The sequence below is a fragment of the Chlorocebus sabaeus genome, chromosome 11 (assembly GCF_047675955.1).
Source record: "Chlorocebus sabaeus isolate Y175 chromosome 11, mChlSab1.0.hap1, whole genome shotgun sequence".
Lineage (NCBI taxonomy): Eukaryota > Metazoa > Chordata > Mammalia > Primates > Cercopithecidae > Chlorocebus > Chlorocebus sabaeus.
This window is the reverse complement of record NC_132914.1, coordinates 6,725,481-6,777,847: the sequence shown is the minus strand read 5'-3', so window position 1 is coordinate 6,777,847 and position 52,367 is coordinate 6,725,481. Positions and strand designations below refer to the sequence as shown.

The window sequence follows — 52,367 nt, the reverse complement described above, 5'->3', positions numbered from 1 at the left end:
TTGAAACCAGGAGTTGGAGGCCGGCCTTAGGAACATAGGAAGACTCCATCTTTAATAAAAAAGAGTACTTGTTAAATTACAGGTGGGTTTTGGATAAATGGATTGATGGGTATATATGAAAACATGATCCTGGGTCTTAGGGAAATGTTTTGGAGAGTCAGTTTTCAGAGGGGTGGCTGGAAGGAGCTATGCATGAGAATGGAGAGGTTGATGTGAAATGTGAATGACTGTGATACTTTACATGATTTGGTGGTACTAGAGTGGAGAAAATAAAATATTTGGGACTGTGCTAAGTGCAAGGTGCCCTGAAGAAGATATCTACATATCTTGGTAGAGTATCTGATTGTTAGGGAAGAGAAAATTAATAGGCCAACAGGCATTTATAGAATATTTCCTGGTTCAAACATACAAAAGGTTTTGTATTCAAAGACAGAACAATCTTGTTTGTGGTATGAAATAGTATATAACGTTTTCTTTCAATAAATACTGAATTACTATGTGCAAGGATATTTGGAGGAACAAAAATCACCAAGGTAGAGTTGGTTCTTACCTCTTAAGTAGTCTTCATTCTACTTAAAAGATGTCTGGTGGCTCACACCTGTAATCCCAGCATTTTGGAAGGCCTAAGTGGGCGGATCACAAGGTCAGGAGATTGAGACCATCCTGGCCAACATGGTGAAACACCATCTGTACTAAAAATACAAAAAAATTAGCCAGGTATGGTGGTGTGTGCCTGTAATCCTAGCTACTCAGGAGGCTGAGGCAGGAGAATTGCTTGAATCCAGGAAACGAGAGAGGTTGCAGTGAGCCGAGATTGCACCATGCACTCCATCCAGCCTGGGTGACAGAGGGAGATTCTGTCTTTAAAAAAAAAAAAAAAAAAAAAGCCTGAAGGATGTAAAGTTACAAGATGGTAGACCAATGTGATACTCTGCAGAATGTGCAAATGATCCACATTTTTAACATTACATCATGACAGAGAACAGAATTAACATAGCCCTGATGAAAGACCATGACTGTACACTGTTGTTCATCCCCTCTGTGGTGGACTGCTTCTGACCATCCTCTTGATGCTTTAGGAGAGAATGTTGGCTGGGCACGGTGGCTCAGACCTGTAATCCCAGCACTTTGGGAGGCCAAGGTGGGTGGAACACCTGAGGTCAGGAGTTCGAGACTAGCCTGACTAACATGAAGAAACCCCATCTACTAAAAATACAAAATTAGCTGGGCATGGTGGCGCATGCCTGTAATCCCAGCTACTCATGAGGCTGAGGCAGGAGAATCGCTTGAACCCGGGAGGCGGAGGTTGCAGTGAGCCAAGATCGCGCCATTGCACTCCAGCCTGGGCAACAAGAGTGAAACTCTGTCTCAAAGGAAAAAAACAAAAAAGAAAAGAATGTTCGCCAGGTGCAGTGACTCACGCCTGTAATTCCACTTTGGGAGGCTGAGGCAAGAGGATCAGTTGAGCCCAGGAATTTGAGATCAGCCTGGGCAATATGGTGAAATGCTGTCTCTAAAAAAAAAAAAAAATTAGCCGGGGGTTGGTGGCATGTGCCTGTAGACCCAGCTACAGCAGAGGCTGGGCGGAAGGATTGCTTCAGCCTGGAGAGTTGAGACTAAAGTGAGCCAAGCTTGCGACACTGCACTTCAGCCTAGGCAACAAAGCGAGACCCTGTCTCAAAAGAAAAAAGAGAAAGAAAAACAATGTATTTGCTAAATCAGTGGTCACAAACCACAAATGTGAAGCTATGTTAATCTGCTCCAATAAAGATATTCCATCCAACAGACAGTTAGCACTGGGATTCCCACTTGGTTAAATTGGCAGCAGCTTCATCTAGTTTATGCAGGGGCAAGACTGGAAAAAAGAAAAAAAGAAGAGATGTGTATGTAAACAAAATGTGAATTTAAATATGATGAAAGTGAGTCCCATGAGAGTGGTGTTTGTTTGTTTGTTTGTTTGGGGTTTTTTTTGGTTTTGTTTTGTTTTGTTTTTTGCTGAGGGGATGATCAGAAAAGGTATCTATTGAAAAGATGGTATTAGAATGAGGTCTTGAGGCCAGGAGCAGTGGCTCATGCTTGTAATCCCAGCACTTTGGGAGGCCAAGGTGAGCAGATCACTTGAGGTCAGGAGTTCGAGACCAGCCTGGCCAACATGGTGAAAGCCCCATCTCTGTTAAAAAAATACAAAAAACAAATTAGCTGGGCATGATGGCACGTGTCTGTAATTCCAGCTACTCAGGAGGCTGAGGTGGGAGGATGGCTTGAGCCCAGCAGGTGGAGGTGGCAGTGAGCTGAGATCATGTCACCACATTCTAGCCTGGGCAACATAGCAAGATCCTGCCTTAAAAAAAAAAAAAGGAAAAAAGAATTCACCCAGTGCAGGAGGCAGATGAAGAAGCATAGTTATGAAACCCAGTATGTCGTGACATTCAAAGTTTGTTAACATCTATGTGTATAGGTGTAGAGAGGAAGAAACACCTATATTTTCCTGAGGAAGCAGGAATGGGAAGGAGAATGGCTTTAGAGAAGAGGTGACCACTGAGTTGTCTTTTTTTTTTTTTTTTTTTTTTTTTGAGACGGAGTCTCGCTCTGTTGCCCAGGCTGGAGTGCAGTGGCCGGATCTCAGCTCACTGCAAGCTCCGCCTCCCGGGTTCACGCCATTCTCCTGCCTCAGCCTCCCGAGTAGCTGGGACTACAGGCATCCGCCACCTCGCCCAGCTAGTTTTTTGTAATATTTAGTAGAGACGGGGTTTCACCGTGTTAGCCAGGATGGTCTCGATCTCCTGACCTCGTGATCCGCCCGTCTCCACCTCCCAAAGTGCTGGGATTACAGGCTTGAGCCACCGCGCCCGGCTGAGTTGTCTTAAAGGAGTGGAGGCTAACAGGCTTTCCAGGCAGTTGAAGCAGAAATAAAGGCCCAGAGGCAAGAAACAGTATGGTGTGCATGAGAAAGCTATGAGTGGTATTTACTGGTGGAGCTACTGCTTGTGGCAAAAGACAGGAAAAAAGATGGGAGGCAAGAGTCAGATCCTGAAGAGTGTAATGAATATTAAAATTTAGCCTCTAGTGAAATGGTGTACCCACTTTGGAAAAGTGGCAGTTCCACAAAAAGTTAAGCGTAGACAAGTCATGAGTTCGAGACCAGCCTGGCCAACATGGTGAAAGCCCATCTCTCCTAAAAATACAAAAATTAGCTGGGCATGGTGGTGGATGCCTGTAATCCCAATTACTTGGGAGGCTGAGGCAGGAGAATCGCTTGAACCCAGGAAGCGGAGGTTGCAGTGAGCCAAGACTACACCATTGCACACCAGCCTGGGTGACAAGAGTGAGACTGTCTCAAAAACAACAAAACAACAATAACAACAACAAAAAGAAACCAAAAATTAGCCGGGCATGGTGGCAGGCACCTGTAATCCCAGCTTCTCAGGAGGCTGAGGCAGGAGAATCGCTTGAAGCCGGAAGGCGGAGGTTGCAGTGAGCTGAGATCACACCACTGCACTCCAGCCTGGGCAATAGAGGGAGATTCAGTCTTGGAAAAAAGAAAGAAAAAGAAAAGAAAAGAAAAGAAAAAGGCATCCTCTTCTTGTTCTTGATCTTAAATGGAATACATGTCTATTAAATATTTGTTATGAATCTCTAGTATATAACTTTTACCAAGTTAAGGATATTTCCTTCTGTTCCAAGTTTAACATTCTGTTTTGTTTCAATTATAGAGTTTTTAAAAATTCCTTTTACAATATCAAATGAGATAATCAAAAAGAGCTAAAACCTCATCTTTTATAACAAGAATCTAATTGATTTCTATAAAACTGATAAAGTAGCTGGGTTCAGTGGCTCCGGCCTGTAATCCCAGCACTTTGGGAGGCTGAGACAGGTGGATCGCCCAAGGTCAGGAGTTCAAGACCAACCTGGCCAACATGGCAAAATCCCATCTCTGCTAAAAAATACAAAAATTAGCCGGGCATGGTGGCACACGCATGTAATCCCAGCTACTTGGGAGGGTGAGGCAGGAGAATCACTTGAACCCAGGAGGCAGAGGTTATAGTGAACCGAGATTGTGCCACCCTACTCCAGCCTAGTTGATAGAGCAAGACTCCATCTCAAAAATAAATAAATAAATAAATAAAATTGATAAAGTGGTTGGGCATGGTGGCTCACACCTGTAATCCCAGTACTTTGGGAGACTGAGGCGGGCAGATCACTTGAGCCCAGGAGTTTGAGACCAGCCTGGGCAATGTGGCAAAACACTGGCTCTACAAAAAATACAAAAATTAGTCTAGTGTGGTGGGATGCGCCTGTAGTCCCAACTACTTGAGAGACTGAACTGTGGCTGGGCATGGTGGCTCACGCCTGTAATCCCAGCACTTTGGGAGTCCAAGGCGGGTGGATCATGAGGTCAGCAATTTGAGACCAGACTGGCCAACATGGTGAAACCTTGTCTCTACTAAAAATACAAAAAAATTAGCCAGGCGTGGTGGTGGGTGCCTGTAGTCTCAGCTACTTGGGAGGCTGAGGCAGGAGAATCGCTTGAACCAGGGAGGCAGAGGCTGCAGTGAGCCGAGATTGCGCCACTGCACTCCAGCTTGGGCAACAGAGCCAGACTGTCTCAAAAAAAAAAAAAAAAAAAAAAAAAAGAGAGAGGCTTAAGTGGGAGGATCACCTGAGACCAGGGAGGTTGAGGCTGTTGTGAGCTATGATCACACCACAGCACTCAAGCCTGAGTGACAGAGTGAGACTCTGTGTAAAAAAAAGGCCGGGCCCGGTGGCTCACGCCTGTAATCCCAGCACTTTGGGAGGCCAAGATGGGCAGATCACGAGGTCAGGAGATGAGACCATCCTGGCTAACACGGTGAAACTTCGTCTCTACTAAAAATACCAAAAAGTATCCGGGCATGGTGGCGGGGGCCTGTAGTCCCAGCTACTCGGAAGGCTGAGGCTGGGGAATAGCATGAACCCAGGAGGCGGAGCTTGCAGTGAGCTGAGATCTCACCACTGTGCTCCAGCCTGGGCGACAGAGCAAGACTCCGTCTCAAAACAAAAACAAAAACAAAACAAAACATCACACTGATAAATCATAATATTATTTCATATTATGATGATAAGTACCAGAAAAAAACAGCTAGGCCAAGCACGGTGGCTCACACCTGTAATGCCAGCACTTTGGGAGGCTGAGAAGAGAGGATTACTTGAGCCCAGGAGTTTGAAATCAGCCTAGTCAACATGACCCCCATCTCTACAAACAAACGAAATCTCCAGTCTCCTCAGAGGATGCCTCAAGGACCTTTCTTCCACGGACTTCTGGGAGCTGTACTGTGCTGTCCCTCTTCCCCAGCAACCTTCATAAGTGGCAGTTGTGCCAGCCTTTAGCATGTCATAGGTTTTAGGAACAGGGGAATGGCCTCCAACAAAATCATTTTCAACCAAGTGCAGGTTGTAGACATACTCAGGAACACGCTGGTTCGGTGAAGATTTCCGTTTACCACGGATCTGCAGCCCTTCCTGGCAAGGATCTGCTGCACCTGCTCCTGGATTTGCAGGCTCTTGACTGGTTGCCGCGGCCGCTGCTCCCTGCCAGCTTCAGCTTGGCCTTGGAGGGCAGTGCCAGGTTGGAGTTGTCCAGTTGTCCCAGGATCTGCTGGCCCAGGATGGTACAGATGTAGCTGTACTCAGCTGGGGTGCCGGGGGCTGCCATGGGGCCGGTGGGGAAGACCGAGCGCTCGCTTGCCTCAGGACTCACGGGCGAAGCCACCGCGGAGCTGGGGGCACTCCAGATAGGAATCTTTAAAAGTACAGAAGGCCTGGTGTGGTGGCTCATGCATGTAATCCCAGCACTTGGGAGGCTGAGGCAGGCAGCTCACGAGGTCAAGAGATCGAGACCTTCCTGGCCAACATGGTGAAACCCTATCTCTACTAAAAATACAAAAATTAGCCAGGTGTGGTGGCGGGCACCTGTAGTCTCAGCTACTCGGGAGGCTGAGGCAGGAGAACCAATTGAACCCGGAGGCGGAGGTTACAGTAAGCCCCGAAATGGTACCACTGCACTCCAGCCTGGCGACAGAGTGAGACTCCATCTCAAAAAACAAACAAAACTTAGTATGGAGTAGAAAAAAAAACAGACTAACATTTAAAACAATATTTATGTAATTAAAAATATATGAACAGAAACAATGCACAGGCGAGGAACAGTGGCTCATGCCTGTGATCCCACCACTTTGGGAGGCTGAGGCGGGTGGATCACCAGAGGTCGGGAGTTCAAGACCAGCCTGGTGAACATGGTGAAACCCTGTCTCTAACAAAAATACAAAAATTAGCTGGGCTGGTGGCAGCACCTGTAATCCCAGCTACTCAGGAGACGGATGTTGCAGTGAGCCAAGATTGTGCCACCTCACTCCAACTTGGGCGACAGAGCAAGACCCTGTCTCAAAAAAAAAAAAAAAAAAAAAAAAAAGCAAGCAAGCATGTTTGCCAAACACAAAATGATCAATATCAAGTGATTTAGAACATTCTCTATGGCGAGAGAGTGGAATGGGGAAAAAGGGAATATACAAAGGAAACGAGGCAGGATCCTTCCATGGCTAAGTGAAAATGCACGTCAGGAATCAAAGAGTATAATTAACTCCATCTTTTGCACCTGAGGTCTCCTAGAAAAACAATGTTGTTTTTTTGTCCTTAGGGACATTCATACTCTAAGAAACACTCATATAAGAAACCACTCCTGCTGGGCACGGTGGCTCACGCCTATAATCCCAGCACTTTGGGAGGCCGAGGTGGGCGGATCACTTGAGGTCAGGTGTTCAAGACCAGCCTGTCTCTACTAAAAATACAAAAATTAGCCCGGTGTGGTGGTGCATGCCTCTAATCCCAGCTACTCGAGAGGCTGAGACAGGAGAATTGCTTGAACTTGGGAGGCGGAGGTTGCAGTGAGCCAAGATTGCACCACTGCACTCCAACCTGGGCAACAGAGTGAGACTCCATCTGAAAGAAAAGAAAAGAGAAGAGAAGAGAAGAGAAGAGAAGAGAAGAGAAAAGAAAAGAAAGAGCTACAAATTGGGTGGCTTAAACAACAGAAATTTATTGTCTCATAGTTCCAGAGTTAGAAGTCTGGAAATCGGCTGGGCGCGGTGGCTCACGCCTGTAATCCCAGCACTTTGGGAGGCCGAGGCGGGCGGATCACAAGGTCAGGAGATCGAGACCATGGTGAAACCCCGTCTCTACTAAAAAATATAAAAAAATTAGCCGGGCGCAGTGGCGGGCGCCTGTAGTCCCAGCTACTGGGGAGGCTGAGGTAGGAGAATGGCGTGAACCCGGGAGGCGGAGCTTGCAGTGAGCCGAGATTGCACCACTGCACTCCAGCCTGGGCGACAGAGCGAGACTCCGTCTCAAAAAAAAAAAACAAAAAAAAACAAAAAAAACAAAAAAAACCAGAAGTCTGGAAATCAAGGTTTCAGCAGGGTGGGTACCTTCTGAGGGCTGTGAGGGAGGATCTGTTCCATGCCTTCTCCTAGTTTGATCTCTACCTTCAAGTTGTCATGGCGTTCTTCTGTGTGTGTGTCTGTCTCCAAATTCCCCCCCACCCCCGCTTTTTTTTTTTTTTGAGATAGAGTCTCGCTTTTGCTGCCCAGGCTGGAGTGCAGTGGCACAATCTCAGCTCACTGCAACCTCCACCTCCTGGGTTCAAGCAATTCTCCTGCCTCAGCCTCCTGAGTAGCTGGGACTTTAGGTGCCTGCGACCACGCCCAGCTAATTTTTGTATTTTTAATGGAGACGGGGTTTCACCATGTTGGCCAGGCTGGTCTCGAACTCCTGACCTCAGGTGATCTACCCGCCTCAGCCTCCCAAAATGCTGGGATTACAGGTGTGAGCCACTGTGCCTGGCATCACATATTAATTTTTAGAGGACATAATTCAACCCATAGCAATAGCCTTCAGTCTTTTTCCAGGACGTTCTTATGGTTTTGTTGTTGTTAGTTCTTGAAATTCATGCTTTCTTACAGCTTCTATAGATTCCCCAGGTTTGATTCTGAAAGAGAGAGCCAGTGACCTGTATTAGCTAGTCATCTTGTCAGGAAACTGGATTCACACCCCTACCTAACTCCCCTTTTCTTATACCTCCCATCTTCTATTTCTCTTCATTATAGTTATCTCAAAATTTTGGCTTAAATCAGTAGAAGTAGACAGCGTTTACATCAGTAGGACTTTGTAAATATTGTTTATTACTGAGGCAAATGGTGTACTGTGGTATAACTTATGTTTCTTTCCTTTTTTTTTTTTTTGTTGAGGCGGAGTCTTGCTCTGTCACCTAGGCTGGAGTGCAGTGGCGCGATCTCAGCTCACTGCAAGCTCTGCCTCCCGGGTTCACACCATTCTCCTGCCTCAGCCTCCCGAGTAGCTGGGACTACAGGCGCCCACCACCACACCCGGCTAATTTTTTTTTTTTTGTATTTTGATAGAGACAGGGTTTCACCGTGTTAGCCAGGATGGTCTCGATCTCCTGACCTCGTGATCCACCCGTCTCAGCCTCCCAAAGTGCTGGGATTACAGGCGTGAGCCACCGCGCCCGGCCATAACTTACATTTCTTATTTTAAACATCTTTATATAGACCGGGTGCCATGGCTCAAGCCTGTAATCCCAGCACTTTGGGAGGCCGAGGCAGGCGGATCACCTGAGCTCAGGAAGGAGTTCGAGACTGGTCAACATGGTGAGACCCTGTCTCTAATAAAAATACAAAAAATTAGTCAGGTATGGTGGCAGGTACCTGTAATCCCAGCTACTCGGGAGCCTGAGGCAGGAGAATTGCTTGAACCCAGGAGGTGGAGGTTACAGTGAGCTGAGATCACACCACTGCACTCCAGCCTGGGCAAGAAGAGTGAAACTCTGTCTAAATAAATAAATAAATAAATATCTTTATGTGTATGTGTGTGTGTGGTGTTTTTTTTTGTTTTTGTTTTTTTTGTTTTTTTTTTTTGAGGTGGAGTCTCCCTCTGTCACCCAGGCTGGAGTGCAGTGAGGTGTTCTTGTCTCACTGCAACCTCCGCCTCTTGGTTTCGAGAGATTCTCCTGCCTCAGCCTCCTGAGTAGCTGAGACTACAGGTGCCCACCACCATGCCCAGATAATTTTTGTACTTTTAGTAGAGATGGGGTTTCACCATGTTGGCCATGGTTGGCCAGGCTGGTCTTGAACTCCTCACCTCAGGTGATCCACCCTCCTTGGCCTCCCAAAATGCTGGGATTACAGGTGTGAGCCACTGCACCCAGCCAAAATCTTTATATCTTTATTGCAATATAATTCTCACAACATATCATTCACTGTTTTTTTTTTTTTTTTTTTTTTTTTTTAATGTTTTTTTGAGATGGAGTCTCACTCTGCCACCCAGGCTGGAGTGCAGTGGTGTGATCACTGCTCACTGCAGCCTCCAACTCCTGGGCTCAAGTGACCCTCCCACTTTAGCCTCCCCAGTAGCTGGGACCACAGACATGCACCGCCACACCTGGCTAATTATTTTTATTTTTGATAGAGATAGGGTTTCATCATGTTGCCCAGGCTGATCTCAAACTCCTGAGCTTGGGTGATCACCCTTGGCCTCCCAAAGTTCTGGGATTACAGGCTTGAGGCATTGAGCATGGCCTCACTGGTTTTTAGTAATTTCACACCCTCACTGCAATCAATTTTAGAACATTTTCATCATCACCTCAAAGTGAAACCCCACACCCCTCAGCCTCACCCCCAATCCTCCTCTATGGATTTTTACCTATTCTGGATATTTCATATAAATGGAGTCATACAATATATGATCCTTTATGACTTCTTGCACTTAGCATAATGGTTTCAAGGTTCATACCTACGTTGTAGCCCTTTTTTTTTTTTTTTTTGGATAGTGGAGATGGGGTTTCACCATATTGGCCAGGTTCGTCTCAAACTCCTGACCTCAAATGATCCATTCCCCTCGGCCTCCCAAAGTCCCGGGATTACAGGTGTGAGCCACCAAGGCTGGCCTTTTTTGTACTTTTAGTAGAGACAGGGTTTTGCCACATTGGCCAGGCTGGTCTTGAACTCCCAACCTCAAGTGATCCACTCAGCCTCCCAAAGTGCTAGGGTTACAGGTGTAAGCCACTATGGCTGGCCATTTAAAAATTTTTTTTTTTTGTAGAGACTGGGATCTTGCTGTGTTGTCCAGGCTGGTCTCGAACTCCTGGGTTCAAGTGATCCTCCTGTCTGAGCCTCCCAAAATGCTGAGATTGCAGGCACGAGCCGCTGTACCCAGCCCGTTGTAGCACGTATTAGTACATACTTCATTCCTTTTTATTGCTAAATAGTATTCCATTGTATGGATTTAACAGCTTAAATTTATTCTTCTATCAGGTGATGAACATTTGGGTTGTTTTCAGTTTTTTGGTGATTCTAAATAATGCTGTTATGAACATTTTTGTACAAGGTTTTGTGTGGGCATGTATTTTCATTTCTCTTGGGTATATAATTAGAAGAGGAATTGCTGGATCATATGGTAACTCTGTGTTTAACAGTTTAAACAACCGCCAGACTCTTTTCAAAATTAGAAATTCTGGTCAGGCACAATGGCTCATGCCTGTAATCCCAGCACCTTGGGAGGCTGAGGCTGGTAGATCACTTGAGGTCAGGATTTTAAGACCAGCCTGGCCAACATGGTGAAAATCCGTCTCTACTAAAAATACAAAAATTAACCTGGCCTGGTAGCAGGCACCTGTAATCCCAGCTACTCAAGAGACTGAGGTAGAATTGCTTGATTACTTGAACCTGGGAGGCGGAGGTTGCAGTGAGCCAAGAATGTGCTACTGCATTCTAGCCTGGGTGACAGAGTGAGACATTATCTCGGGGGGAAAAAAAAAAGAAGCCTCCCTTTCATGTATCTAGCTCTATTTTTATTCATATACCCCATCGGATCTGTGAAATACTTGATCATAGGTTAGATGTGATGGCTCATGCCTATAATCCCAGCTCTTTGGGTGGCCAAAGCAGGAGAATAGATTGAGCCCAGGAGTTTGAGACCAGCTTCAGCAATACAAGGAAACCTCGTCTCTATAAAAAAATTAAAAAATTAGCTGAGCGTGATGGCACACACCTGTAGTCCCACTTACTTGGGAGGCTGAAGTAGGAGAATCACTTGAGCCCAGGAGGTAGACGTTGCAGTGAGCCAATATTGCACCACTGCACTCCAGCCGGTGTGACAAAGAAATACTTTGTCTTAAAAAACAAAAAACAAAACCCCAAAACCCAATCATATTTTTATTATTATTATTTTTGAGATAGAGTCTTGCTCTGTTGCCCAGCCTGGAGTGCAATGGCACAATCTTGGCTCACTGCAACCTCCGTCTCCCGGGTTAAAGTGATTCTCCTGCCTCCTGAGTAGCTGGTACTACCGGTGCCTGCCACCATGCCTGGCTAATTTTTGTATTTTTAGTAGAGACGGACTTTCACCATATTGGCCAGGCTGGTCTCGAACTCCTGACCTCAGATGATCTGCCAGCCTCAGCCTCCCAAGGTGCTGGGATTACGGGCGTGAGTCTTGTATTTATTGATTGATTAATTTATTTATTTGAGACGGAGTCTCGCTCTGTCGCCCAGGCTGGAGTGCAGTGGTGCGATCTCAGCTCACTGCAAGCTCTGCCTCCCGGGTTCATGCCATTCTCCTGCCTCAGCCTCCAGAGTAGCTGGGACTACAGGCGCCTGCCACCATGGCCCAGCTAATTTTTTGTATTTTTAGTAGAGATGGGGTTTCACCGTGTTAGCCAGGATGGTCTCCATCTCCTGACCTCTTGATCCACCCACCTTGGCCTCCTAAAGTGCTGGGATTACAGGCGTGAGCCACCACACTTGGCCGAGTCTTGTATTTATTTTATAATCAATCTCACACACACGTTTTTTTCTCCCTCTCCCTCACATACCCTGTTTTCTCTTTTTAGACATTGGACTATGAATTAGACATTGGACTGTTTGGCTTAATTTTCTAATTTTCTTATTTCCTGTCTCCATCTCTGCTGGTTCTTGTTCTTGGTATCTTGTTTCTTATTTGTTTGGAATTTTTGACCACACTTTATTTTTCTTGAAACTGTATCTGTGGAAATTCCCTGAGGCCTAGATTAAAGATGAGTTCATCCAGAAAGGATCTGCATTGCTTCTGCTGGGTTCTTGGTGTTACTGTCCATCCAAAACCCCTTGACATTCTCGCCGTTTTCTTTTTAGGATCAACAAACAGTTTAGGCAGAAACACCACAGCCTGTGGTGATACATTCTCTGCAAATATTTAAAAGAAAACAAATAAAAGAACTCCAGCAGGCACCTAGGTTCCAGACAAACGACTTTCCATGGAGGGCCCTAGGGGCAGTTTGGGTTCTAGTATCTTTTTAATTTATTCTTACATGAGGATGTAGTCCTTTGGGGTTCTGACTTTATGGTAAGGGCTTTCTATTAGATTTCCAACCTTGGGTAAGCCCTGCGCTTTATTTCCTGTGCCACAGTGGTAGCCTGTGAGGTGCTATACTCAAATTAAACTTGATAGCAAATACCCTCAAGGCAAAATAGTCTTTGGGACTCAGCAACTTCCCCGTTTACTGGCTTTCACTTAGTTTTTCGTGTTTAAATAGTCTTTAGTTTCAGGCCAACTCATAAATAGATTTTATCTATAGAAGAATAAAGAAGAATAAAATAGGAGGATTAACTCTATCTGATGCTTACTAATATATTGTTGCAGTAATCAAGATAGTGTGGTATTGGTGGGAGGACAGACACATAGATCGATGGCACTAATGAGAGAATGCAGAAATAGACCCCTACAAATACGCATATCTGATTTTTTTTTTTTTTTTTTTTTTGAGACCTAGTCTTGCTCTGTCACCAGGCTGGAGTGCAGTAGTGCAATCTCGGCTCACTGCAACCTCTGCCTCCCAGCGATTCTCCTGCCTCAGCCGACCAAGTAGCTGGGACTACAGGCACGCGCCACCACGCCCAGCTAATTTTTGTACTTTTAGTAGAGATGGGGTTTCACCATGTTGGCCAGGATAGTCTCAATCTCTTGTCCTCGTGACCCACCTGCCTCGGCCTCCCAAAGTGCTGGGATTACAGGAGTGAGCCACTGCGCCCGGCCCACACATCTGATTTTTGACAAAGGTGCAAAAACAATGCAACGGAGGAAGGATTGGTTTCTCAACGAATGGTCCTGGAGAGCAGTTGGATATTCATAGGCAAAAAAAAAAAATTTTTAAATTGAACATCTATCTAAATAAACATCAGACCTTATTAAATTGGACCTTATCAAAGTTAAAAACTTTTGCTCTATAAACGACTATTATAAAATATTATTTTTATTTATTTATTTTTTTGAGATGGAGTTTTTCACTCTTGTTGCCTAGGCTGGAATGCAATGGTGCGATCTCAGCTCACTGCAACCTATACCTCCCCAGTTCAAGCAATTCTCCTGCCTCAACCTCCCAAGTGGCTGGGATTACAGGGACCTGCCACCACGCCTGGCTAATTTTTTGTATTTTTAGTAGAGATGGGGTTTCACCATATTGTCAGACTGGTCTCGAACTCCTGACCTCAGGTGATCCACCTGGCGCAGCCTCCCAAAGTGCTGGGAGCCGCTGGGTGAGCCACTGCGCCCAGCCTATGTGTTTTTGTTTGTTTGTTTGTTTTTTGTTGTTTTTTTTTTTGAGACAGAGTCTCTCTGTCACCCAGGCTGGAGTGCGGTGGTACAATCTCAGCTCAATGCAAACTCTGCCTCCTGGGATCAAGTGATTCTCCTGCTTCAGTCTCCCAAGTAGCTGGGATTACAGGCACCCACCACCACACCTGACTAATTTTTGTATTTTTAGTAGAGATGGGGTTTCGCCATGTTGGCCAGGCTGATTTTGAACTCCTGACCTCAGGTGATCCACATGCCTCAACCTCCCAAAGTGCCAGGATTACAGGCATGAGCCATAGTGCCTGGCCAAGACAATGTGAAGAGGATTAAGAAACAAATGACAGACTTGGAGAAACCATAAATTGGACAAAGTACTTTTTTCTTTTTTTGAGACGCAGTCTGGCTCTGTTGCCCAGGATGGAGTGCAGTGGCAAGATCTCGGCTCACTGCAGCCTCCGTCTCCCGGGTTCAAGTGATCCTCCTGCTTCAGTCTCCCGAGTAGCTGGGACTACAGGTGCCCATGCCCAGCTTATTTTTGTATTTTTAGTAGAGACGGGATTTTGCTGTGTTAGCCAGGCCATTCTCAAACTCCTGGCTTCAAGTGATCTGCCCTCCTTGGCCTCCCACATTGCTGGGATTACAGGTGTGAGTTACCGCGCCTGGCCCTTTTTCTTTTCTTTTGGCGATAGGGTCTCATTTTGTCGTCCAGGTGGGAGTGCAGTGCCGTGATCTCGGCTCACTACAACCTGAACATCTGGGCTCAAGCTATCCTTCCGCCTCAGGCCCCCAAGTAGCTCGGACTACAGGAGTGAGCCTCAGCACCTGGCCCCATTCTTTCTGTCTTTGGGGGCTTATAAATTTTTGCAAACTTTTCCAAATTGTCATTTTTTTCCCCCCTAACTAGCCATTTTGATGTGGTTTCAGGAGGAGAATGGGATAAACACATATGATGAAGGAATTATGTTTCCAAGAGCAATTGTTTAAGGCTTTTCAGAAGACCTGCGACATTTGGATAGATAACTTTCGTGGATTTTTAGAGAATGGACGTGAAGGATGGCAAGACTGGAAGCAGAATGATATATCATTGATCTTAGGAGGCACTTGGTTTTTTTTTTTTGCTTTTGTGTGTGTGTGTGTGTGTGTGTGTGTTTCATTTTAATATCTTCTAACTGGGATGCTTCACTTTAGCGATTAGTCAGACAGCAGTCAAACTATATTTGTCATACCTGCTCATGAGCATCAAAGCTTGCCAAATGGATGTCTGAGGCTTGGAAGAAAACTCTAGAGCCTGGAGAGGCACAGTCTTAGGAAATGCTGCATCACCAAAGCCCTTATGACATGCACAGAGGACTACATTGCGTAGAAATTCGTGGACATCCAAGACTGAGTCAAAAAAATGAATCCCTAACAATCAGTTTCTGAATGTGAAGTTTTAGGGATAGTTACCATGTTATTGTTTTCTATTTCCCTTTTTATGCATGCACAAGAGTGAAATATGATAGAAATCGGTATGTATATACATCTGTATTTTCAATACATGTAAAGCAAAAATGCTAAGTGGTAAGGAAAGCATTTGTCGCAGATAATTTGCAACCTTTTTTTTTTTGGAAACAGGGTCTTGCTCTGTTGCCCAGGCCAGAGTGCAGTGGCCTGATCTCGGCTCACTGCAACCGCTGGCTCCCAGGTTCAAGCGATTCTCTTGTCTCGGCCTCCCCAGTAGCTGGGATTACAAGTGCCCGCCACCACGCCCGGCTAATTTTTGTATTCTTAGTAGAGATAGAGGTTTCGCCATGTTGGCCCGGCTGGTCTCGAACTCCTGAGCTCAGGTGATCTGCCTGACTCGGCCTCCCAAAGTGCTGGGATTACAGGTGTGAGCCACTGCGCCCCGCCATATAACCTTTTTTCTTAGTGGAACATAAAATAATGGTGAATTTTCCAACTGATAGAGTCCAGGAAACGGATAATAGTGAGCAGAGGGGAAATAACTACCGGAATACCAAGAAGGAAAAATCAGCTGGACTGGTAGATAACCGGGGGAGAGGTAAAGGTGAAGGGGAGGCAATCTAGGATGGTTTCCAGGTTTCTGGTCTGGGCTACTGAGTCGATGTGGTAACCTGGACTGGAGCAGGTTTGGGAGGGAATTCAATTTAGGAAGGCTATGTTGAAAGAAACTGAGGAACGAAAATTTCATGCTTGCTTTGGTGGGACTGAACCCCGCATCTGCTATCTGGCACCGGGAGCTTGTGGCTGTGTCTCGAAGCTCCCGCACCCTCAGAGCGTTAGTCAGAGGCGGGGCGGTGGGGGCGGAGCGAGGGCCAGGGCAGGGCACCTGGGCTGGGCACCAGGGCTGGGCGCGCCCCAGGGAGCCACCGCCTCCAGCGGAACGCGCGAGTCCGGGCACGGGGCGGGGCAGGGGCGGACACGGTCTTCAGTAACTGCCCAGCGATTGGTTGGGAGGCACCACAAATGCCTAATGAACTGCTGAAGCGCCCTCCGAAGGCACAGACCTCACCTCCACCCCGCCCCGTCCCTCCGCCAGACTGGAGCGCAAACTATGGTTGCATTGATCACTGAAGGCTCCTCACAGCAACCGCTCCTTTCCGGAGTCGGATGAGAGGAGACTTGTGACTGGCAATTGGCAGGGGCGGGGCGGGCTAGGCCTGTAGCGCCGGGCGACCGTCCTGGGCATGGATTGGGCCGCGGGGTTGTCACCGTTATCCGGGAGGCGTGGTCAGCGCTAATAAAGGTGGGGGCCGGCGCGGCAGCTGCAGTAAGTTCCACCGCAGCTAGACCTCCGAGTGGTCGGCGCCGGGCGGAGCTCGGCAGTTCCGTGCACTTCAGCTGCAGTGTCCCCCGCCGGGTGTCTCGCCGCAGCCTCGGGAGAGGAACAGACCCTCACTCTCTCTATCAGAAAAATGTGAGTTGACTCTGGTGTGGGAGGCTCGGCACCTCCTTGACAACTCTCACTCCAAGCTCCCGACTCTGCGGGACGGAAAATGGCGCATTGCAGCAGCTGCAGCAACGCGGGGAGCCACCACCGCGCGCCGCCTCCGGACTGGGCCACCCCCAGGGAGGGGGACTAGCACCCCATTCTCGCACCAGCCACAGCTAGCACCCCACGGGCGGGGCAGGGGCACAGGGGTCCCGCAATCATTGCACCCTCTCCTGTTGTCTGAGTGGCGCCTCATTCTGGTTTTGGTGTAGTGGAGTCTCGGAGAGGGCCGGGGCTGGGGGTGGTGGATGGGGACAACTGGGCAAGGGACTCGAAAGGCATTTCTGTCATCTGGCTAAATCACTGCTTGGCGCTTCAAGACAGTCATGGATGCAACTGCCAGTTGTTAACTTGGGTTGCCCTACAATCTCTGGATTTGTTTACCCCTCACCCAAAGTGTGATGTCTAGCCCCCCTCATGGCCGTGAGCAAAGTTCCAGAAACTTATCTGCCAGTTCTCTGGCACCAGGTGAGCAGCTCGGAAAGACTCAAGGGGTAGTGGGATAGTGGCCTGTCATCCCGAGCGGCTGTTCATGCCGAGGCCGCTCGTATAGGAGACGTTTTTCTATCACCGAGTCTTACCAAATATTTGGAGGAGAAATAGGGAGAGCGGAGTTTCCTCCTTTCCTCCAACACACACAGTTTAGTCTCCAGCAATCTTCAACATCACCCCCTTCACAAGATCCTGTGGGGAAACTACGACTGAACAAATGATGTACTTCTCTTTCAAGACCTCAATATGTCTAATACAGATTTTTTCTTTCTGATTCCTACCCTGGCCTGGTCCTAGATGTATTTATGTTGCTTCTTTCTATAAGTGACAAAAAAGGGAAAGATTTACTTGTGTTACATAAGGGTTGTAGTTATCCCTAGATATTTTACTGCTGAGTGTTTCCAACTCCCAACAAGTAGTAAGTGAAATTGGTCTTGCAAATACTTCATAGCCATTTCACTTTTTCTTTTGATTTCTATGGTTTTAACCAGATAGGAGTGTTCTATGCATTTTGGGCAAGCCGTAGAATTCCAGTTGTTTTCATTTTGGGGCGAGGGCCTCCAGATAGTATCCACGTGGGATGAACAGAAGGCAACGGAGAAATCCTGGTGGCTAGCGGGGTATCACGAGGTCTCTGACCTTAATCTTGTCATTGGTGCCACCATCCTCGACCGCTTCCAACCCTGGCTGCTACCTAGTCATTGAATTTTCTGCCTTAACTCGAGAACTAGATTGCTTAGCTAGCTCAGTGGCAGGACAAGAGTCTTAAGGCTCCCATGACTTTGTATCTATCTTTGCTTTACCTCCTTTGCACCTTAGAGGGAAATGGGAAAGCGATCCTTTAAGTGGAGAATGAGTCAGGTGTAATCTGCTACTATAGCCTCTCTGAGGAGTTATTCTTTATCTTTTTAGACTAAAAGAAATTCACTTAATCAAGGAGGAGGAGCTTCTGGGTATTAGTTCTATTAGTCAAATAGTTTCCTTTGTGGTGACTTTGTGACGGTTTCATTTTTGTTGCATTTACTCTTGGACTGCTCCTGTGAAGTATGTTTGGTGAGATTCTGCTTCTGTCTGAGGAGTTCTTACTGTAATTTCTGTTCTCCATCAAATTTGAGAGATCTCCCCCCTGCCTGTGGGTGCTTCCTTGGCCGAGAACATCTCATAACTTAGGTTATACTTCCGGGAATTCTTTAGGAGGTGAGTTTAGCCTTCATGTTTTGGGACACGGAGAGGAGTTTGTCTTGAAGACCACACACTGGCTTTGAGTGGTACAGAACGAGAGAACATTCTCTGTGTGTACAGTACAGTAAACCAAGATCTCTCTTTGGGATGTAAGTAACCAAGGGAGTCATCTGAGACTCTGTGCCAAATCCAGAAAAGGAAGGGACAGAATGTCTATAATGCATGCACATTGAGGACAATTTCTAGCATCTTTGCTTCCTGTCTATGCTCTTGGAACAGTTTCCATAACTAATGTAATTGCTTTGGGCCCCAGATTCTATCTAAGTGAAACCCCCATTTTCTCTGCCAAAAACAAAGCAAACAAACAGCCCTGACTCACTCCACTTACATAGACTTTGCCTTTGGTGATTTTCTAAGCTGCCGGGTTATGGTAGCTCTGATTTCATCTTGTGTGAAGCATAACCAATAACTGGGCATAGAAACCAATAACCATAACCAATAACTTGAATATAAAAAGGGGTGAACTGACAGACATTACAGCGTACAGCCTCCCTCCTGGCTGCTTTGCAGGGTATAACCTCCCTCCTGGCTCCCTTCATGGACTGGTGTTGAGTGTCTGCAGCTTTTGCAGGCGCACGGTGCAAGCTGCCAGTGGATCTACCATTCTGGGGTTTGGAGGATGGTGACCTTCTTCTCATAGCTCCACTAGGCAGTGTTCCAGTAGGGACTCTGTGTGGGGGCTCCGACCCCTCATTTCCCTTCTGTATTGCCCTAGCAGAGGTTCTCCATGAGGACCCTGCCCCTGCAGCAGACTTTTGCCTGGGCATCCAGGTGTTTCCATACATCTTCTGAAATCTAGGCGGAGGTTCCCAAACCTCAATTCTTGACTTCTGTGCATCTGCAGGCTCAACACCACATGGAAGCTGCCAAGGCTTGGGGCTTCCACCCTCTGAAGCCAGGGCCTGGGCTCTGCGTTGGCCCCTTTCAGCTACAGCTGGAGTGGCTGGGACATAGGGAACCAAGTCCCTAGGCTGCACACAGCATGGGGACCCTGGGCCTGGCCCACAAAACCACTTTTTCCTCCTGCGCCTCCAGGCCTGTGATGGGAGGGGCTGCTGTGAAGGCCTCTGACATGGCCTGGAGACATTTTCCCCATGGTCTTGGGGGTTAACATTAGGTTCCTTGCTATTTATGCAAATTTCTGCAGCTGCCTTGAATTTCTCCTCAAAAAAGTGTTTTTTTTTTCTTTTGTACTGCATCATCAGGCTGCACATTTTCTGAACTTTTATGCTCTGTTTTCCTCTTAAAATGAAATGCTTTTAACAACACCCACGTCACCTTTCGAATGCTTTGCTGCTTAGAAATTTCTTCTGCCAGATACCCTAAATCATCTCTCTCAAGTTCAAAGTTCCACAGATTTCTAGGGCAGGGGCAAAGTGCTGCCAGTGTCTTTGCTAAAGCATAACAAGAGTCACCTTTGCTTCAGTTCCTAACAAGTTCCTCATCTCCATCTGAGACCACCTCAGCCTGGACCTTATTGTTCATATCACTGACAGCATTTTTGTCAAAGCCATTCAACAGTCTCTAGGCGGTTCCAAACTTTCCCACATTTTCCTGTCTTCTTCTGAGCCCTCCAAACTGTTCCAGCCTCTCCCTGTTACCCAGTTCCAAAGTTGCTTCCACATTTTTGGGTATCTTTTCAGCAACGCCCCACTCTACTGGTACAAATTTACTGTATTAGTCTGTTTTCATGCTGCTGATAAAGACATACCCAAGACTGGGAAGAAAAAGAGGTTTAATTGAACTTACAGTTCCACGTGGCTGGGAAGGCCTCAGAATCATGGCAGCAGGCGAAAGGCACTTCTTACATGGCGGCAGCAAGAGAAAATGAGGAAGAAGCAAAAGCAGAAACCCCTGATAAAACCATCAGATCTCGTGAGACTTCATCACTATCACGAGAATAGCACGGGAAAGATGGGCCCCATGATTCAGTTGCCTCCCTGAGTCCGTCCCACAACATGTGGGAATTCTGGGTGATACAATTCAAGTTGAGATTTGGGTGGGGACACAGCCAAACCATTATCAGTGGGGAAATGCCATGTAGGACAAGGCTAGCACATTTGTCCCCGTAGCCATCATGGCAGAGGACTTGTTTGAGTTGGGTCAAAGGATAGCCCCAGACAAGATCTCTTGATGCCATCCTGGACGTCCTTGAACCCCATCTAAATGTTGCTGCAGAGTCTTTCATCTTTTACTTCTTGCCTCTATGCTGCATCTCCCTACTTCAGATTGCCAAGGAGTAAGAATCCATTCTAGTTTTGTATAGCCTAATCATAATTGTTTAAGTGGTTTGGGGTGAGGATGCATGTGAGTCCGTTCTTTTTGTCTGTTTTTTTTTTTTTTTTTTTTTTTTTTTAAAGATGGAGTCTCACTCTGTCGCCCAGGCTGGAGTGCAGTGGTGCGATCTCGGCTCACTGCAAGCTCTGCCTCCCAGGTTCACACCATTCTCTTGCCTCAGCCTCCTGAGTAGCTGGGACTACAGGTGCCCGCCACCACGCCCGCATAATTTTTTATATTTTTTAGTAGAGACAGGGTTTCACTGTGTTAGCCAGGATGGTCTTGATCTCCTGACCTCGTGATCCGCCCGCCTCGGCCTCCCAGAGTGCTGGGATTACAGGTGTGAGTCACCGTGCCCGGCCCTTTTTGTCTGTTTTTTTTTTTTTAGAGATGGGGTCTTGCTATGACGCCCAGGCTGGCCTTGAACTCCTGGGCCAAGAGGATGCGAGGAGCACTTCAGCCTCCTGAGTAGCTGAGACTACAGGTCTCAGCTACCACGCCCTGCTCCTTTCTTGTCTTGGTCACTTTGTGTACTCTGCCCATGTCTTTCCGCAGGTCTGCTCCAGCACAGCCACCTGCTGAAGGGACAGAAGGGACTGCCCCAGGTGGGGGTCCCCCTGGCCCTCCTCCTAACCTGACCAGTAACAGACGACTACAGCAAACCCAGGCACAAGTGGAGGAGGTAGGTAGATAGCTGTTTCTCTGAGAGTTTCTAAATCTAGGAGTTTGGAACAAAAGGGAACTTCTTATCTTTTCTCCTTTTTTCATAGGAGAATAGTCAAAAAGGCCCTGAGAGGCAGAGCACCCTTTAGAGTTGCACAGGGCCAGACTTATGATTCTCTGGTTGTTGTTCTTTCCTCTGTCTTTGGCAGGAAGCTTAGTAGCTTTGTTTCTGTGCCCTCCTCAGGTGGTGGACATCATACGTGTGAACGTGGACAAGGTCCTGGAGAGGGACCAGAAGCTGTCAGAGTTGGATGACCGAGCTGATGCCTTGCAGGCAGGAGCATCACAATTTGAGAGCAGTGCTGCAAAGCTAAAGAGGAAGTATTGGTGGAAAAACTGCAAGGTGAATTTTCTTGTCCCCTCCTCCGTCTTTTCCTGGGCTTTCACTGGTAGAAGGCAAGAAAACTCTCAACTTCTACATTTCTTCCCTCTGATGGTGCAGTATCTCTGACCAGCATAATGCTTAGGAGGAAATCCGAAAAGCCTCCTTTTGAGATTGCATTACCCAGAATTGGCCACCAGGGTAGGCTAGAGTATTCAGAACCGCTATCAGGGAAAAAGTGATACCCTGAGGAGTTTGGAATGGTTAGTTAAGGAGCTTTTCCCCATAGGAGTGGCCTGCAAAAATTTTCACCTGTCTCATCCTCAGACACACCCAACATCAGCACAATGGCTCAGGTATATGTATATACACACACACACATATTATATATATATACACACACACTATATATATATACACACACACACATATATACACACACACACATTATATATATATACACACATACACATATATACACACACATAATATATATACACACACATAATATATATACACACAATATATATACACACACATAATATATATACACACATATATATACACACACATACACATAATATATATACACACACACTTCATAACATATTATATATATATATACACACACACACACTTCTTTTTCTTTTAAATTAGCTTTCTCAAGTTGAAATATATATTTTTAAATAACTGCAACTTTTGGGAATGAGCTGAACACTTCACAGTGAAAACTGAGCCAATTGGTTAAATATCCAGAGTCTGTATCTCTATTGGAATGCCTTCTAAAGCCCCAAGACACCAGGAACCAAGCAAAGAGGAGCTCAGTGCAGGTCCTGTGATGAATCTGAAAAGCTACAGACGTACTGGGGTTATGATCCCTGGGAAGCAGAAGGGTAGGGCCTCTCTAAGAAGCCTGCAGGTCTCCTGGGTGATGAGTGTTTTTTCCACTGTCCCGAGGGTGGAGGGAATTCTGTTTCCCACTAGAGATGTGGCTCTTTTCCTCATTCCTGAAATCCAGGGGCTCATTTTTTGTCCATGTTTCCTCAGATGATGATCATGCTGGGAGCCATCTGTGCCGTCATCGTGGTAGTTATTGTAAGTAAGTATCGCTGAGGCTGCTGGTGGGTTGAAGAGGTGGGAAGGTCCTGGAGTCTTCTCCCTGCCTGCCTGCCTGCCTGCCTGGGGAGTGGGGCTGCTCTGACTGAGGTATGGAGACCGCTGCTATGGGATCATCACTTGGTTTGGGAGCGGGGAAGGGCAGAGACAAGGGATTTCTTTGATGGACAGGGCTTCCCCCTGCAAGGCATTGCAGGGAGATGGTGCCTCCTGTTCTGAGGAAGTAGGGCTATGCTGTGTGTCACTGGCTTGGGTTGGAGGGACATCGTGGGGATGGGGCACTTAACAATGGAAAGACCTGAATGTCTGGTAACTTGGTGTAATTTGCCCTCTTGTTTTCTCCTGTCTCTTTCTCTTTTCCGTCTGGGACTTCCTGATTCCTGTGTCCAGTCTACTTTTTTACTTGAGAATGTGCCACCCCTTCCCTGTTCTCCATTGCCATCCACACTCATGTCCTCTCCCCTCTGTTTGCTCTCTCAACACACGTCCCCACCCACCGTTCTCCATTCCAGCCCAGGCTTCTCCATCACCCATTCCTCCTTTTGTGTTGCGTTCATTTGCACTCTGTCCCTCGACACTAGAAATGCTGCTCGTGGCGCAATCTAAGTCCCTACCTGAAGAGCAACAGCTGGCGCCCCCTCCCCGCGCGCTGCTTCTGTACTCTCAAGTTCCCCCAAAGCCCCAGAGAGTTGGAGGCCACGGGAAGGGGCAGGGAGGGGAGTGGCTGAGGCGAAGTACCCGTGAAGCTGCCCAGACTTGGGAGGAGAAGAGTATCGGTGCCCATGATGTCTCCTAGAAAACCTGGTCACTGGCAGGAGCTAGAGAGGGACTGGGAAGATGGCAGCTCACTCAGCGCTGCCTGGTCATATGGAGCTTTCCCTCCTGGGCCAGGCCTGGAGAGGGTCCTGGGGGTGGACCAAAGTCCAACTTGGTTTCAGTGCAGCACGCTTTTCGAAAGTAAAACTTGTTTTTTGTAGTTATTTCTAATCTGTTCGTCCAGGATTTTCTATGTCTTTGGGGATCTTACAACTTTACTTTGTTCTCCAGAGGCCTGGAGAACACTTATGGATTGTGAAAATAGCAGGACTTGTTTCCATCCTAGAAGCAGTCCCATGTGCTTCTAACTGGAAGGAGCTTTCTCTTCTTTACATTTTCTACAGCATTCTGTATGAGGGCACCAAATAAATTCATCTAGCCAGTAGTTTTATCTAGCCAAATAATTTCACCTAGCTCCCAGTTAATTGTTGGCATAAAGAGAGAGATTGCCTATTAGTTATAGAGAAACAGTGAGTCAAGTGCTTAATTTGAAAGTAACAAGCTCAGAGGAAGCCACTCCTTGCCCTCGTTAAAGAGGGTCCCGTTCCTCTCTTCCTGTTGATGAAGGGGTGTGAGGGTGTTAGGAGTGTGAGATCTTTGGAGACCCATGGAATCTCTTCCTCCACACCACCCGTGCACTTGCCAAAGACAGGGATGAGGCAAGAGGTCCTTCCTGAGGCCCTGCCGATCCTCAGGATGCAGAGAAGTCGTGTAGACCCACCAGCTGCACCTTGCAGGGAGGCGTGCCAGCCTGTGACAGGTGTGCTTGTGTATTGCTGTGCTGTCATGGCGGCTTCTCCTTGAGAACTGCCTCTCTGTTCTTCCTGCAGTATATTCCCCTTCAAACCACCCTTACCTGTCTGAATTCTACTTTACTTCCTTTCTCTTCCTCCTCTTTGCATGGTTTGTGTGTATAGACAGTGGAACCTGAGGATGGGATCTGCTCAGCCTATCTTCAGGGCAATTGCTGAGCTTCAGGATGGGCTATTAATGTGGGATAAACCCAGGTGCAAGGGGAGGAGGACAGGCTGGGAACAGAGCGGGGAATACCCATGGCCCTTTATTCCTTCCTCTCTCGGTCCACGAACAGGAAGAGGGTGAGGCCATGCTGGGCAGGGTCTGGATGCCCACTTTCCATGCAGCAGCATTTCATTGCACAAAACCATCCTTCCTTTCCCTTCGCCCTTGTTTCCCATATTCCCTTCGTCCTGCCCCAGGGCGGGACTGAAGAGCTGGAAGAAAGCAGTCAGTACCCTCCCAACGGCCCCCCTCGAAGGTCTCCACTCTCCTCTGGGCTCCTCCTTGCCTAATGCAGGGGGTCACCGCTGGAGAAGAACCACCACTGTCCTCGATGTGTCCCAAGCCTGGAGCAAATCGGTCCTCTTGGCTCTCCCAGCCCTATACAGAAATCATTCCTGGGTTTCTGGCCCTCTGAGGCTCACCAGGTGTAGTTGGCTTTGTTCTTTTGGGGGTATTAGCCCTTCTACTTTCTTTCTCACCCACCCTGTACCCTGTACCCTCTTTTGTGTGTCTTTGCTATCCCCCTTCCCTCCCACCACTCATGTGCATGAGCAAATGTGCAACTAAACCCTGGGACTTTGCAGTCAAATGAAGCTGAGCTTCCCACATCCCCTTCTTCGGTTTGCCATGAGACGATGTGGGGTTTCCACTGTGTGTCTGTCATCGCCTCTTTGTCTTTTTTTCCTAACCCTGATCTCATACTTGTATAGAGTAATAACAACAGTTGTACTTCCACCAAAGGCATGTGGCAGATTTACCAATTTCATGTATTCTGAACAAAGGCAAAAAATACAAATTCTACCACTAAACTGGCTTGGTTGTTGTTTGGGTTGGAGTAGTTGGGGGGTTTGGGGGGAAGGGTGTCGTTTCTTTCTAGTAGTCTCATGTCACTTCAGGTCAGCTGGGCTGGCTTACATGTGCTGCACGGTCTTCCTGGAGATGGGAGGTCTGTGTGTCAGCACAGGAAGTGGTCTCCCAGCGTTCAGCCTGAAGCAGCCCAACTCTTGTAGGTGCTGGTGAGAGGAAGTGAGGACAGGAAGTTGCGTGGGCATCTCACACTAGCAAACAAGCACAGGTTCCCTCAGGCCTCTTTCATCTGCCTCCTGTGCTCCTTCCTAGGTCCTTGGCCTGCTTGTCCTGTCCCAGAGGATGTGCCCAGATAAGGCTGTCAGTGAACACCTCTTTACCCCCTTTTCCCCATCATCCTCACATACAGTTTTGGTATGCTGAGTTCCACCGTATTGACCAGGCACGTTTTAGAAATGAATAAAAGGAGAAATCTCTCCCTTGCGGCTGAGGGAGTGAGGCATTTGCAGGTATCCTGAAACTCCCAGCAGTTATCCGAAGGAGCAGAACCCTAATTGCAGCTGAGATGCAACTGAGATGGAGCCCCGGGGCTGCCTCTGAGGGCCTTTCTTTCCTACCTTACACACTTTGCAAGTTGGAGCTGCTAGGCTTGGGGACAGGGCTCAGTTGGGACCAGTGTGGAGGACAGGAAAGTGGAAACGCTTGGTCACAGCAGACACAAGGGGCTTTTATTTTGACAGAGCCGAGTTTGGGAGGGGTAGCCCAGCCCCAGCCCGTGCCTCATTGTCCCTCACTTGTTCCTTCTCCATTTCTTCCAGCTTTGTTTTCCTACCACCACACCACCAACCTGGCTCTTTGGTCTTAACCTCCATCTGGACATTCTGCCTTCTTCTTGTCCCCTCACTTCCTGTTCTCCGCCTTGGTGCATGAGCCCAGGGTGCACAGTGAAGGAAGGCAGAGGTCTATGCAGAGCCAGGCCCAGTGACCCGTGAGCTGGTACCACCTTCATGCCTTTTTAGCTCTGGGACTTGACTTAGAGTCCTTCTGGGAGCACATGACTGCTCTTTCTTTCTACTCTGAGGCAGGAGAGTGGCTACCCAGAGTGCCTTAGAGTCTTGACAGACCTTAGTGAGGTAGCTAGGAGTAAACAAGAGGGAACACGACTGGTTTCATTTTCATTTAGGGCAAACTCAAAAGCAGGAGGCTGTGATGGGTGGGTGGCTGGAGCTTGGGGCATCTGGACTTCCACCCTGGTCTGAGTGGGGAGGTGGTTAGAGTGGGTGAGGTGGGCCAGGTCCAGAGCCAAGGGCAACCAGGCTCTTACCTTGGCGTCTCTGAAGCCCCAGGAACAACAGTGCAAGAAGGAAGAGGCCGCTGGCAACGATGACTCCCAAGGCTGTTTTCTGCTCTGTAGGTGAGAGCAACATGGGTGGGGATTACCGTGTTCAGGAATCATGAGCTGAGCCCTCACCTGCAGTGTCCACCCCAGGGAGGAGGAGCTAAGGAGTGTGTGTGTGAGTCCCTGGTTGAGGAGCCTGGAACAAGGCACCCAGCAGCATTTGTACTTATTCATAAGGTTGCTGGATACTCGTAGGTTACTCCACACAGAATTCTCTACCTCTTCTCACCTAAGGACAAGTTTTTAAAAATTGCTTTGCAAATGAGATTTAGGTTGGTTTATTTGTTAAGAGTTAACTTGCCTGGACACAGTGGCTCATGCCTGTAATCCCAGAAATTTGGGAGGCTGAGATGGGTGGATGGCTTGAGCTCAGGAGTTCAAGACCAGCCTTGGCAACATGGTGAAACCCTGTCTCTACCAAAAATACAAAAAGTTAGCTGGGCATGTTGGTGTGCGCCTGTGGTCCCAGCTACTCGGGAGGCTGAGGTGGGAGGATCACGAGCCTGGGAGGCAGAGGTTGCAGTGAGTCGAGATCGTGCCACTGCACTCCAGCCTGGGCGACAGAGTGAAACCCTATCTCAAAACAAAATAAAACAAAGCAAAACAAAATAAAAACAACCCGTTAACTGGGATTTTGTAAATAGTTGGGGAATGATGTGAGCTGATTATGAAACCTCAGTTCTGGGGAAGTTCACAGTCTAATGAGCGACCAAATGCCCAGTGCTCCTGGATGTTTCCATTTTCAGTTGCGGGTTCTTTCCTGTCCCTTTCCTGTTTAAAACCTTTCAACAGGCAGGGTGCGGTGGCTCATGCCTGTAATCCCAGCACTTTGGGAAGCCGAGGCGGACAGATCATTTGAGGTCAGGAGATCGAGATCAGCCTGGCCATCATGGTGAAACCCCATCTCTACTAAAAACACAAAATTAACCAGGCTTGGTAGTGCATGCCTGTAATCCCAGCTACTTGGGAGGCTGAGGCAGGAGGATGGCTTGAACCCAGGATGTGGAGGTTGCAGTGAGCTGAGATCATACCACTGCACTCCAGCCTGGGGAACAGAGCAACATTCTGTATCAAATAAATAAAATGAAATAAATAAATAAAACCTTTCAACAGCATGCTCTGGCTCTCAGGAATTTCCATCTTGAAGGCCCAGTGAGATCTACAGGGTTTAATTAAGCCCGTAAGGGGAATCCGGTTGCCTGTTTTTCACATTCTCTCTTTACCATTGATTGATAGGTGACCTTGGGCAAATTCATTGACATCTGCAAGTGCCAGTTTACTCACCTATAAAATGGGAGTCATAATCCATAAAATCATACATTTAAGTGCTTTCTACAGTGCTTGATTCATGTAAATGCTCAATAAATAGAATTACCTCCGAATCTTCAGAGCCACTTTCCCTTTTTCCCATATGCCCTAGGCTCTAGCTGTGCTGAGTTACTTGCAATGCTCCAAAGTCTCTTCAGGCTGTTGTATGATTTGGCTTTCATATATGCTATTGTTTCTAGCTTGAGTTTCCCTTCCCTCTAAGCTAGTTAACTTGGCTCAAATGTCATCTTCTCTGTCTACTTAGTCTTGTCTCTGTCACTGGACTAATCTCCTGGAGGGCATGATCAGGAATTACTCATCTGGGATCTCTAGCCTTAAGCACATTGCCTGGCACCCTGGAGGCTGGAGTATAATGAAGTCTCAGGGGATGTGTGGTAGAAGCTGTGGCAGCTGCCACCTTGGGAAAGACAACCAGGAGCTGAGGCAGCAGCATGAAGCCAGGGCTGTGAACAAAGTGGATGGGCAGCAGAACAAGGCCATAGATGAGCTGGGGCAGGAGAGCCATGAGCCCTAGTGTGGAGGTGGGGAAAAGGAGGACACTCCCAGTACCTGGTGGGACAACCTGGGTGCTGGCCCCAAGGGGCTCCTCCAGAGAGATGTGGGTGACCTGGCAGGTGTAAGTGGCACCTGCAGAGCCAGGTTCTGCGATGAGAGAGGAGGAGATGCTGTAGGTGCCTGCCATGCTTTGCCTGAGGCTGGAAAAGGAGGCCCCAGAGACTTGGACTGGGGATCCGCCCAGCTCCTGTCGGGTCCACGTCACTGCCACATCCAGAGGATAATAGCCAGCAATGTCACAGATGAGGGTGGGCAGCACAGCTTCATTTGCCAAGCTCAGTCGTACTTTGGGGGAAGCTGGAGAAAGAATGAGGAATAAGATTACACATGGATCTAACTGGGGACAGCGGAGGAGCCTGAAGCCTTTTCTTCCTGCCAAGATGAGAGTAGATTGTGGAGGCTAAAGTGTCCCTTGGTGGTGTACCAAGGCGAGGATGTGTGCAGGGCCCACCTTGATGCAGGCCATAAGTGGGGGCGGGGGGGAGGGGTTACATTTTCCAGAAAAGTGATAGTTGTAAAGCCAAGTAAAGGTTGGCTGGCTTCTTACCGTCATTCTAAGCCAGATATATATATTTTTAAGATGGTGTCTTGCTCTGTCGCCCAGGCTGGAGTACAGTGGCATCTCAGCTCACTGCAACCTCTGCCTCCTGGGTTCAAGCAATTCTTCTGCCTCAGCCTCCTGAGTAGCTGGGACTACAGGCGTGCACCACCACGCCTGGCTATTTTTTGTATTTTTTTTTTTTTTTTTTTTTGAGACGGAGTCTCGCTTTGTCGCCCAGGCTGGAATGCAGTGGCGTGATCTCGGCTCACTGCAAGCTCTGCCTCCTGGGTTCACACCATTCTCCTGCCTCAGCCTCCGAGTAGCTGGGACTACAGGCGCCCGCCACCTCGCCCGGCTAATTTTTTGTATTTTTAGTAGAGATGGGGTTTCACCATATTGATCAGGCTGGTGTCAAACTCCTGACCTCGTGATCTGCCTGCCTCAGCCTCCCAAAGTGCTGGGATTATAGGCGTGAGCCACCGCGCCCAGCCTCTATGCCAGAGATTTTAAAGGATAGCAGTGATAATGGTCAGAACCGCTTCCACTGCCTGCCTTGGTTTGCTGCTGCTGCCATTCAGGATGTGGTCCAAAAGGACTGGGGTGATGGAGACAGCTGGCCACAGCAGGGCAGCAGGATCCTGGACTGGAAATCTCTTGGTGGAATTATCCTGGAGTCCAGCGGGACTCCTTATCTGATGCCATCTGTGCTTCCGCAGTGAAGATGGCATGTAAGTGGTGGGACTGAAGTCTGCTTCTCAGGAAAGCACTCTTGCATTTGGGTCCCAGTCTGGAAACGCTCCCAGTGGACATGTTATATCCCCTTCCCTGGGATAACCATGTCCTGGCCTCACCTTGGATGTTGAGCTGGATGATCTGCTGAGTTCGGTACAGAGAGGTGGTGATCTGACAAACGTAGGTCCCCTCGTCTTGTATAGTGAGGCTGGGCAGGGTGAGGGAGGCATCCCCGGCCATGCCCAGCTGCTCAGGCTCCAGGGTAGCGCCCTTCCGCACAGCCTGCCCCTGCCCTGTGGTCCAGCTGTACACCAGCTGACCCCTGCCCTTGTGCTGCAGCCGCCACTCCACACTGATGAGGTCCAAGCCTGGTGCCATGGAGAAGCCACAGTCCAAGGAGGCTGAGGACCCCAGCAGGAAGGTCAGGAATTGGGTCTGTGTCGTCACCTGGAACTCCACTGTGAAGAGGAAAAGAGGGGTGATTTGTGGGCTACTTCCTCCTTGAGGTCACCTGATCTCCAAGCTGTGGGCATGTTGTGGGCATACACCTGCCTCTTCTTCCCCGCCTGACAGGCCAGATGAGCTTATTTTCCATCACACGGAACCATAAAGAAATGGGGCTCTGGAAAGGCAGCATGGTACGCATGATGGCCATCACCATTTAGGGATCACTTACCCTAGGATAATTTAGTGAGAGCTATGGATCTCTCACCAGGAAAAATACACATGCAAAATTAAGAGTTACCATCAATCTTCAGGTAAGTACTAGTAGAGTAGCAGAAAAAGCTCTGAAACCCTGGTGTTCCACCTACTGGCTCTGTGACCTTTGACAAGTCACTTGGTGTTACCAAGATCACCTACTTAAGCAAGGATGCTGTGAAGACTAGGAACAAGAGTTTAAAAAGCACGCGGTGGCTGGGCGCGGTGGCTCACGCCTGTAATCCCAGCACTTTGGGAGGCCAAGGTGGGTGGATCACCTGAGGTCAGGAGTTTGAGACCAGCCTGGCCAACATGGTAAAACCCTGTCTCTACTAAAAATACAAAAATTAGCTGGGCATGATGGCAGGTGCCTGTAATTCCAGCTACTCGAGAGGCTGAGGCAGGAGAATTGCTTGAATCTGGGAGGTGGAGGTTGCAGTGAGCCAAGATTGCACCACTGCACTCCAGCCTGGGCGACAAGAGTGAAACTCCATCTCAAAAAAAATGTAAAAAAAAAAAAGTATGAGGTATTAGGAAGCTGAGGCGGGTGGATCACCTGAGGTCGGGAGTTCGAGAACAGTCTTACCAACACGGAGAAACACCGTATCTACTAATAATACAAAAATTAGCTGGGTGTGGTGGCACATACATGTAATCCCAGCTACTTGGGTGGCTCAGCCAGGAGAATCACTTGAACCCAGGAGGTGGAGGTTGTGGTGAGCCAAGATCAAGCCATTGTACTCCTGCCTGGGCAATAAGCGAAACTCCATCTCGATTAAAAAACAAAAACAAAAACAAAAAACATGTGGTAGTAATATCTGTGCCAAACATGCTTAACCTAAATCCAGTCATGAGGAAAACAATCAGACAAATCTAAATGGTGGGATACTCTACAAGACCACTAGCCTGGACCCTTCAAAAATGTCAATTCTGTGAAAGATGTTCTAGATTAAAATAGGGAACAGCACAACTAAATGCACTGCATGATTCTTGTTTGAATTGTGTACTTAGAAAAAGAAAGCAGTAAAAAAACATATTGGGACAAGTGAAGAAATTTGAATTTGGAGACATTTAATTATTTTTTTAAGAGAAGGGTCTCAGGCTGGGCACAGTGGCTCACACCTGTAATCCCGACACTTTGGAAGGCCGAGGTGGGTGGATCACCTGAGATTAGGAGTTCAAGACCAGCCTGGCCAATATGGGGAAACCCCATCTCTACTAAAAATACAAAAATTAGCCGGTGTAGTGGTGTGCGTCTGTAATCCTAGCTACTTGGGAGACTGAGGCACGAGAATCGCTTGAACCTGGGAGGCGGAGGTTGCAGTGAGCCGAGATCGCGCCACTGTACTCCAGCCTGGGAGACAGAATGAGACTCTGTTAAAAAAAAATAAAGAAAAAAAAGAGAGCGAGAGATAGGGTCTCACTCTGTTGCCCAGGCAGGACTCAAACTCCTGGACTCAAGCAATCGTCCTGCCTTAGCCTCCTGAGTAGCTGGACTACAGGTGTGCATCAGCATGCCCTGAACTTTATAGTTGGGACTATTATTGTATCAATTAAAAAGTATCTAAAAGGATGAAGATCCATGGCATACTAGGCAGTGGTGTGGGGAGAAAGGGACAGTCTGCCCTGGCAGGGAGGAGTATTTTATCACTGATAATATTCAGAATTGCCAATGTCAGGAGATGGTGAGACTATAAAGCCATCTGACTTTTAGCTGATTTTATTATTGTTCTGAAATATTTTACACTCTGCACTCCCTTATTGCCTGCACCATGGGTAGACTACTCCCCCACTTTGGTTTGTTTCTGACATGATGGTTTTGTAACTGTGAAGGATTACGTCCTTGTCCTTCGCTGTAAACTGATACATGCTATGGATGGGAGCATTTGGGGTTCAAGTGTTGCCTGCTGCAACTTACTCTCAGTTCAGAGGAAAATACACACATACACATATACACACACGGGGAGTCAGGGAGAATGTGGCCAATTGGTGACAATTGGTGGATCTAGGTGTAGGGTATGTAGGTGTTCATTATATTATAATTTCACCTTTTTTTGTAGGTTTGGAATAAAAAGAGAGAAATATCTACCCACGCCAGGAGTATGGTAGACACTGGACAGCTGTGAGGACCTTTTTTTTCTAATGTGGCAGATGAGATTTAGGTTGGACCACAGAGAGGTTAGAGTGTTCTAGGGTTTTCCAAGGATAGGAGGGTTGCCCCCTAATTTTCTCTGGACTTGGTTGTCTCTTCTTGGAGACACAAAGAAGCGGGGCACAGAGTCTTGGATTAATGGGCTCTGGGGAACCCTGTCATCATGTTGTCAATTTGTTGTGCCCTTGAGGATGTGCGGAGCTGGAGAGGGCAAGTACTGGGTTTACTAATGAGATAATGAACAAATGATGCATCCCTGAGCTTTACCCCTAAAGCACCAGACCAGGCTAGCCTTTCACTGGGAGAAAACTGGGTTTTGGCTCAATAAGACTACAGTGGACAGCACCCATGAGCAGAATAGCATCATGTGTCTTATTTCCTCCTGGCAGCCCAGTGAGATGAGAATGATCTCCATTTTGGAAATAACACACAGGTTGCCTGTGTGCTTGGACCTTCAGGTGGGGGCTTCGAAGCATTCTCTTGTGGACTCAGGGTTTTTTTGTTTTTTTTTGAGATGGAGTCTCGCTCAGCTGCCCAGGCTGGAGTGTAGTGGCACGATCTCGGCTCACTGCAACCACTGTCTCCCAGGTTCAAGTGATTCTCCCATTTCAGTCTCCTAAGTAGCTGGGATTACAGGTACCTGCCATCATGCCCGGCTAATTTTTGTATTTTAGTAGAGAGGGGGTTTCACCATGTTGGCCAGGCTGGTCTTGAACTCCTGACCTCAGGTGATCCACCTGCCTCGGCCTCCCAAAGTGCTAGGATTACAGGCGTGAGCCATCACACCCGGCCTGACTCGGGTTTTAAGGAAGAAAGGACCAAAGCCTAGGGATGCCCTGAGGTGACCAATGTGGATGGAGGTGGATTTGTTCCCTTCCTTCTCCTTCTGTCCCCCATATCTTACCACTTTAGAAAAGCAAAACTTTATGTGACTTGCTTTTCATTTCCTTTCTTTTTTTTTTTTTGAGATGGAGTTTCGCTCTTGTTGCCCAGGCTGAAGTGCTATGGCACGATCTTGGCTCACTGCAACCTTGGCATTCTGGGTTCAAGCAATTCTCCTGCCTCAGCCTCACTAGTAGCTGGGATTACAGGCAACTGCCACCATGCCTGGCTAATTTTGGTATTAGTAGAGACAAGGTTTCACCATGTTGGCCAGGCTGGTCTTGAACTCCTGACCTTAGGTGATCCACTGGCCTCTGTATCCCAAAGTTCTGGGATTACAGGCATGAACCACCACGCCTGGCCTTGCTTTTCATTTCCTTACCTGCAGTTCGCACAGTCCCCTGGGGGCTCAGGGGCAAGTTCAGCATCGGATGCCAGAAAGCATCATTCTTGGCATCTATGGGAGTCTTCATCACCATGGAGATGCTAGGTCCTCCTCCAGAGACCTGCACGTTGGCCATGAAGCAAGGTGCTGTCTCCACAGTGGTCTCTCTCGTCTGGAGAAAGTAGTGGGAGATCTCACAGGTCACCTCCTTCCCGCTGCAGTCAGCATGGAGCAAGGCCTCCGCCTGGGGAATCTGGACCAGGTCCACTGGGGGGAGAAGCGGGGCACACACGGAGGGCAAATTGGAGTGAGAACACAAGGGCCAATGGGAGGCGGTATGTGTGGCTGTAATCGGGACCTGGGCTGTCCTGGTGGAGGGAGCCCGGGAGGACCAAGGACACAGGTGGAAGGATTTTACCTGAGGCCTCGAAGATATCAATTGGGTCATCTTGGGCCAGCATGCCCCCTTGGAAGTCGGTGAAGTCCTCCAGGGAGCCATCGTCTAGCACTGGCACCTGCTTTAGCACAAGGGAGGCCCTTGCCCTGTCCTCACTGCTGGCGAGAGCTCCACGGTGCCCACCGTCCTTCGCCAGGAAGCAGTCTAGGACCACGTCCACTGCCCGCCACTGCGTTTCTGCTGTGTGGGGCTCTGCAGACAAAGGCTGGGGTGAGCACCCCCTTCCCCAGAAAGCTACTCCACACTTGCTTCCTGTCCCCACCCCCAAACTGTGGAGTCATCAAAAGGTAAAAGTTGCCCTCCAAGATCCTAGGTGTCTCTGTGTCCCTCTATTCTCCTGTCGTCCCCCAAACCAGCTTTCTGGAGAGCACCTGCTAGTCCAGGCAAATACTTCTTGGTGTGGGTTAAAGTCCTGGATTTGCCTTGCTCAGAGGAGTTTATACTTGCCTTTCCAACTGTTGAATGAAAGACTATCTTTTCAGTCAAAGGAATTCTCAGAAAAAAAGCAAGTGCCACCGCAGAGAGAGGAGGCTGGGCGGTTGCTGTTGCTGGGGCACTGACAGCCTGCATTACTTTCTCCCATATCGGGTAGCCTTCCCCTCCCCCGCCTTCAAGGTCGCCTTCCAAGTGATTTCCTCGCCCGGGGAGTCCTCTCCTCTTCTGAAGTGTCAGCTCCCAGGCCAGTGCCTTCTCCGTAGGACAGTGGCTCCCGACACAGCCACAGAGGCAGCCCCTCTTTAGCGTTTTCTCTGTGGAGTCCCCACCCTCCCTCCACACACACTATTGGTTCCTTCTTTTGCCAGCCACTGAGCCTTCTCCCTGTTGGGCTTAGAAGGCGATTGGGTCAACCTCGGCCCCTTTTCTCTTCTGGAATCTCGGGGAGGGTGGCACCCTGGGGCTTAAGTAGCTCTCCTCCCAGCCAGCTCTCCCCAACTCCCAGACTCACTGGTTTCTGCTGCTCCAGATAGAGCCAGGCAGAGCAGCAGGCACCAGCCCTCCTCTGTGCCCATGGAGGCTCCTTGCCCACCACCCTTCTCCGCAGTCCTACGCTGCTTGCGAGGCCTGGCGGGAGAAGGGGGGCTCTCCAAGCACCCCTGGCCAGCCAGAAGCCTTTGGATTTCCTCTGTTCCCGCTGCTGTCGATTTTTCTTTCACTTTCACTTAGAGCAAGGTGGCAGCCCGCGTCTCTGTGTGAAGCCGACTGCAGCAACTGCCAGAGCCCTGCTTACTGTTCCCCTTTCTCTCCACCCACCTTACCCAGAAATCCCCAGGTGATTTCAAGACCTGACTTCTGCACCCTTTTGCTCCCCTCCTGTCCCGAGAAAGTGGAGATATAACTGGGAAAAGGGGATCTGAAATCAGACACAGGATCCGCAGTAGCTGGGGACCTTTCTCAGCCCCACCCTCGAGCAGGCCCCAACGAAACCGGCTGAGAAACCTCCTCTGCCAGATCCTGACCTGAGCCAGGAGGCGGCCAGGAGCCTGGGTCTGGGGACTGGAATTTCAGAGAGGAAGCTGGAGAGCTGCAGGGTGTTCATCTGGCACTTTATTTTGTCCGTCTTGTAGCATATGGGTCTTTGGCAGCAGGAAGTGTGTTTTACAACCAGAGCCCCGCCCTCCTGCAGCGCAGGCGCAGCTGGCTGGGCTCCTGCTTCCCACTCTCCACCTCATCCGTGTTTGTCCTCGTCCCTGCCAGTCTCGGAAAGGCACTCTGTCACGTGTACACAGGAAAGGGCCCCGACAAGAGGATGGGACTGCAGTGGTGGCTGCCAGGTCTCATTCTCCCTTGGATGGCCGGCGGGGTGGGGTGGAGGCCAGGGCTGTAGTGCAGCTCCCGCAGGTGCTGGCTCACGGGGAGGAGGCAGGCTCCGGTTTTCGGTAATCCTCTTGGATGGGGATGGTGCTGCCTTCCTCCTCCCTGGGGCAGCTGTAAGGACAAGGCTCTGCAGGCTCCATGGGACTTTCTCCTTTGTCTGCAGAAGGAGATCCGATGAGTCTGGGCCAGCAGTGGGGGCAGGGGGAGACGGAAGAAGGAGATGGGCAGAGGCAGGTGTGCTTGGGGGAGGGGTGTCAGGAGCACGCCAGCTAAGGGGAGAGAAGGGCTAGGACCAAGGCTGGTGAAGTGGAACTGGTGGGTTTCAGTGAGATTCCAGGCGTGGGCAGTGGGGCTGAGCTGTTGGGGTGTGGTGCAAGGGTAGGACCAGAGACCTGTATTCTGTCTCTTACTTGATCTATATTTCCTTTGTTGATGGAGGAACAGGGCTCCGGCCAGGGTGAAAACAAGAAACATTCCGGAGAAGATCACAAGGATGCGAATAAAATCTGAGCTGCACAGGGATCTTTGGGCTGTGATAGGAGGGGACACACAGGGGTTAGGGGAGGGTCTAGCCCTTGGCTCCCTCAGCCCAGCCCTCCTGTCACCTTGCCTGTCCCCTTTCTCCCACCTTCTTCTCTCCCACCCCCCACCATTAGCCAACTCCTCTGCTAAATGGTGGACTCTGCTTTTTCCCCTCCTCTTATCCCTGCTCCAAGGAGCTTTCTGTCTGGCTTCCCTCCTGGTCCCTCCTGTGTGCATTCTCTCTAGCAGTGGGGATTAAGGAGAAAACTCACGTGGCCAGTGGGTAGAGAGAGTCCGGGCAGGCAGGTGCCTGAAGTCAGCCAGAGTCTGCATGTGCCCTGCTGTTCTGGCCTCCAGCATCTCTGGAAAAACAGAGACAGAATGAGTAGCAACAGGGAACCCCATAGGGCACATCTAAAGGCCTGAGAGGCGCTCGATGGGATGAGAAGGCAGAAACAGGCTGACCTTATCTAGGGGTAGGAGTGGGGAGTGCTGGTTGGGGTGTCACCCCTACCCCATGTGATGGCACAGAGAGTTGCCTGGAACTTACCACTGACATAAGGTAAGTGGGTGGGCTGAGGGTGTGGGCCCAGGGCCTGAGATGGCCAAGTGGTCCGCGAAGGGTTTGGAGGAGGATCACACTCAGTACACTCCTTGTCCCTGCACTGCCAGCCATTGCGACAGGCACACACAGCGTTGGCAGTGATGGTGCAGTTGCGAATGAGAAGACCTGGGGGAAGTGGAGGACCAGAGAGCATAGTACACTCAGACCTGTGGAGACCTTTAAGGTCCACCTGCTTCATTCCTCAGCCCCCATCCCGGGCCCACCTCTAGGGACGTGCTTCCCTTTCCATTCCCACCCCTGCAAAGGCCTCCCCTTGGCTTACTGTCCCCCAGTGCCTTTGCCATTATTATTGTTATTAAAGAAGAAAGTTGGACTTCTCAGAAGGAAGATTCGTGGGTTCAGACATAGGAACCATGAAAAGTAGAAAGAGCTTATATAACTTTCTCTTGTACTCCCTGACACTTTTTTTTATTTTTTATTTTTTTATTTTTTTGAGATGGAGTTTTGCGCTTGTTGCCCAGGATGGAATGCAGTGGTGTGACCTCGGCTCACTGCAACCTCCACCTCCTGGGTTCAAGCCATTCTCCTGCCTCTGTCTCCCAAGTAGCTAGGATTACAGGCGCCTGTCACCACACCCAGGTAATTTTTTGTATTTTTAGTAGCAACGGGGTTTCACAGTATTGGCCAGGCTGGTCTTAAACTCCTGACCTCAGGTGATGCACCAGCCTCAGCCTCCCAAAGTGCTGGGATTATAGGCGTGAGCCACTGTGCTCGGCCCCAATACTTTAATAACTTTTAATTGAAGTATAATATACATACAGAGAGGCACGCAAGAGTGTAAAGCTTAAGAATTTGTACAAATTTGGCTCACAGGCATAACCAGCACCAGATCAAGAAATAGAAAATAGCTGGGTGAGGCAGGGAATTGCTTGAACCCGGGAGGTGGAAGTTGCAGTGAGCCGAGATCACACCACTGCACTCCAGCCTGGGCAACAGAGTGAAACTCCGAAGAAAGGAAAGAAAGAAAGAAAGAGAGAAAGAGAGAAAGAGAGAAAGAGAGAGAGAGAGAGAGAAAGAAAAGAAGGAAAGAAGGAAGGAAGGAAGGAAGAAAGGAAGGAAGGAAGGAAGGAAGGAAAGAGAAAAATAAGAAAGAAAGAAAATAGCCAGGTGCAGTGGCTCACGCCTGTAATCCCAACACTTTGGGAGGTCGAGGTGGGTGGATTGCTTGAGCTCAGGAGTTTGAGACCAGCCTGGCCAACATGGTGAAACCCTGTCTCTACAAAAAATAGAAAAATTAGCTGGGCGTGGTGGCACACACCTGTAGGCCCAGCTACTGGGGAGGCTGAGGTGGGAGGATTGCTTGAGCCCAGGAGGCGGAGGTTGCAGTGAGCTGAGATCATGATACTGCGCTCCAGCCTGGGTGACAGAGTGAGATCCTGTCTCAAACACCACCAACAAAAAACAAAGTATGTTAGGGATTTCCAGGGGCTGGGGATGGGGATGGGGGTAGTTGGGGGGAAAAAATGGGGAGTAATTGCTAAGGGGTACGGTTTTCTTTGGGGTGACGAAAATGTTATAGAATTAGATAGTGTTGATGGCTGCACAACCTGTGAATACAGTAAAATAAATAAATAATAAATAGATAGTCACTTGATTACAGTTGCTAAGCATTTTGTTTGTTTGTTTGTTTGACGGAGTGTTGCTTTGTCGCCCGGGCTGGAGTGCAGTGGCACGATCTTGGCTCATTGCAACCTCCGCCTCCTGAGTTCAAGTAATTTTCCTGCCTCAGCCTCCCTAGTAGCTGGGATTACAGGTACGCGCCACCACGCCTGGCTAATTTTTTGTATTTTTAGTAGAGACGGGGTTTCACTGTGTTAGCCAGGATGTTCTCAATCTCCTCACCTCGTGATCCGCCTGCCTTGGCCTCCCAAAGTGCTGGGATTATAGGCGTGAGAATTTGCTTTTAAAATATACATTTTGCTCAAGTGTAGGGGTCTGATGTTGGGTGGTTGGCTGTTAATCAATTATCCTGGGAGTGGGGGTGGTAGGGCACTAGCTGGGCTGGGCTGGGCTTGCTGGCAACTGGGTTGAGAGGAGGGTGATTCAGAGGAAGGCAGTGACACCCAGATGTGGGGCAGGCTGCAAGGAAGCCTGGTGGGCCTGAGGGCAGATGCTTGTGGGGACTCGGGGAGCCCTAGGAGCCTTGACAGGTGGAAGAGGGGTGCAGAAAGGGAGGATGTCAAAGGTCATCACCAAACCTAACAATTTTCTTCTACTTATGCCTTTTGTCAGGACTAGGAGAGGGACAGATTCCTTCTTGGCATCCTTATGGCCCTGTGACCTCCTAATGAATGCTGACTCTGAGTTGCTACTAGAATTTGGTTTCCTTGTGGCTTCCTAGGAATTATGAGCCATGTTGGATAAGAACCTGCAAGGGAAGAATGAGGAAGCCTGGGACAGAGCACTGGGGGTGGGGAGGAGTGATGACAAGAGTCTCCGCTAAAAGGGAAATGGAAGGGTTAAAGAAGGGGCTGGGGAGGGTTAAGACAATGAGGTGCTATTGTTTCAGTGGGGAATATCTGGAGACCTGGGAGTTCTATTTAGCAGGTACAACCTGGGCTCAAAATTCCAGGCTGACTTCAGGCATGTCCTCATCTCACAGATGCCAGCACTAAGGCCCAGAGAGGGCCAAACTCATTCGTCCTGCCCATTTCTCACCCCTGGCTGCAATCCCCTGGGGTCCTGCTGCAGCCAAGTGCCGCTGCGGTACTTTGGGATCTATTGGCTGAGCTCCCAGAGAAGGGTCATGGATTGGGCTAGTCTGGAACAAGTCAAGGGACTGAAGATGGGCTCAGTATGGGGCAAAGACCTTCAGGAAGGGTCTGCAGAGTGAGTAGGGAGGTTTTGACTGGAAAAATTCCAACCCGGCAGGGGCCGCTGCCAAGAGGAAAGCATCTACTACAGGTACATTTTTAAGTTAAGTAGACTGAAGAATATTTCTTGTGTATTAAAGAAGTTCCTCTTTGGTTGATTTGCAATGGAAAAGCTTTTATTTTCTTTTTTCTTTTTTGGAAACAGGGTCTCACTCTGCTCACTCTGTCGCCCAAGCTGGAGTGCAGTGGTACAGTCACGGCTCACTGCAGCCTCCACTTCCTGGGCTCACACGATCTTCTCACTTCAGCCTTCTGAGTAGCTGGGACTACAGGTTCGCGCCACCACGCTCGGCTAACTTTTTGTATTTTTAGTAGAGACAGGGTTTTGCCATGTTGCCCAGGCTGTTCTTGAACTCCTGGGCTCAAGGGATCGCCTGCCTTGGCCTCCTAAAGTGCTGGGATTACAAGTGTGAGCCATTGCACCGGCTTTTCTTGTATGTGTGTGGCAAAGGGTTTTGCTCTGTTACCCAGGCTGGAGTACGGTAGTTGATCAGCCTGGACCTCCTGGGCTCAAGTGATCTTCCCACCTCGGCCTCCCAAGCAGCTGGGACTACAGGTGCACTACCACGACCAGCCAATTTTTTTACAGACAAGGTCTTTCTGTGTTGCCCAGCTGGTCTCGAACTCCTGGGCTCAAGTCTCTACAAAAAATACAAATATCCTTCTGCCTTGGCCTCCCAAGTGCTGGGATTATAGGCATGAGCCACCACATCCAGCCTTGGTTTTTGTTTTCGTTTTTACAGAACCAGTCTCTGTAGTCACACCTGTAATCCTGGCACTTTGAGAGCCTGACACAAGAAGACTGCTTGAGCCCAGGAGTTCAAGGCTGTGGGGAGCTATGATTGCACCACTGCACTCCAGCCTGGGTGACAGAGCTAGACCTTATCTCTAAACAAAACAAAACCAAGTACCAACAGACCCAGTGACACCAAACACATTTTGCAAGTAGGTAGTTTAATAGTTACAGTTACCTAGTTCTAAAAAGTGTCTTGCTAGAGAACATTTGTTCAAAGAGGCCACTTTAAAGCCTGCTATTCTAGTGTATACTGGCTGTAGTTTCTGAAATTGTAGCAAAGATGGAGAAATAATAACAGCATTCATAAGCACAACTGCAGATATTATACTTCTTAGTTTAAAAAATCTTTTTTTTTGAACTATAAAATAAAAACACAGGCCACATACATACTCATTTTCTCAAATTGGCTTTTGTGCAAAAAAAGTTGTTACCTATTGGGTTATTTTGTTATTTCCTTAGAAAGATGTATTCCAAATTCCCCATGGCCAACCTACACATGTGGACTCTGGGAACACAGCCAGTTTATTGGTTGGGCATTACTTGCCTGAAATCTGGGGTCATAGAGCCACTTCTCTCATTTTATTGTCTTGATCCTATCCATAGACCCATTCTCACCAATCCCTCAAATTCTATTTATCTCTTTCCCTGAAATACTAGATTTCTGCCCACATTAATTCATGCCCCACCTAGGGTACCCCGTTTCCCAGCATTGGCTCCACTTGCTGTGAGCCTTGAAGAAGGCTGAAGCTTTGAACCCCTCATCCTCCTCGCACTCTCAAACCCATCACCAGCCTTGCTCCACCAAATGCTTGCCCAGTGTCCCCACCTATACCCTTGCCCACCTCACCAGAGTTACAGTGCCGACAGCTCTCACAGTGAGGCCGGGAGTGGTGGTCTGGAGAGAAGGAGACCCCTGGTACGCAAGGATGACACTGAGCAGCCTTTCTGTGCTGGTCACAGTCCTCCACAAGGAATGTTCCTGGGAGGAGAGGGTAAGGAATCAAGGCTTGAGAAGGGCTAGTTCTCTGCCCTCTGGAAGGTGGTGCCTCCCCAGAGCTGCAGGATTTCCCTCCTTGCTTGAGCTCAGTCTCACCCTGTGCCTATTTACTGTATCAACCCCAGTCCTCTCTCTTTCACCACTCACCTGGCCCTTGCCAAGGCCCCCTCTTACCTGGCTCACACATCTGGCAGCACAGTTTTCCCTGAGCCCAGTAGTGCCTCTCTGGGCAGCTCTTGGGGGCTGGAGTAGCTGAGAGCCCCACCAGGGTCCCCAGAAAGCACAGCCACCAGGGATGTGGCCGTGCCATGGTTCCTGCCCAGGGAGTGCCTTTCTGTGCCCAGTTGCTGACGCTGGCCTCTGGAGTTAGCACCTCCAAGCTGGGCGCTGCTGTCTCTTCTTTGCACCCCCTGGGCAGTGGCTGCTTTAGGTGGTAAGCCAACCCTTGACGGCAGAAGCTCTATTGTGGCTGTTTTTTTTTTTTTTTTTTTTTTTTTTTCTCACAGCAGCAACCTCCACCCCCTTCCCCTTCCGTGTGCTGGGGAGAGTATTAAAGAGCAAACTGTCAGACCTGCTGCTCTTCAAACATGCCTCCTCCAACACACGAGCCTCCCTTAGTTTCCGCCTCTCCTGCTCATGAAGCATGTAGCCCACTGACTCCTGCTTCTTCTACAAAAAGGTGATGGACACACAGTCTCCCACTCCTCCTATCCATATGCACTTGTGCACAAAGGTGCCCACATTATCCCCCCATACCCCGCCCGTCCACAGTTTACCAATGAATTCGCGTGTCTCCTGTCTCCCATACCTGCATCCCTCCTTTCACAGACAACAGCTGAAAGAAGGAACGAGAGCCAGAATTGAGCACAGGTCCACAAGCTCTTATCTGAAACTTTGGGGGTCAGATAAGTATTAGAATTCAGAATTTTTCAGGTTTATGCAGAAACTAGCACCACAAAACACCCTCGGGGAGTTGGGGTAGCCTCGTAATCAAACGCAATATGTCTGCAGCAAAACTATTGAATATTTACACCGACTAGGAAGAAGCTTAAATAGCCTTGTCTCCATTGAGGTCTGGTTTGATGGCCAAACGAGTTGGCTACAGAATGCTCAGAACTGCAAGCAAGGGGCGTAGAGCTACCTCTCTCCTGTCACTGTTGCAGATCACCTATGCTCTCCTTTAATCCTCATGTCAGCCTCTGATGTGGGTGCCACCTCCTGCCCACATGGCCTTCCCTCTCAGACCCTTGCTCACTCCTCACCTTTGTGCCATCTTTATCCTCCCCTTCCCACCTCTGGCTGTGTCAGTCACTGGTGTCCTGGATCACCTGGGGCATCTTCTCTCCCAGCCTTGGGCACTCGGGATTAAAGGTAGCTTCCTACGGGAGTCATCTCTTTTTTATTTTGCCAGTTCTTCCAGCAAGACTGATTTCGGGATATTGGAAACAGCTAGACTTTTCCCTCTTTGAGTCATGGGGGCACACATGGGTCAGCAACCTCCTCCACTCTTTCCTCAGCAACCGAGACGTGGAGTGGCTTATTTCCCCAGGAAGCTTTTCATTCAGGGGCTTTGCCGTTGTTTCCACACCGCTCATAAATGTCACACTGCTGTGGTCACACCTGTCAGATCTGTTCTCTGTCTCACTCTGTAGTTTCCTTTCTCTTCATTTTCTCCATTCTCTTGTCTTTTCCCAGCCCCCTCTGCAGCTTTTCATGGGGGTCTACTCAAGTCAGAAGCCACATCTGGGTGTGATTCAGAGAGCTGTTTATGCAAAACCACCCTTTTCACCATCAGGCAAGGCACCTGAATTCCCACCACAGAGTGCTGTGGCCCTGAGGACTTTTCTGTCACCCACCATTTCCAGGTTGTGGTAAATGTCTTCACTGCAGGCATGGGGCAGTGGGGTGGCTCGCTGACAGCAGGCCCTGGGAGGATGGATAAGACCCTCAGAAGAATCATGAGGAACTGGGGACCTTTAGGAAGAGACTTGTCAAGCAGGGACTTGGAGTTTGCCGAGCCTAGCAACCTTGACTCGACTGGGAACTGCTCACTCGCCTAAGGCCTCTGTCCTCTGGACCAAGTCCATCGCCTCTCTTCTACATACCGCTTCTCCAGGGGATCAGAGCAGGAGCAGGGTCTGCCTGGCTATCCTGGAGGGCCTCGGCCAAGAGGAGGAAAGCCAGGTTTCTGGACCTTTTTCTTTCCTGGCAAATAGAATGAGCTCATCTCCAGCACTCTTTGCATCCACTTCTGGTGAACCTTCCCCATCCTAGGCTGGCTCCCTGGATGGGACCTTCCTTTATTTTTTTTCTCCCCATCTCGCTCTGTCACTCCAACTCCAGGTTGGAGTGCAATGATGCAATCTAAGCTCACTGCAACCTCCATCTCCCAGGCTCAAGCAATTCTCATGCCTCAGCCTCCCGAGTAACTGGGACGACAGGTGCACACCACGCTCAGCTAATTTTTGTATTTTTAGTAGAGATGGGGTTTCGCCATGTTGGTCAGGCTGGCCTCAAGTTGATCTGCCCACCTCAGCCTCCCAAAGTGCTGGCATTACAGAGGACAGCCATGGTGCCCAGCTTATTTTTTGTATTTTTAGTAGAGATGGGGTTTTGTCATGTTGACCAGGCCGGACTGGAACACCTAGCATCAGGTGATCTGCCCGCCTTGGCCTCCCAAAGTGCTGGGATTACAGGCATGAGCCACCGCGCCTGGCTGGGCCCTTCCTGTTGTCTACAGTCCCTGGGATGCAGCCCACTGACATCTTCCTTGAAATCTCACACAAACACTTTCTCTTTTGGGGTCAACCTCTCCCCCATGCCTGGCTGGGGCATAAAAATATATGGTATTTTCTCAACAGCTCCCCGCTTTTCTTTCCTTTCCAGAAACAGGCCCACAGAAGCCCTTCTTGAGAACTCTGAGGACTCTCATGACCTTTTTTTTTCGTTCTTTTTTTTTTTTTTTTTTTTTTTTTTTTTTTTGAGACAGGGTCTCCCACTGTTGCCCAGGGCTAGAGTGCAGTGGCATGATCTCGGCTCACTGTAGCCTTTGCTTTCCAGGTTCAAGCGATTCTTATACATCAGCCTCCTGAGTAACTGGGATTACAGGCACCGGCCACCATGCCTGGCTAATTTTTTGTATTTTGGTAGAGACAGGGTTTTCCCATGTTGGCCAGGCTAGTCTCAAACTCCTGGCCTCAAGTGATCCGCCCTCCTTGGCTTCCCAAAGTGCTGGGATTACAAGCATGAGCCACTGCGCCCTGCCTCTCGTGACTTTTTTGTTTGTTTTTTTGAGATGGAGTCTCACTCTGTCATCCAGGCTGGAGTGCAGTGGTGCGATCTCGGCTCACTGCAAGCTCCGCCTCTTGGGTTTCCGCCATTCTCCTGCCTCAGGCTCCCAAGTAGTTGGGACTACAGGCACCCACCACCACTCCTGGTTAAGTTTTTGTATTTTTAGTAGAAACAGGGTTTCACCATGTTAGCCAGGATGGTCTCGATCTCCTGACCTTGTGATCCGCCTGCCTCTGCCTCCCAAAGTGCTGGGATTTCAGGCGTGAGCCACTGCACCTGGCCGTCTCATGACTTTTGAGAGTGCCTCACCAACCCTCCACCTGGCCCAGTGACTGTAGCCTAGATGTCTGCCAGGGGCACCCTGCTCCTTGAAATCTAGATAAGATGCTCCTTGCTCCCCACTCAGGGCAAGTCCTCTGCAGGCTGTCCACCTGCACAAGTTCCAGTAGGTTGGGTGTTCTTGTGGCCACCTCTGGCTCTGATTTCTCTTTCAGCTGAGGTCTTGTTCTTGCCTCCGTGTCCCCTGTCTGTGGTCTTACCTGTACCCTGCCTCAAGCCTGAAGTGTAGGACACAAGACTTGCTTAAAGTTTCCTCTAAACCAGCTCTAAACAAAAGGCTATTACATGTGGCAGACCTTTCCTTTTTTCTCCAATTTTTATGAATTCATAACCTGTTAAAGCGCTCAGCAGGACCAGTCTCTGCAAGACTTTTGCTTAGGAGGAAGTTCTGTTATGGGACAAAAATGTCTGCAGTCACTGTTCCTGACTTAGGGTTCCTGAGTCTCATCACCTGAAGCTTTGAGTTTGTCTGGCCTTCTTTGTCCCTTGCTCCCCATTCCTTCCTCCCCAATTCCCACTTTCTTTGATGACCACCACTGGCACCGCTGCCCCCACCACCTTAAAGCCTCTTTCCCAGCAAGGCTTTGAGAGGCCTGCGCAGGACAGTGAGTTAAGCTCATTAATGAGGTTCTGGGTCCTTGTAACTCCATAATTTTCATTTCTGCACCTCCCCACCCTAGGTGACATGGGGGACTGACCAACTGTGGGTATTTCCAGCCTCTGCCCACTCCTCAGAAGCCCAGCACAGCTCCCAGTGTCTCCTAGCACATAAGGCACTGGCTCAATATTGGATGGTCCAGCTCAGCTTTGTGCCGTAGCAGCTCCGTCCACAATGATAAGATGGAAATGTCAGAGGGCTCAAGGCCCTTTAGACCTCCTCATTCATTTGACGAGCGTTTTCCGCACATCCATTTTGTGTTAGGAACCAGCTAAGTAATGGGGTACAAAGATGAAAAACAGACACACATGTGGTTTCTGCCCTGATGCAGTTGACACACCAGTGTGAGAGTCAGACATTGATCATATGATCTCAAAGACAAATGTAAAACTGGCCAGGTGAGGTGGCTCACACCTGTAATCCCAGTCACGTTGGGAGGCCAAGGCGGAAGGATTGCTTAAGCCCAGGAGTTTAAGACCAGCCTGGGCAACAGAGTGACACCCTGCCTCTACACATAATAAAAATAAATTAACTGGGTGTGGTGGCACGAGCCTGCGGTCCCAGCTACTCGGGAGGCTGAGATGGGAGGATCACTTGAGCCCAGGAGGTCGAGGCTGTAGTGAGCCATGATCATGCCACTGCACTCAAGCCTGGGTGACAGAGCAAGACCTCATCTCACAAAACCCCCCCAAAAAAACAAAATTAAAATTTGTTAGTAATGGTCATTATTGCTATGAAGGAGAAAGTCGGGGTGCAATGTAGGTGTTATACCCCTAATAGGGGGATTTAAGGGGTCGGGAGTGCCTCATCCAGGAAGCAAAGTTTAACAGAGATGTGGGATCTGGCAGCTCGCTACCTACATGATAATTGTTACTTTCCTTGGTTTCTGTGACACCATTCTATTTTCCTTGCTTTGACCACTCGTTTTTTAAGTGCCATTTTTTATTTTTTTTAATATACAGATTATATATAATAGGGATAATCTGTTCCTTGAAAGCCTGGTAGAATTTGATTTGCTTGTGTGTAGGTGTTTCACTGTTGTCTTTTTTTTTTTTTTTTTTTTTTTTGGCAGTCTCGCTCTGTCGCCCAGGCTGGAGTATAGTGGTGTGATCTTGGCTCACTGCACCCTCCTCCTCTGAGGTCAAGTGATTCTCCTGCCTCAGCCTCCTGAGTAGCTGGGATTGCAGATGTGCACCACCACACCTGGATAATTTTTGTATTGTTAGTAGAGATGAGGTTTCGCCATGTTGGTCAGGCTGGTCTCGAACTCTTGACCTCAAGTGATCCACCCACCTTGGCCTTCCAAAGTGCTGGGATTACAGGAGTGAGCCACTGTACCCAGCATACTTTGCCATTCTTTATATAATTTATTGGATGCTTAATTAATTTAGAAATTTCTTCTTTTCTAATATATGCATTTAAGACTATAAACTTCCCTAGAAGATCTACTTTAGCTACATCTCATAAGCTTTACTATTTTTTTATTGTTGTTGATTTACTTTTCCCATTATTATTTATTTTTACCTATATTTCATTTATAAATGCATTAAAATTTTTCTGTATTTGTGGGGCTTAACTTTTCCTTGTTTATTATTTTAATTTTAAATTTATTGTGGCCAGAGCACTCAGTCTGTCTGTGTAGCATGGCAGGCAGAACGTTGGCCTCCCGAGGACATCTGTGCCCCTGGAACTGCATGTTAAGTTACATGGCAAAGGGGAGTTAAGGCTGCAGATGGAATCCAGGTTGGCCTTGAGATGGGTGATTATTCTGCATTATCCAGGTAGACCCAGTGTAATCATAAGGATCCTTGCAAGTGGAAAACAGAGGCAGAGGAGAGAGCGCCAGAGAGCTGGCTGCATGAGAAGGATCAATGATGTTGCTGACCTTGAAGCTGGAAGAAGAGGGCCATGAGCCTCGGTATGTGGGCGGCCTCTAGAAGCTGGAAGGAGCAAGGAGACGGATTTGACCCTAGACCCTCCAGGGGCAGTTGCACCTGCCAACACTGGTGAGGCCCGTTTTAGACTTCTGACCTGTAGAGCTGTAACATAATACATTTGGGCTGTTTTCAACTACTAAGTTTGTGGTAATTTGTTATAGCAGCTGTAGAAAACGAATACATATGAATCCTCTGGCATTTGTTTGAGATTTGCTCTATAGCTTAGTATGTGGTTGTAAATGTTCCATCTGTGCCTGAAAAAATGTCTATTTCTAATTCAGTGGTCTCTGCTTTTTTTTTTTTTTTTTTGGTACCCCATCAATAAAATGATTTTCAGCATGTATCCCAAAGTAAACAATATTTTATTTTATTTATTTATTTTTTGATAAACAGACATGTTTAATGATAGCTTGCTCTTCACAGTGATGACTACAGAGACCTTTAATCTATAATCCAGGAGTATATAACCATGCAGCACAGACCAATTAGCCAAATGTAAAATAAACTAGATTCTTACCACAACTACCCTGTAAACATCGCAACTATTCTTTCCAAAAGGACCCTAATCTTATGTGAAAACACCTACTGTGGGGGAACCAGAAACCTAGCTATGTGGCCAAAAGTAAAAACCAAAGGAAAAAATAGCAATTCCGTGGTTAATTGGTGAAAGCAGGGAATTTGTGCCCTTTACTGCTGCTTTGGTCTTCTTCCTTTCGTTCTTTTTGTCCCTCTTCTCAGCCCATCCATGTTAGCTCTGGGTAGGTTTGAATAAGCCATCTGAAATGTATTCACTTCCTTGGAGTGCACCACAGTGCTCATCTGCTTTTTCCCATCGGTAGCTGTTAACAGACACTTGTTGTCTGAGGACTCACAGCCCTCCGCAGAACCCTTCTTTGGAACGGGTTTGGTTCAACCATCCTACTTCTTCAAGGTGGTATAGACACTGCCCGTCGTTCGGCACTTCCAGAAGAGTCTGGTCAGTTCCGTCAGGAATTGCTCGCTCTCCAACCACACCGCTGCGGCGACGCTGGTTCGACTCCCCACAATATTTTAAATACGTTAATCATATATTATATACTCAAATAGGTTCTATATAAGAATATGTAGACATTCTAGGCCGGGTGCGGTGGCTCACGCCTGTAATCCCAGCACTTTGGGAGGCTAAGACGGGTGGATCACGAGGTCAGGAGATCGAGATCATCCTGGCTAATACGGTGAAACCCTGTCTCTACTAAAAATACAAAAAAAAAAAAAAAAAAAAAAAAAAAAATTAGCCGGGCGTGGTGGCGAGTGCTTGTAGTCCCAGCTACTCGGGAGGCTGAGTCAGGAGAATGGCATGAACCTGGGGGCCGGAGCTTGCAGTGAGCCGAGATTGTGCCACTGCACTCCAGCCTGGGCGACAGAGCAAGACTCCGTCTCGAAAAAAAAAAGAAAAAGAATATGTAGACATTCTAAAGGATGAGGTAGAATTACATGATCACATATAGAAACATAAAAAGGATGAGACTGGCTAGATGCAGTGGCTCATACCTGTAATCCCAGCACTTTGGGAAGCTGATGTGGGAGGATTGCTTGAGCTCAGGAGTTTGAGACCAGTGTGGGCAACAGCAACAAAATAATAAAAATAAAAAGAATGAGATAAGGATAGGAAAAACAATATTTAAAGATATTGCATTTGCTTATTTGCAACATAAAAGATCTAGTTGCTCTCATTAAAATATTAATAGGTAACAAAATTTTCTACAATATAATAAAACATTAATAGTAATATATTTAGTAAGAGCAATATAATTTAATGTTTTATTATTTTTAAAAAAACTTTCCTCGACACTTTATATATAGTGATCTGAGTCTAAGCACAAATATTTGATTTTTATGACTGACTTAGATGAAAAAGTTTCTCTAGGTGAAACTGTTTCAGGTGTGTTTTCTAATTTTGAATCAAGAGTGCATCTTCAAGCCCTCCACAGTGGCTCACACCTGTAATCTCAGCACTTGGGGAGGCTGAGGCAGGAGGATGGCCTGAGGTCAGGAGTTTGAGACCAGCCTGGGCAACATCGTGAGACCCCATTGTACTCCAGTGCTGGTGACAGAGTGTGACCCCATCTCCATTAAAGAGAGGGAGGGAAAGAAAGTGCATATTCGACAGGCTTTTTCTGTGGGCCTCCTTGGTGGCTGGGTTGAGGACATGTCCCTTCAGTGTTTTTACATTTGCTTTTGTCAGACACCCCAGGGATGTCACTGACTTGAGACCAGTTTTCATGTTATTTTCTTGGGGACAAAGGAAGTTTTCCAACCATGTGGGTAATATAAATCTAAGCCCCATACCTGGCCGAGCATACACCTGTAGTTATGCTTTTTTTGTTTGTTTGAGACAGGGTCTTGCTGTGTTGCCTAGGTTGGAGTGCAGTGGCAACATAGCTCAATGCAGCCTCAGTCTCCTGGGCTCGAGCAATCCTCTTGCCTCAGCCGCTCAAGTAGCTGGGACCACACTTGGCTAATTTTTTTTATTTGTTATTTTTTTGTAGAGACGAGGTCTTGCTATGTTGCCCAGGCTGGTCTTGAATTCCTGGGCTCAAGCAATCCTCCCACTTTTGCCTCCTGAAGTGCTGGGATTACAAGGTGTGAGCCTGGCCACATTTTCTTTTTTAGGACTTGTCACGCTTGTGACTTTATGTGATCTGTGATTTAGGGGATTAATTTTGGTCTGAGATAAAGCTAATTTCTGAAATCAGACATTATGTGAATTGATAGGTGTAAGGTTTGAGTGCTGACTACTGAGGTTTTCTGACTCTCAGTCTATGTAACCAGGGAAGGGCAAGACCAAAAAAAGGAATTTCTCAGATACCAGGCAAGGGGAGAAGCATTGAGGGAAAGACGTTGCTATGAAGGGAGCAGTCTTGACCTGGAACTGAAGGGTGGTTCAGGGGCCCAAACCCACTGAGACAGGAGGATCCTGGGGTAGGTGGAGAGAGCTTGACTTTCAGAACCAGACAGACTGGTGGTCCAAATACCTCTCTGCCAGATACTACCCGCATCATGTCCAGCATGTCCCACAACCTCTCGACTGAGTCCTCGTCTGCTTGAGGATAGTGTCATGCACTTTGCCATATGTTGGGACAATTAAGGGTAACAATATAAATGAAATGTCTGGCCTTGTCTTGTTTGGGTACTCAATAAATATTCATTCCTCCTCTCTCCTCCTCGGTATTTGAGACTGCAAGTCCCAAGGCATAGGGTTGAGGGAACAGCTAGTTAACCTGGGAACTAAACCAAAGGAGTGTGAAAGAGACAGAACGACTCACTAAATTGAACAAGCTGTGCATAGGCGATATGTCTGCTCTGTATGTATTATTCATACTCGGTTCTTTATCACGCAGAATCATGATTTCACAAGGCAACAGGGGACGTTTCCTCTCACAGTAGGGTCCTGGGCCCCTGGCATTTTTTCTTTCTTTTTTTGAGATGGAGTCTCACTCTGCCACCCAGGCTGGAGTGCAGTGGCAAGATCTTGGCTCACTGCAACCTCCACCTCCCAGTTCAAGCGATTCTCCTGTCTCAGCCTCCCGAGTAGCTGGGATCACAGGCATGCGCTGTCACGCCCAGCTAATTTTTGTATTCTTAGTAGAGATGGGGTTCCACCATGTTGGCCAGGCTGGTCTTGAACTCCTGACCTCAGGTGATCCTTGGGATCCTTTGGGAGCCTTGGCATCCCAAAGTGCTAGGATTACAAGCATAAGCCACCATGCCTGGCCTTTTTATTCTTTTTTTTGAGACGAGTCTCGCTCTTTCACCCAGGCTGGAGTGAAGTAGTTGTTCACTGCAACCTCTGCCCCCCCTGGTTCAAGTGATTCTCCTGCCTCAGCCTCCCGAGTAGCTGGGATTACAGGCGTCTACCACCACATCTGGTTAATTTTTGT

The 52,367-nt window shown here is 48.3% G+C and overlaps 3 protein-coding genes across 6 annotated transcripts; 1 reads left to right on the top strand and 2 right to left on the bottom strand.

Annotated features, from left to right (window-relative positions):
- Positions 1-16,425: 16,425 nt before the first annotated feature.
- Positions 16,426-24,556, top strand: VAMP1 (vesicle associated membrane protein 1). The gene is made up of 4 exons (XM_073020420.1): positions 16,426-16,573; positions 21,215-21,341; positions 21,567-21,725; positions 22,752-24,556. Coding segments are annotated over exons 1-4 (354 nt in total). The 5' UTR covers positions 16,426-16,571; the 3' UTR covers positions 22,818-24,556.
- An 830-nt stretch (positions 24,557-25,386) lies between these two features.
- TAPBPL (TAP binding protein like) lies at positions 25,387-36,187 on the bottom strand. 3 transcript variants are annotated; one of them, XM_037988381.2, is made up of 7 exons: positions 36,052-36,187; positions 34,556-34,786; positions 34,135-34,404; positions 30,139-30,477; positions 28,741-29,043; positions 26,788-26,871; positions 25,387-25,669 (listed from the first exon to the last, which is right to left on the bottom strand). In XM_037988381.2, exons 2-7 carry the CDS (start codon positions 34,596-34,598, stop codon positions 25,554-25,556), a joined length of 1,155 nt encoding a protein of 384 aa, XP_037844309.2. In that variant the 5' UTR covers positions 34,599-34,786; positions 36,052-36,187; the 3' UTR covers positions 25,387-25,553. The 3 variants fall into 3 exon arrangements, with proteins under 3 accessions (XP_037844309.2, XP_007965531.3, XP_007965532.3); XM_007967340.3 differs by lacking the exon at positions 36,052-36,187 and adding an exon at positions 35,541-35,808; XM_007967341.3 differs by lacking the exons at positions 25,387-25,669; positions 36,052-36,187 and adding exons at positions 26,170-26,600; positions 35,541-35,808.
- Positions 36,118-42,671, bottom strand: CD27 (CD27 molecule). Of its 2 annotated transcripts, XM_073020419.1 has the most exons (7): positions 42,397-42,637; positions 42,068-42,204; positions 41,401-41,488; positions 37,482-37,661; positions 37,204-37,293; positions 36,820-36,939; positions 36,123-36,566 (listed from the first exon to the last, which is right to left on the bottom strand). In XM_073020419.1, exons 1-7 carry the CDS (start codon positions 42,530-42,532, stop codon positions 36,442-36,444), a joined length of 876 nt encoding a protein of 291 aa, XP_072876520.1. In that variant the 5' UTR covers positions 42,533-42,637; the 3' UTR covers positions 36,123-36,441. The 2 variants fall into 2 exon arrangements, with proteins under 2 accessions (XP_007965528.1, XP_072876520.1); XM_007967337.3 differs by lacking the exon at positions 41,401-41,488 and having other exon boundaries at positions 36,118-36,566; positions 42,073-42,204; positions 42,397-42,671.
- Positions 42,672-52,367: the final 9,696 nt, after the last annotated feature.

Coding starts and splice junctions, on each gene's coding strand:
- VAMP1 (XM_073020420.1), top strand. Junction 21,342..21,566: donor CCCAGGCACAAGTGGAGGAG/GTAGGTAGATAG, acceptor TGCCCTCCTCAG/GTGGTGGACATCATACGTGT. Junction 21,726..22,751: donor ATTGGTGGAAAAACTGCAAG/GTGAATTTTCTT, acceptor ATGTTTCCTCAG/ATGATGATCATGCTGGGAGC.
- TAPBPL (XM_007967340.3), bottom strand. CDS start 35,604: ATGGGCACAGAGGAGGGCTGGTGCCTGCTGCTCTGCCTGGCTCTATCT. Junction 34,787..35,540: donor ATCTGGAGCAGCAGAAACCA/GTGAGTCTGGGA, acceptor CTTTGTCTGCAG/AGCCCCACACAGCAGAAACG. Junction 26,872..28,740: donor CACCCAGGTTGTCCCACCAG/GTACTGGGAGTG, acceptor TCTCACCTACAG/AGCAGAAAACAGCCTTGGGA.
- CD27 (XM_073020419.1), bottom strand. CDS start 42,532: ATGGCACGGCCACATCCCTGGTGGCTGTGCTTTCTGGGGACCCTGGTG. Junction 41,489..42,067: donor GGCACTGTAACTCTGGTGAG/GTGGGCAAGGGT, acceptor CTACAATTTCAG/AAACTACAGCCAGTATACAC. Junction 36,940..37,203: donor TCTCTCTACCCACTGGCCAC/GTGAGTTTTCTC, acceptor CTCCTATCACAG/CCCAAAGATCCCTGTGCAGC.